The 72,089-nt window shown below is 39.6% G+C and overlaps 1 protein-coding gene across 1 annotated transcript; it reads left to right on the forward strand.

The window, feature by feature from the left end:
• Positions 1-7,043: 7,043 nt before the first annotated feature.
• On the forward strand, positions 7,044-33,640 carry FAAH2 (fatty acid amide hydrolase 2). The gene is made up of 11 exons (XM_051967937.1): positions 7,044-7,466; positions 11,933-12,015; positions 12,698-12,834; positions 13,968-14,177; positions 21,033-21,152; positions 22,290-22,425; positions 24,715-24,832; positions 27,883-28,002; positions 30,901-31,012; positions 31,686-31,880; positions 33,031-33,640. The coding sequence occupies exons 1-11, from the start codon at positions 7,269-7,271 to the stop codon at positions 33,204-33,206; spliced, it is 1,605 nt and encodes a 534-aa protein (XP_051823897.1). The 5' UTR covers positions 7,044-7,268; the 3' UTR covers positions 33,207-33,640.
• The last annotated feature ends 38,449 nt before the right edge of the window (positions 33,641-72,089 follow it).

Raw genomic sequence — 72,089 nt, forward strand, 5'->3', positions numbered from 1 at the left:
TTCTGGACAAAGATAACGAATGTAAAATGGAGAAAGAGATGTGCTTTTAGACATGATTAATGTGAGAATTGCTGGACTATGTGGGAGGGAGGGATTTGGCTTTTTAAAACAAATCTGCTTAATGGAAAACAGATAAATAGGAAAAAAACTTATTTGAAAAAAAACTTAAACCACTTAAAAAAGAAAGTAGAAAAAGCATTGAATTTGGCATCAGAAAATTTGGGCTGAACTTGAATATATTTTCCTTCTTCCTTTGAGGTAAGACAGGCCTCAGTTTGCTGCTCTGTAAATGAGAGAATTGGACTAGATGAAGGTTCCTTCCTATTCTAAAGCTGTCTTTTATTTGCGTTTTATAAATACCAACTGGATTGTATGCTTCTGAAGAGGATAGTGCATAATAGTGACAGCATTTGATACCCTTCTACATATGTTGTATTTTGTAATATTTCAATGTACATAGTCAATATCGCATATGCTTTGTAGCTAGCTATCTTTGACGGTATTGTCTGTTACTAGACCCTCAACCTCCCCGAAGCCCAAATCATATCTTATCTGAAATTTCCCCCAGGCTCTATCAAATATTGTGAATCCAGCAGGTGTTCAATTTGTTATTATTGTATTTTGATAACAGACTGCTCCCTTCATTTTCTAATCTCTGTTCCCTTGGTTTCCATATTTGGATTCTTCTTGCCATTTCAAACTCAACATGTCTGCAATGAAACACATTATCTTCTTTCCTGTCTCTCCTTCCCCAATTTTGTTGAGGATGTACCTTTGCCCCAGTCACTCAGCTTCAAAACAACCTTCATTTTATCTGCTGATCTATTCACCCACTCATCAAACTTCCATCCACCTACTCTTCTTTGTGTGAGAAGTCATGCATTCCTTTGCATTGGTGAGTTTTCATGTGCATTAAAGTCTTCTGGAGGGATGTGTTTTATGCATATGAATCTGCACGCTGACAGGTGTGTCAGTGTTTGGGTGGGTGCCTCTGTGGGTGTGCATAACAGTGGGTGGGACCAGGCTTTGTGCCACATGTGTTTTCTATGTCAGAGGTTCTCAAATGAGGCTAGCCTATCTTTACCCTTTGCTCCTTTCTCCTGAGACACTGAGGCATCAGGGCGTGGTGCTTAGAGCACTGGCATTGGAATCCGGAAATGCTTCAAATGCCACTTATTAGTTATGTGACTTAAGCTAAATCACTTTATCTTTCTGCATGTCTCATCTATAAATTGGAGTTAATAATAAGGCCAACCTTTTAGGGTTGCTAAAAAGATCAAATGAGAAACTGTATGCCCCAAACTTTGCAAATTCAAAGTACTCTAAAATATGGGTTATTTTTCTCTCAACTAACTTATACTTGTTTCTTCTCAGTATTTTTTTTTTACTGACAACATTCATCTCCTCAGAGAACAAGGTAGTTTTTAAAAAAGTTTTTGAGTCAGTAGCCAAAGAGAAGTGTTGTTGTTTAGTCATATCGGACTCTTTGTGACACTACTTGGGATTTTCTTGGCAAAGACACTAAAGGAGTTTGCTATTTCCTTTTCCAGCTTATTTTACAGATGAGGTAACTGAAGCAGAATGAAGGGAGTTGCACAAGGTCACACAGCTAGGAATATCTGAGGCCAGATTTGAACAAATGAAGAGGAGTCTTCCTGATTTCAAGCACGGTGCTCCATCCGCTGTGCCACCTAGCTAACCCTAAGAAATTGTTCCCAGTCAAAAGCAAGAAGTCTGTGTAATGAAGATAAATGAAAACTTGACAAAAGGGAGTAACTGAATTGTAGCAGAATTTCCTGACCTGACAAGGACAATTTCCCTCCAGTACCAAGTGTTTCACAATGGCTTCATGAAGAATGGCACAGACCAGATTTGGCGATGTTCATCGATTACCAAGTTAAAAGCAGGTGAAAAGCACCAATAATGCCATCTTGCATCCATACCCATCATACATCATGCGGGTACATACATAGGACCTAGAACAATTTCCCTTCGTCCCCATCCACCTACTCAGATCCTTCAAGGACTAATTTAAGTCCTACCTACTTCACAAAGTCTCCCCTGACTATTCCAAGGCAAACATTTGTGAATTCCTTATAGTAGAATCTGTATCATACAACCTTGCAATGAAAACAATGGTTTACATTATTCTCTTGCTGTTTCATGTATGTGATTTATTTCCCCAACTAGACCATAAGCTCCTCTAATGCAGGAATCAGGTTTTATACTTCTTTTGCATCACCTGTGACATTTAACAAAATGTCATAAAGTGCTGAGCATTCAATCAATATATATGGACTGATGGATTGATTGATGAAGGCAGTTGCTCAATAATCTGACTTTTTGCATATGTTGACATTTTGGCTGCTGTCTACATATTTGGCAAATTATTATGAATGGCTTTTGCTCTGAATACATTTTTAACTTCTCAGAAAAACAAGTCAACTTTATTAAGAAAGCGTACAGCATTACAGCAAGGCAAAGAAAAATCAATGATTTTTAAAAATCAGATGAAATGTTTTTGCTAAAATTTACTTTCAGTAAACAAATTAACCTTTGTAAAATAGTTTTAAGATGCTAAGGACCAAAAACATCACTCATCTAGATGACTTCAAACCCCAAATATTTTAGACAATTCAGTCTAACTTTTTAATAAAAGTTTTAACACTAGTTTAGTCATGACTCTTCTTGCTGATTGTTCCATGTCACTGTATTGCCAATATTCCGAACACTTTGGAATCCAGAACTGCTAAAGAAGACAAGCTGGCTATATCATACAACAAGAAGAGAGGCCTGGTACCAGGAAACAGGACTAGAAAGAGTCTGCCTGGTTCCTGGGAGCAGAGATAGTAGCACTGAGTGTAAGCTATAGGTATCATAAGCATTAGCTCAATCTGAGGATGAGTTCTTGATATGTTTTCCTTAAGTGGAATGACTTCAGGGGCACCGACTTTTCCCGACAATGAAGATCTTCAAAAAGATGTTGACACGGTGATTCAACCGATTAATTAATCAATTATTTGCCAGGCACTGTAGAAGAGTTGTGGATACCAAAAAATGGCAAAGGACAGCCTCTGCCATTTTTTGAGGTTTTTTGAGGGAGTGGAGGAAAGAGGAACCATAGGAGATTTGAGGGGCGATGAGGTTTGGAACTGCCAAAGAAGAGAGTGAGATCGTTTATCTGATGTGGATTGTGATCTTTTGGAAGGGAATGATCTTTGGGGTGAGCCCTGGGGCTGTACCCCTTCTGGGGGGGGGACAGAGAAGAGCCTGAGACCCAGGAACCTCCCCCAAGAAGGGGGACAGCCCCAGGGCTCAATCCAAAGATCATTTTCCCCCAAAAGATCTCAGTCCACATCAAATCGACAAGGGAGGCAAAGAAGGATTTCCTAGTAGTAGCAAGGGCCCAGTTGGAGTTGAATAACATCAATTTTTTATTGGACCTCACCAAAACCATCGTGTGATTTTTTTCCCACAAAAATTCAGCAGCACCTGAATGGTAGGGGTTAGTCAAAGCTGAAGCTTGTCTGGGTGTAATCAACAGGAGCACGTTGGTCACGGGATACATGATAGCCCAGGTAGGAAGATACAGTAGCTCTAATCTCTCCCTAGTTGGTGGCAGTTCTTTCTTGGTCATCCCCAGAAAAGAAAAAGTTTGAGTTTCTCCACTACAGAGTCTCATATGTAACACACAATTCTGGCGCCATAGCCAATTAAAATAAACAAATGGACACTTCATCCACTATACCCCACAAATGGTTTCTTCTTAGAAGCTTGCTGAAGGCTTTGAACAGATTTCCTGTACAAGGTTATTCCAGTTTATCCAATGGCTTCCAAGACAGCTAATTTATCAATAGAAGAGACAGAGCATTTATTAAGCATTTACTATGCCAAACCAAACACTAAGTTTAATCGATGGAGATTCAAAGAAAAACAAAACTACTGTTCCTGCCCTCCATGTGCCAGGTCAAGGACTTTATACCTTTTTTCCTAGGCAATAGAGAGCCACTAATGTCTTAGTAGACTTCTGACACAGTCAGAGCAGTACAATTGTAATACTATTTGGGTATCAGTGTGAAGAATGGACTAGAGAGAGATAAGATTGGAGGTAAGGAGACCGATTAGGAGAGATTAATTCAGTTAAAAGGTGATGAAGGTTTAAATGATGTGTGTTATGAGATTAGAAAAGAAGAATGTTAGAAATATTGCTGGAATCATAATTGAGAGAATTTGGCAATCAATTAATTGTGGTGGCTAAGCACTAAGTGGGAAGAGTGAAAGACCATAGTGACTACATAGTGCTCTAAAATGTGCAAAGTTCTTTCAACACACTTTGTCATTTAAGCCCCTTCGTAATCTCAAGAGAAAGGATTCTGCAGATGGTTCTATTTCCCTTATGAAGAAAAAGAGACTCAGACCTAGAGAGATTAAATGAGCTGCCCAAGCTTACAATGATTAGATGCTGGAGGTTAGTATTCAAATGCAGAAAAAAAGAGGAGAACACTCAATTCATTTGAAATCTGAGTGATTAGGAAACTAGTGGTACCATCAAGTGACATAGACAAGATATAGGGAGAGGTTTTGACCTGTAGAAGTTTTAGATGAGTTTAATCTTGGGCCATATTGAGTTTGAGGGGCATCCTAGATGAAAATAGCAGCAGGCTGCTAGAGAAAGGAGCCTAAGGCTCTGGAGGCACAGCAGGATGGGAAATATTGACTTAGGCATCATTCATGTAAAGGTGGTGCTAAATGTAGGCAGGAGAGATGAGACTGTCAAAGGAGAGAATATGGAGAGATGAGTCAGGAAGAATTAGGAAGTTAGGAAGAATTCTTGATTAAACAAACTTTTGGAAGACACTCTGACTGTTAATCGGACATGATATATGACAATGTTCCTATGCACAAGATGTTTTCCGAGGCAATGATCATAGAACCCAAACCACAGACTATCAGACACAAAAAGCAATTTAGATTATCTAATCCAAGTAAGTGAGGAGTTTGGGGAACACAATCGGATTTCAAATTTGGATTGTCTGGACCGAGAATTTCACAAGAAATGGTAGCACTTGATGGGGACACATTTTCAGATGAGGAAACTGAGGTCCAAGGAAAGAAGTGATATCCAAAGTCATACAGCTAGTTGGGGAGAGTCAGGGCTAACTCAGTATCAATGTGTCCTATATTTCCAGTATAAGGATATAGAATCATAATTGCTCTTTGAAATAAGGACTCTGAGTTGATAATCAACATGGTGGTGAGAATGTTGGTAGGGGAAACCACGCCTTGCCAGGAGGGGCAAGAGAAAAGGAAGGTGTGAGGAAGCTCTCACTTAGCACAGTGTCTCAAAGTAGTGGTGCTTAATAAAACGTTCCCTGTTGGCAAGAGAAGGCAACCCGCAGGCTATCAGCCAGTTCTGGGGGATTACAAGTAGGAGGTAGATGGGAAGTGGAGTGTTTGTTTCCTATGTGAAACCAGGATTGTGGAGGCACATATCTCCTTAGTTTCCCAGCAACTGAGCAAAGGCAGCCTAGAATTGCTCCTCCTGTGGAGAATGGGGAGGTTAATTTGGGGGGGGAAATTAGATAAAACTGCTGGTAAGAATGCTCTTCTTCCTCTACTTTGCTTCTCTACAAATCCAGTTAAATAGGATTTTAGTAGCAAGGCTCTTTAAGTTATATCATATCTCTGTACACACATTTATATGAAATATTATATATATGTATATATATACATATATATATACATACACACACATATACATACGTGCATATGTGTAAATGTAGCAGTCATTTTGATAGCAAGACAAAGGGGTTACAATGCAAGAAGGGAGTGTGGAATCAAATAGGGGATTACTGAAGGAAGGAAGTGTGCCTTCTCCAGTCTTTACACTTTTTGTTCTTTCAGGTCCAAGCCTTTGTGACAATGTACTACATTGCTTTGGAGGAAAAACTCATCAACTTGAGACCAGCCTAGGGAGGAGTCTTATTGACTTACTTTTTCGTTCAGCTAGCCAGGTCCTTAGACCTGAAGTAAGGTGTTTTGGAATTCAAATCCTACTTCAGACACTCACTAGGTTCATCGCCCTGGGGAAGATACTTGATCTCACTGAGCCTCAGTTTCTTCAGCTGTTAAATGGAGTAAATAACAGGCTCATAGGGTTGTTGTGAGGATCAAATGAGATAACTGTGAAATGCTTAGTTAGCTCAGTGCCTGGCTATATAAATAGCCAGGCACTATATAAATGCCGTCTACTATTATTAGAGATAGTCCTATTACTACCCCCCATCCCTGATTGTTGCCTGTAATGGTGAAGGGAATTGTGCAGCCCACTAGGCTACTCAAGATGGACGGGTGGTGGTGGATGGTTTTGACAAAAAGTGATCTCCATTGGAGATGACAAATGACTTCGGTATCTCTGCCAAGAAAACCCTAAATGGGGCCACAAAGAGCAGGATAGGCTTGAAAGTGACTGAACAAGGTGGAAGAGGGATTAGGTAAATTCAGCTGGGTCAGAAGGCGAGAACAGGAACAACAGGTATAAGTTGTAGACACCTAGTTTGCCTCCCAGTCGGGAAACCTTTGAATGAGGCAGGCTGCGGTGTGGAGGTGGGGTTCTTCTGAGGCTGCTGCCGGTTGTTTTCAGATGGAGAAGGGGATGATGTAGTTTCATTCATTCATTCACGCACCACCCGTCCGTCCACCCCCCCACCCCCCCACCGGTCCATCCATACATCCACCCCCCCATCCATCCGTCCATCCGGTAGCATTTGCTAAGCACTTGTTACGTTCTAGGCACAAGAAGCAAAGCTCTTTCTTTCAAGGAATGTTCTAGCTATGGAAAATATGTGACTCCCCATCTGGAGTAGCTATGTGCCCTAGCCTGTGTTAGGTGCTGTAGTACAGGGCAGGTGAAACGTTCCCGGTCAGCAAGGTGTGGGGGGGGGGGGGAAGGGGAGGGGGAAGAGAGGAAGAAGGAGGGAGGAGGGAAGTCTTCCCCTTTCCCCTCCCCCTCACGCCAAGCCCGGGCGGAGCCAACGCGATCCCACTCTTGTCCACAGCGCGCCACCCTCTGGCCAACACCGCAGGCCCCCGCGCTGCCGAGCGTTCTGTGCCCTCGGAAGACACGCACTGCCCAGACCCTGGCATCTCTGGCACCGCGCCCTGCAGGCGCGGGCAGGCATCGCGGGGCATTGTGGGTAAGTGCTTTAAAAGATGTCCCCGCGCGCCTAGTTGGCCAGGAGCAGTCCAGTCCGGCTCCTGTCACCGCCATGCCACTGTCGCTCACCAAGCGCGGTCTAGTGCTGCTGATGCGTACCGTCGGTTTCTTCATTGGCCTCGTCGGCTACGTGGCGCGAGCCTTCGAGTCCCCCCGGTGCCCCCGCAGCTCCCGGATCGCTCAGCCTACAAGCGAACCCCTGTTGCTGCTTTCTGGGGTGCAGCTGGCCAGACTCATCCGCCGGAGGAAGGTGAGGGGGGCGAGGCAGTGGGAGAACAGGGTGGACAGGAGGGGGCGCAGCGCGCTTCGAGCGCTCGATCCCCAGCAGCTCCGACCTTTGGGGGGCTGCGGCGTGAGGCTGGCCGCCGTGCCGCAAAGCGGTCTGGGAGTTGTAGTTCTTGGCCCTCGGGCGAGCCGGCCCTTTAGATGCCCCAGGCCCACTCAGCGGGACCCCATCCCCTCGCACTCTCACCTGGAGCAGGAGACTTCTTCCGCGGCCGAGTCTGCTCTTTAGGGGAGCTGTTCTTGACTTCCTGGGCCCCGGTCCTCTGTTCTGCTCCTTCCCCTCCCCCTCCTCATTCAAGGCATCTTTCCCAGGCCTTTTTTCCTTTGAGAACATGTTTAACGACTCCTGACTTGGGTCTTTTTTTTTTTTTAATGGTATTTTATTTTTCCAAATACAAACTAATTTAGTTTTCAACATTCCTCTTAGGAAAATTTTGCCTTCCAAATTTTTCTGTCTCCTACCCCACCCCCACCTCCTCCCCTGCACAGCAAGCAATTCTTTTAAACATATTTCCATTTTCATCATGCTTCCAGAAAAAATCATGATCTTATCTTGAGGGCTGAAAGTGGCCAGAGCGTTTGCCTGGACCCTTCCTTTTCCTTAACAAAAGGGGAAACTGAGGCCTGCTGAGAAGCAGAACGGAGGCCAGAAGCCAGGGTTTCAAAATCCCAAAGCTTGGCTGCCCCGGATGACCATCTCAGCCAGGCTCTCCCTGGCTGAGCTAAAAATGTTCATGGAGAAGCAGAAGGTACACAGTGTAATGGGCCTTGAACGTGGAGCCCAGGAGAGGCCCCAGGTGCCAAGGGCGTAAGGACCCGCTGCCTGAGGAGGCGTTCGTGTCTCACTAAACGGTTCTCAAAGGTAGACTTCAGAGTTAGCTAGGTGGCCCAGTGGTGGGAGCCCCTGGTCTGGAGTCAGTCCAGCCTCGGCGCTTGGCCACGTGACCCCAAGACTCTACCTGTTTGCCTTTATCCACTGCCAAAGGAAATGCCGGCCAGTGTCTTTGCCAGAATGCCCCGTGGCCGGCCCTAGAGTGGCGCGGTCCACGGGGTCCCAGCCAGGCACGAGTGAACAACAAGACCTGGATTTAAAGATTTTCCTAAAGTCACTGTCCCAAGAGCTGGAAGGGACCCCTTCCCCCCCCAAACAACGACACCTCTCCTTTCAGCAAATGGGAAAAGCAAAGCCCAGGGATCTTGCAGAAGATGCAGCAGCAGGGCCGGGACCCCTTTCCTTTCTCTGTGAGCTCCACTGCACTGTTGGAGCACCCGGCTCCCCTGACACCTGAGGGTGCAGGTGGAGTCCAGGGTCATTCCCACGTCTCCAACCAGAAAAGGACTTTGAAAGAAGAGCGGGAGGGTGATTCCTGACCTGCTAATTATCAAAGCCTGGTTCCCCCGGGAACTCTCCCCAATCAGCTCCTACTTGGGTCTCAGGCCAGATGGGTGCTTGTCTGCTGTGTGCCACGGGGAGGAAGAGAAGGAGCGGCCCTTTCTGCTCTCCACTTGGCTAGGCTGGGATGGCATGGTTATTCTTTGTAGTCTGTGGTAGAAAAAAGAAGGAGGATGCAATTGTGGTGTCCAGTCAATTCTGGAAGGAAACAAAACAAAGCCCACATAGACTGGCTCTCTTCCTTCTACTAGAGCAAGTGAAATAGGCTGAGAAGGCTCAGGAAACTCAGTGTGAGAGACTTCCTTGAGGGCCTTCCCCAGTTCTGCTCCCGGGACCCGGAAGAGTGCCTTTCTCTGAGCAGATACCTAATGACTTAGTGGGATTCGACCAAGTGACAGGCATTGGCTCTTCGGCCCCTCAGATGCCGGCCCTGCTGGGAGCTGTCCAGTTTCCTGGCTTCTCCGCACTTTATAGACAAGTGAATTCCCCCAGTTTCCTCCTCTTGCAGATAATGAGATCAGACACACTGTCTCTAAGCTCCTTTTCAACTCTGTGATTCAGTGACCAGCTGAACCCTTCGTTACTTAATTTTGCAACTTCTTGGGAGCACGATCTTCCTGTTCAAATCCCTCAAGTCACCCCGATCCCCCTCCTTGTTTCAACATTAACGCTAGGGCTTGTGGCCATTTAGTACTGATTCACGTTCTGATCATCAGCATCCCGCCCTATCAAAAGGGAGACACTTGCGGCTCCTGGGGAAGTAAGCCAGAAGCAACGGGAGGAGGCGGGACTTGGGGCCAGTTTCGTGGAGGTGGCTGCTGCCGCTGCCCAGTCCGTGGAACGTCTGTGGGGGTCCATCGCTAAGGGTAGCTCCTCCTAAACTTGGGGGTCTTCGTGTTTTCCTGCCTTTGCCCACGGAGGCCAGCATCTGTATGACTTAAATGACACAGAAGTATTAACTCTTAATATGACAAGAACCTGCAGCTTTCTGCTCATTGAGCACACTCTGAAGCGGGTGGCTCATCCCCTTTGGGGGTGTCCTGGGCCCCTTGGGTTGTCCGTCTGATGAAATGGAGGGACCCTTCCTCAGAATCACATGTTTAAATACATAAAATACCAGCTGAAGTCCAGTTACCAAAATGTGAAAGATCAGAAAGCTCACAGGTCCTGGGCGAAGAGCCCCTGATGCAAAAATAAGCAATGATGGAGACTCGTGAAGTTGGATATGATGGATACTTTAGGACAGTCACCGACCCTAGAGTTGACCCTTTCCCCAAATGTCCTCATTTTCGCTAACAAGAAAACCAAGGCCCACAAATCTTGCACAAGATCACATAAGAGTGTCACAGTTCCTTTCCCCTCTCTCTGTGCCAGTTACTCTGTGTTCCATTCTTCTACCACTACCCCCCCCCGTGTAAGAAATTAAAAGAATCCATAGCTTCTGAGAGCAAGGCAGGTACAGCTTTCCCTGTCAGAGAGCTTCAGCGGGAAGCTTCCCACCCATCTCATTCCATAGAGAATGTTTAAAGGCCATTTTGCTTTCAGGGGCTTTCAGGCACATCACATCCCTTCCCCATCCACCGGCTCTTTCCCCTCTTGAGTACTTGAGAGGCAAGTTGTATTCCTCCTTCTCTGAATGGTAATCTCTTTCTCTCCATCACCCATAAAAAAATTCCTCACAGTTCAGTCTTTGGCTCTCTCCTCCTCCCTTAATTCTCTCCTTCCTTTCATTCTTTTAGTAAGTATTTCTGAAGGCCCTTCTGTGGGCTAGGTCTTGTGCTGATCCTAACTTCCTGGCACCACCGTGGGCGTGGGAGAGATGCTGGAGGTGGGCATGTGGGGTCAGGAGGAGAGTGGAGACCCCCCCCACTGGGGGTCCCTGAGCCTCGGGGGTGGCCACCGTTTCCTGATGACTCACAGGGGGGCAGCCGCTGGAATTCCATTCTCAAGTAAGATGGCTCGTTTACTTTGTCGTCTGCTTCTTGTCCCTCTCGGCAGAAGCTTTCTGACTGCTTTCCCTGCCTCCCCATCTCTCCCCTCTCTGCTCCATCCTACAGTGCAAATCTTCCTAAACCATCTCCCTCATCCTATTATTCACCTACCTCACTGAGGACGCTCCACTGCCTTCGAAATATAGGTCGGACCCCCTCAAACGCTGACCCACTGCCAGCTCTGCAGAGGGCAAGTCAGCCTAGCTGAGCCACAGAGGAATAGACAGGAGGCAGTGCACACTGGGCACTTCACCACCTGCACCACCTCTGTCCTCAAGTCCCAAAGGCAACATCCCAACCTGCTGGGAAGATCCGTGCTCCCCACTGGCCCCGCTTCCTAGCTCAGCCCCTGAAGCCGTCATCCAAGGAGTCACTTTCCATCCATTTGAGACCTGGCCTTGGATCAGGTGACTCTCCATCCCATCAGTGGGAGTAACATTTAAGATGATGTCTACCCCAAGAGCCACCGGGCCTTTCCAACTTGCAGCTGAAACCTGCCGCACATGCTGTCTTTTCTGATAGAATGTGAGCTCCTTCAGAACAGGGAACTGTCTGTTTGGGGGTTTTCAAAATTTGTCTCCCCGGGGTAGGTTTTCCCTTCATTTGTGCCACCTCACAAGTGGCTTCCTCTGCCTGCAGTGAGCTTCCCCCCGTCTCTGTTGATCTCCTTTCTACATTATGATACCAACAGTCTACTCTATATGATGGTGATTTGGGTCCTATTTCTCTACCCGCTAGAGGGGAAGTTGATTTAGAACAAGGGCTATGTCTTAATCCTTCTGGTATCCTTCCCTATGCCTATTCTTCCTCACAGACTGCCTTGTTCAAGGTAAGTGCACCAAAGATATTCATCAATGCCATATTGATTCACCAATTAATTCAAATAAATTCATTGATGGAAAATTCATCCATTCACATACTATTCATTCATTGAATATTAATTCATTAAGTAATTGAAATAATATTCATTAATGGCATCATTGAAGTCTTTGCAAATGTGCATTGCTACTCGCTTCTTAATGTAGAATTTTTTTTTTAATTTTGCAGGTGAAGTGTATAGATGTCATTAACACATATATTACCCGAATAAAGGAAGTGAACCCGATGATCAATGCCATTGTCAAGGATCGGTGAGTCGGAGTCCACGACCGGCTTTTGTAGTTATTCATAAGCGGGCAAGGATTTACTGCCAGTGAGAGGGGTGCAAGTCTTTCCAATGCTTGTTGTCTCTTTTAGTGACAATGATTAGGAAACAGCATTTCCCACCTCCATGTCTCTTGGGGAAAAGGCTGGTACCCGTGGGGTTCTAGATGCTTTAGTTTCATGGTTCGTGGTGCCTCCCTCTTGATTGGTTGTCTTCAGCAACATTTGATAGCATAGTTAATGGCTAGAAAAATGCCATGGCAAGCAGGAGGCAGGAGGCGGGAGGCAGGAAGCAAGTCTCCTGGGAAGGGAACACAGCTTGCCCACCTTGGACTCCTTTCCACTAAGTAACCCTGATATTAGCAAAGCTCCTTTGGACTGTCTCTCTGTGACTCCTAAGTTGCAGGTGACCTCAGTGATACTTTCATGATTCAAATCCAGTTGCTTCCCACAAGAGCATTTCCACTCCTTGGCTGAAGACATATACCAAGATACTGAAAAACCCTGATTGCAAGCAATTGAGATGGACCCTTTGTGCTCCCAGTGAAGTAATGGCTTCCTTGGGGTAGCAGTCTAGTTCAGATACTCACAATAAATGTCCTTTTGCCTGTCACGTTCCATATTTTTATGCTTTTCTCTTAAATAAGAGTTTTTGTTCTTCCTCCTTAGATTTGAAGCAGCTCAGCAAGAAGCTTTGGATGTGGATAGAAGGCTGTTGGAGGAACAAGAAGATGAAGCAACACTAGAAAAAAAATGGCCCTTCTTGGGGGTCCCTTTGACTGTCAAGGAAGCTTTTGAATTGCATGGTAACCTTTCTCTCTCTCTCTGTCTCTCTCTCTCTCTCTCTCTCAGTCTCTTTCTCTTTTTGTTTCTTTGTCTCTCTCTCCATCTCTCCTTGCCTCCCTTCCCCCTGTCTCTCTGTCTCTCTCTGTCTCTCCTGCCTCTGTCTCTGTTTCTCTCTTTCTTTTTGCTGAGACAGTTGGGGTTCAGTGACTTGCGCCGCGTCACGCAGCCGGGAAGGACTCGGTCGCTGAGGCTGGGTTTAAAGTCAGGTTCTCCTGACTCCAAATCCAGTGGCTGATCCACTGCTCCATCTAGTTGTCTTATCCTTTATTTCTCTCAAGGGGTATTGGGACTGACTTGAGCGGTGATATCTATTTCCCTGGTCCTCCAGCAGAAAGGACAAACCTTTGTCCAGTGCCTTCTATGTGCCGGGCATTACGCCTTGGTGAATGGCAGACAAGGCAATTTAGGTGGGTGGGGCCCAGAAATGGAGCAATCGGGGCAGGCCTCCTCTAGGAGTCAGCTCTGTGGGGAAGCCAGAGTGAGGGGGTGTATACTATGCCTCCAGTGCACTGACATGCCCAAGGAAGAGGAAGGTTCAGAGGTGCCCATGCACTTAATGGCCTGGTTTCCATTAGACTTCCTAGTTTATTTATTTATGTTCAGTCAAGCTGTTCTGTTTTCTTTTAGGTCCCTGGGCAAGTGGGCCAACTGGGATCTTTCGATCAACATAAATCTTTCTGTGGTGTCCATTAATCATAAAAATCAATCATATATCATGTACAATTTCATCATGAACTGTGTTTATTAGTGAATTATCTGATTGATCATAAATCTCTCTATTGTGTTAATCATGAAAATTCATCACATATATACCCAATTAAATTATGTATTATGTTAAATTTATTGGCAAATTACATGATTAATCATTCAATTTCTTATTAATCATGTAATTGTTAGGTTTATATTCTATTAACATAAATACAATAATAGAACAGAATGGAATAATAAATATTGTATTTATAGGCTATTAAGATGTTATATGGAATACATGGCTCTGTACTATACATAATGTGACATTATTATGTATCAATACTGATTATAGCACGAAAACACAACCCCAAGAATCAGTCGTTTTGTCCCACCTTTGTCCCAGGAATGCCCAATTCCTCCGGCCTGGTGAACCGTCGGAACGTCATCTCCCAGACGGACGCCGCGGTGGTGGCGTTGCTGAAGGAAGCTGGCGCTATCCCCCTCGGAGTGACCAATTGCAGCGAGCTTTGCATGTGGTATGAGTCTAGCAACAAGGTTTACGGCAGAACCAACAACCCGTATGATGTGCAGTGCATCGTGGGTGGTAGTTCAGGTGAGTTTCCTGTTTGAGGTCACAGGGAGGAACTGGCCCGTGAAAAGTCTGTGGTGAAGTGAGGATCAATCAGTCCATCGATAACCACTGATCGAGTCCCTCCAGTGTGCCAGGCACGGGTCTGAGTGTTGGGGATACAATGAGAAGCAGAAAGACATTCCCTGCCCCGAGGAGCTTGTGATCCAATGGAGCTGACAAATGGTCCCGATGGCCCGATCGTTCTGGCTTGTAAGCGGGTAGATAAAGCCATGGCTTCTTTAGGAAAATCTTTTCAACACCAACCTACACTTTGAAAAGAGATCATTGCAGGATGGTTATTTATTTATCTATATTTGTTTGTTTGTTTATCTGTCTATTCATGTATTTTTGCAAAAGCTTTCTAGCTTTAGGATGAGTTCAGGCAGGAAGTGTTAGCTCCCTGTGGTGAGCTAAGACTGTGGTTTCCTCTGCTGAAAAAAAAAATCACTGTTATATTTTATTACACTGCCTTCCTTTCTAACGTAATGTTATTCTTCATTTTATTTTTTATTCTGGCTTTAACAAAGACAAAGATCCATTTTCATATATAAAGTAGAACAAAAATAGAGGCTCATTTGTGAAAACTAGAGTCTCTATTACATTCATTTTGCTTTAAAAATGTGTCTGATCAATTCAGAGGGCAGCTATGTCATGCAGTGGATAGAGCACTCGTGCTGGAGTCAGGAACGCCTGAATACAAATCCGGCCTCAGAAACTTGACAATCACTAGCTGCGTCAACCTGGACAAGTCACTTCACCCTGATTGCCTCGCCCCAAACCCCAAAACTGCATAGATAATTAACCATGCTACTTTTTGCCTTTTATTTTTCAATTAATAAGCATCGATATATTAATTATTTCATTAATTTAATATCTTATATCATAGGATAGAATATAATCATGTATAATACAATATGTGATGATAGTTAATATAATAATTATATAATGAATGCATACTTAATTACATCATTTAATTTAATAAATATAGTGCAGGATAAAAATAATATTATGATAGACTTAATTACAAACAATTTTAAAATGGTATGGTATATACCAAATTGGAAACAATTATACATTACCTATAATTGTGAAACTAACACAATAAAATGAAAGATGCACTATAATATTATCTTATTGTACTATTATAATAATGTAATAATTGCAATGAATTTAATAATATGATTAATAAGTTCATAATTTTTGCAATTGTTTATTTTTGTGATTTTTAAATGAATTACAATAAATAATTTTGTGATTAATCACATGATGTAATAATAAAGTAGAAGCATAGTAAAAGTGATGACATAATTATATAGGCTGATAAATAATTTTGTGAATAGTCATGCAATTTAATAATAAAAACAATACTACATAATGGTACATTTGATTATAATCATATATTACATATAATATGACATTACAACTTTATCATCTAATAAATATATAACTAATAAATGATAGTATAATTGACATAAAAACTTATATAATTATATATGTAATCCTATATCAATTATATAATAAACATTGCTACATAATTAAATGACCATAATCTATTGTGCATATTATAAAACCATGCATTACAAGTTCTAAAGCATTGTAACATAATATAAATCTAACATGACAATCACACAATTGATAAGTAACTCTGAGTAATCATGCAGTTTGTTAATAAATGAAACATAATACATAATTCAATTGCACATTATAAATGATTATTATAATGTAATATATAAAACACTGTAGATTATATAATTACATGCTGCAATAGCATGTCATAATTATCCTGATAACCATACAATAAAATATTATATAACTAATCATACAAACTTTATTATCATGTTATATACTTGATCATTAAATTGATTACATATTATAATAAACTTTATTATTAGTCATATAATTTAACATAATTGCATGGTTCATTATGATATAATTGATAGCATAAGTATACAGTATGATGATTGCAATGAATATGATTTAATTGTATGGTTAATAAATACTGAATAATGAATCATGTGAAATTAAATGGTGAATCAACTATATAACATAACAATGTTGATCACATGTAATCATAATAATACATATTTGCATAATTATGCATATACGTTAATAATTTAATAATGGCACACAATATATAATATAATACAATAATGTTACTATAATATATTAATATAATATAATCTATTATATGCCATTAATGCACATATGTAATCGACACGATATCATATAATATGCATAATATATAACTATATGTTATATATTAAGTGACAATTATATAATATGATGAAAATAATATAATATAATTGTATGGATAATGAACAATTGAATATTAATGTATTTTAGCTACAATAAATTAAATATACTATATAATAGAATTGTACAATTGGTTATATAGTTATAGATGATTATATCTAACCATGTATAATTCATATGAATATGTGCTTAATATGTTATGTACATTGCATAGTGTGGCAATTACATCATATAGTATAATATCTTCCTCATCATTTCCTTACAGGATAACAGTATTCCATCACAATCATATACCATAATTTGCTCAGCCATTCCCCAACTGATGGGCATCTTCTCAGTTTCCAATTCTTTGCTATCGTAAAAAGAGCCGCTAGAAATATTTTTGTACATATCAGTCTTTTTTTTTTTTCCTTTGATGATGTTGGGATATAGACTTAATAGTGGTATTGTTGGGTCAAAGATTATGCATAGTTGGATAGCCCTTTGAGCTAATCCAAATTATTCTCTAGAATGGTTAGACTAGTTCACAATTCCACCAACGATGCATTAGTATGCCAACTGTTTTACTTCTCCAGCATTTGCCATTGTCCTTTTCTAATATGTTAACCAGTCTCATGATTGTGAAGTGGTACCTCTGAGTCATTTTAATTTGCATTTCTTTAATCGAGAGTGATTTAGAGCATTTTTTCACCTGATTATTGATGGCTTTAATTTCTTCCTCTGAAAATTGTCCGTTAATATCGCTTGACCATTTATCAGTTGGGGAATGACTCTTATTTTTGTAGATTTGGCCCTCTCCGATTTAGAAACGAAACTTATCAGAGAAATTTGCTGCAAAGATTTTTCTCCAGTTTTCTGCTGCTCCTTGAATTTTAGCTGCATTCCCTTTTTTATTGCATAGAAACATTTAAAATTTCATGTCATCCAAGTTATCCATTTTACTTCCTACAAAACTCCCCATCTCTTAGTCGATCACTAATTTCTTCCATGTCCCCCTGTACATATTGATCTGTACCTTATTTCTGCCAAATGATTTCCATTTTTCCCAGCAGTTTTTGTCCAACGATGAGTTCTTTTCCCAGTGGCTGCGCTCCATTGGTTTATCAAGCACAAGGCTACTGTGCTAATTTGCTTCTGTACATTGTGTACCTAATTTGTTCCATTGATCAACATCCCTATTTCTTATCCAGTACCAAATTGTTTCAATGATTACAGCTTTGTAGAATAGTTTGAGATTTGATACTGCTTAGGCCCCCTTTATCCTCATTTCCCCCCACTATTTCCCTTGATGATATTCTTGACCTTCTGTTCTTTCAGATACATTTTGTTATTATTTTTTTCTTGCTTTATAAAAGAATTCTTTGGTAGTTTGACTGGCATGGCCCTAAATACATTTTGATTATATTGGTTCGGCCTCCGCATTTCATCATCCTGGCCAGTTGTTGCATCTAATGGCTTTTTCTCAATCCTTATCCTGTTTGATCTTTCACTATAGCTTTCAGTTAACCACCTCCTCTCCTTTATACTCTTTTCCTTCATATATCGACACGTTTTTCTCCTGGTTCTGTCTGAGCTCTCCCTAATCTGTGCTGGATCTTTGTCTCATGCTAACTATGGGCTTCCCCTAAGCTTTGTTGTGAAACCTTTTATCTTCTCTCCTTAAAATACTTTTCTTGACGATTTCATCAGCTCCCATGTATTCAACTCTGATCTTTATGCAGATGAAAATCAGATCTATTTGTCCAGTACCAACCTCTTTTCTCACCTCCATTCTTACATCAGCCACTGCCTACTAGATAGCTTGATTTCAACATAGGCAGACCTGAACTCATTATCTTTTCCCATGAACCCTCCCTGCTTCCTCTTTTTCTTAATCCTTCCAAGACTGTCACTATGGAGGCATCTACATGGTGCAAAGGATAGAGCACCAACCCTGAAGTAACAAGGACCTGAGTTGAAATCTGGCCTCAGGCACATAACACTTCCTAGCTGTGTGATCCTGGGCAAGGCACTTAATCCCAATTACCGGACACACACACACACACACACACACACACACACACAGGGAAAAAAAAGAAAATCACTGTTCTTCAGTTACACAGATTACTCTTTCTTACACCCCTCCTATACCTAAGCAGTTGTCCAGTCTTGTGGTTTTCTACCTTAGTAACAGCTCTCCAATATGGCCCCTTCTCTCTTCTGATCCTACTTCCCCATGTTGGGGATTAGTATAATAACCAGCTGATGATCTGCTGCCTCAAGTTTCTTCCCAATCCAATCCATCCTTCTTTCAGTCACCAAAGCCATCTTCTTAAATCTCAGGGCTGATCTTGTTTCCTCCTACTTAGTAAACTCCAGGAGCTCCAAGAAACTCCTCTGGTTTTTAAAGCCCTTTTCTATGGGGTGCCTGTCTTCTGTAACTCCTTCCACTTCCTTCCCTCCCATGTACTCTGCATTTCAGTGACTCTGGCCTCCTTGCTGCTCATTCCACAAGACCCTTCATCTTCTGAATTTATCTAGCTTCTCTCAAGTCTCAGTTAAAGTCCTGTATTCTCAAAAAGCTGTTCCCCTTCCTCCTTAATCTTGGTTCCTCCCTGTAATAATTTCATCTTGTATTTACCCTGTTTTGGTCATATTTGCACATAGTGATTTGCACGTTATCTTCCACTTTTGACTGGGAGCTCTTGGAGAGTGTGAGCTGTTTTTAAGTGTGCTTCTGGATCTGTGGCACACTAGGTGCTTGACAAATGTTTCATAAGTTGACCTGAGGCTTTGCTCAGAGATGGTGTGGAGCTGTCTTCTTCTGGGCTTATTTCTTGTGTGTCCTGGATTCTATGATGGTTTTGTTTTTATGATTTTTGCTCTTTTGTTACATTTACTCATTTTTCCAGCCTTACTTCTTCTGTTATGGTCAGGTGCTGTGAATTCAGAAGTAACGATGGTGCCTCTTTTGATACTAATCTGTATTATCTAGAGTCTGGGTGCCAATCGCTGTAGTCTCCCGAGACCTTAGGAGTGGCACCAGCCAGCATGCCATGCTGCTGGAAGGGGCAAGGTGTCAGCTGTGCCCTGATCGCTGCCCTCCTGGTCCTGGCCCCCAGGGATAAGACCCTGGTTTGGGGTCAAGACAGCATTGCTGCAGACCTCTGGCTTCCCTGGCTAAGCCTGCACCCATTCCCTGGTGTTCAGAGGCTTTTGGCTGTGTTTCCCTGGGGACCTAAGTACTTACTGTGAGACAGGGAGCCCCCATGGTAGAGAGAATGCTAGGTCTGGAATTAGGAAAACTCACCTTGGTGAGTGCAAATCCCACCTCAGATACTCTCTAGCTGTATGACCGTGGGCAGGTCACTTCATCTATTTGCCTCAGTTTCCTCATCTGTCAAATGAGCCAGAGAAGGAAATGGCAAAACATTCCATACCTCTGCCAAGAAAACCCCAGATGGGAATGTAAAAAGTTGAACACAACTGACAAATGGCCGACAACAGAGTACTTATTGTAAGTTCTCCCTTAGATTTTAATCGTCTGCTCCCCAATGCAAGAGGAAGAGTCATTTTCTCATCTGGGGACCAAGCTTGGTCACTCTAACTTCATACGATCTCTCTGTATAACTACCTGCCACTCCTAGCTGTGGCTCCCAGCATCTGTGGCCTGTGCAGTGGCCACATCCTCCCAGCAGACTAGCTAAATCAGGTTGGGGGTAACTGAGAGTCCTCAGACCTGTCAGTGAGGCTGGGGGTGTCTGCCCCAAGCACACGGAGACTTCCCCTGGCAAAACAGTTTGTTCTGCTGGCTATGGAGATGGCTGACGAAGGTGCCGTGAAGCACTCAGGGCTTGGTCAGACGTCAGAGGCACCGGGGTTGCCCACGCTGCATCCCATACCGCCCCCACTGATCTTGACTTTGGTCTTGCCATTGAACTTGGTGATACTGGCTTTTATAGACTGGGGATCTAACAGTGCTACTGGTCCTCAAGGAGTCTCCCGGATGGCCCCTACATCCTAGGAGAGTCCCAAAGGCATGAACGCAAATGGAATTTTTGGAGTGGAAGGATTGGAGGGGAAGTTTCTTCCTTTTCTCTCTGTGGAATTATGTGTATTCCTCTTCTGTGGCCTATAGAATATGCAACTTATGGCAGAGCAAGTGCATGGCTGCCATTTTCTTTCTAACAAACAGATGTTGCTCTCGATAGGATCTTGCCCGAACTTTTCCAAACATGTTTTTCCAGGAACAGGTCTGGAAATCTCCATGTATCTAGCCCAGGAGATCTTCCTCTGATGCTCTGCTTCCTGCTCACATTCTAGGCCCTTACCTAAAATCATCACAACTTGGCGATAGTTGAGTAACACTAGAGGTACCTTAGTAATCTTTGCCTTCTCCCTAGGGCATGGACATGTCCTAGAGATGATCCTAGATAAATCCAAGAGATGATAAGATGAGGATGACCACTCCTATAAGCCTTTATTTAGTACAATGCACAAGATGGAGTGATGCACGATGTTTCAGGGGTTCTTGCTTTTCCACTACCGGGATTCGGTGGAAGGGCTTGTTTGTTTCCTTGAAGGTTGTCTTTCTTGTGTTCTCAGGAGGTGAAGGCTGTGCCCTAGCTGCTGCCTGTTCGGTAATCGGCGTGGGCTCAGATATTGGTGGCAGCATCCGCATGCCAGCTTTTTTCAACGGCATCTTTGGACATAAACCCACATCAGGTAATGCTCATCCGGGGCCAGGAGCAGAGAGGGGTATGGAGGAAGAGATCCTTTGCTCATCCTGGTCATGAGGGAGATTATAGTCTCTTACACAGGACTGAGGTTCCCATAACTTAGACATGTGCAAAGGGTTTTGGGACTAGAAATTTGCTATTGTAATTCTGGGAGCTCTCAATTAGTTTTCAGTCTGAGGATAGCCATGCTAAACATGTCACAATTAAAGAGTACAGTTTTGCTCTTTTGATATCTCGAAATTGAGCAATACAAATGGAAGGCACAGAAAATAGGGTAAAAAATGGGATCCAGGAAGAAATGGAAATGAACAAGAATCACATCAGGAATATGGCCAGTTGTTACAAGAAAGATATCGACTGTCAGGTTAGGAGAGAGCAGAATATTTGGGGGAAGGGGGCGAACATGATCTTCTTCTGGTGTGGTGGTTAGCAGTCTACTTTGCTTGGTAGCCACGACAGTAGAATTGCAGCCCCTTGAAGTACTGAATTAGATAAAGATTTGAACACCGAGACAAACCTCTTCTTTAAAGAGAGGCTAGTTCTGTCCACAAAGAAAATCATTTTGTCTTTGACAAGGAGGTATAAGCCCACCTACAGAAGGGACTGAGCCAGATGTCCCACTTCTAGCCTCTGGTTAAGTCTGGCCAGAGGCATGGCGGCCCTCTCAATTCAGCTAAAGCCCATGTTCTTGTTGCACATTGCGTCTGTGATCGTGTGCCAGGTGGGCATGTATAGGCCGCATGTAGACTGTCCTTTAGAGCTACTTTCCCCCTCACCACCTTACTCAGGGACTTTTCTAGAAGTCACGTGACTTTGGAGCACTGCTTCCTTTCAGCCAGGAGATCCACAAGTGCCTTGCTGATGAATGGGTTTCACCTTATCGTAGAATACCTGGATGGGAAGCAGCTGAAAGCCATCTTATTGTTTTGCTCTTCCTCCTATTTTGTAGACTTCCCTTTAACCAGACCATCTCCCTCTTTCTCCCTCTGGTCTCACTTCAGCTACAGCTAGGGTGGCCATAGTGGTTACACGGGTCCTTTGCCATGTGGGAAAGCTTATATGGACCTGCTGGAGGTCAGAAGTGTGGGGCTTTTCCAGGCTAATCCCATGCCTGTGCTTTCAGGGGTGGTCTCCAATGAAGGCCAGTTTCCCATGGCTATGGGAGCCCAGGAGGAGTTCCAGTGCACCGGCCCCATGTGTCGCTATGCTGAGGATCTGGAACCCATGCTGAGAGTCATGGCGGGACCTGGCCTCCATAAGTACCATCTTGACATTATCCTATGCCATGACTGTTTGATACCGTTTGTGTTTTCTTTAAATTCACAGTACCTGGTGTTTTGATGGTGCTGTGAGGATTACAAAGTGCTTGAGATTCACCCTCTTATGAGGGGATGGTGGGATGTCATGGGTATGATTTGTGGGAACAATTGTCTTCCTTTTCCAAATGAGGAAACTGAGACTTCAAGAGATGCCGAGATCTGCCCGTGGTCACTTGGCTAGGAATTGTTGGCAGTGGCGTTGGAGCCTAGCCCTCTCCTGATCCCAGCATGAGCCGGCTTCTTCCTGCTCCTCTTTTTCCTTCTCCAGACATTTGCCAGCTGCACAATAGCCTTTCTCCAGTGGGCACCTCCTTCCACTTGAAGTATATTAGTGAAAGGTGTGCCAGTGAAGGGAAGGAGCAGTAGAGTGCTGGGGTAGGAGTCAGGAAGATTTCTCTCCCTGAGTTCAAATATAGCTGCACATAATGACTAGCTGTGTGATCCTGGGCAAGTGTCTTGACCCCCTCTGCCTCAGTTTCCTCATCTGTAAAATAGACTGCAGAAGAAATGTCTAATCACTCCACGATCTCTGCCAAGAAAGCCCCAGAGGGGTCAGGAAGAATCAGACATGACTGGATCCTTCATTTAGAGGCAAGACAGCTCTGGAAGAACAGAAAGAGCCCACCAAGGGGGAGGTGTGGGTTGAGTCAGAGGCTGCTGCATCCACGGGCCCTGGCTTTCTAACGGTGTAGAACACTATTCACATCTCCTTCCCCTCTGCATGCACCTATTGGTTATATGCAGAAGTGAGCCTCTTTGAGCCTCAATTTCTTCTTCTGAAAAATAGACTTAATAATATGTGGAGGACCTACCTCCCAGGGTGCTTGTGAGGTTCAAAGGAGATCATGTATGAATCTGTCATTCAGTCATCCGGTTGTGCTTGGCTCTTTGTGACCCAGTGGACCATAATATACCAGTGCTGTCCATGGGTCTGTTTGTTTTGCCAAAGATCCTGGAGTCTTTGTCATTCCTTCTCCTTAAATCAAAATGGAAAGGACTGCCCCCTAAAGTCCAAGGATCTCGGTTCAAATCCCCCCCCGCCTCTTGTTACATGGATAACTTTAGTTGGGTCTGTTAAGCTCAATTTCCTCAGCTGAGAGGTCCCTGTTCACTCCAGAACTCAGATCCTGTGATCCTAAATAAATGTCTGCTATTAAATGAGATAGAGAAGCAGTATAGAAAAGTGATAGAAAGCAGTATAGACAAGGGTGCACTGCTTGATCTTCACAACTGTGTTGTATTCTCACTTCTACGTTCCCTATTTTGAAGCTGGCACTTCAGTGAGATAGGACCTTTCAGCAGCCAAAGAGTTCAAGTAACCCTAATCCCACCTTGCCTCTAGTTCATGTATACTGCTATCAGGGAGCAAGAAAATAGCCAAGGTTTCTGATACTAGGTGATTTAATCTCAATAAAAAGTTATTTAAAGAATAAAAAAAAAACAACTAGGTGATTTTAGGCCAGTGGAATAATACGAGATTTAGCATGCTTGTCTAGTCCGCATCTTTGTATGAGAAAGTCTTTTAAAAAAAAAACAAAAAACAAAACTAGAACTTGTCTGTTTGGTAATCGTCCCAACTTTTGTTGACAAATGATGTGACCAGATTGGCTGTGTAGAGGAGTTCCTGGAGCGGGGATAGATGGCAGGCAATGAAACAGATTAGGAAGCTTTGACACTAGTCCTGGGGCCAGTCTAACAACGTCTGAGCCAGAGGCATGGTCAGGAGAGTGGAAAGGGAAGGAGATGCTCTTGGGGTGAGATTGTCCAAGTATAAGATCAGGGCTGTGGCCACTGATTGGAGTTGGGGGGAGATGTCAAGCTTAGGTGGCTTTGGGTGTGTGTTGCTTCATCACTGCTTTGATCAATACAATTGATCAAAATTAGAGGGGAACACCACACTCAACCCATTTTAAATTTTATTCTTGCCCCCAAGGTCTCTTAATGATCTAATTTGCAGGGGCAGATAGGAATAGGAACTTATTCTCAAGCAGATATTAGCTGCCCCTATCTTCTCTTACCTCTCTGACTGAAGGTGCTGCCCTACCCCTAAATGTCTTTCCTTATTGGTGTACACATGATATAGAAATGTTTTGGAAGAAATCTCTATATCTGAAGTTCAAAGATTCTGACAGTCTTGAGAAAAGTCTATTATAGCTCAGTACTTTAGGTAGGAGGAAGAGACAGAGGTAACTATTTTCTTAATATCTCATTCCTTTTCTTTACCCTCAGGTTACAGCTGGATAAAAAGTTTCCAGTACAAAAAATAAAATTCTACTGGATGGAACATGATGGGGGCTCATTCCTTGTGTCCCGAGTGGACCAAGAATTGCTTCAGGCCCAGAAGAACGTAAGTAGGAGCAATATTGATTTATGATCGTCATCACGTAAGAAGTGACATAATAGCCTTTCTTGACTGCTAGTTTAGAATACTAATGATGAACATGTGAGTAGTATTGTCCAGAGCCAAGTCTGGATGCCATTTCACGTGATTATAGCAAAAGTTCTACCAGACTCCCACTCCTAGCTTCAAGTAAAATAGTTGGATGTATGTATATGGTGGAGAGAAGTCATGGGTTCATAGATTTCGAACTGAAAAGGACCTTAGAAGTCATCTTATATAACTCCTCATTTTATTTTTTGTTTTTAAAAATGTTTTATTGATGCTTCTCATCTTTATGCTTTAGTCACAAATAGACATGAATAAAGGTAATTAAAGAATGATGAATTACTCATGTAGACTGAATCAAATAATAAAAATAACACTATCTACATAAATTACTTTACTTTTTCAGTGCCGTACAAATGAAAAAAATGATTGTATAGCTCTAGGAAAAAAATAACCATTTCATCTGGAGGGACAAAAGGTCAAGACTATCAAGGGAATCAATGAAAAGATCGGGAAGAGGGCGTCTGGCAGTACCAAATCTCGAACTATACTACAAAGCTGTAAAGGTCTAAACAATTTGGTATTGTTTACCAGAGTGGTTGATCTATGGAATCCATTAGGTACACAATATATAGAAGTAAATGAGCAAAGTAAACATGGTGTTTGATAAACACAAAGATCCCAGCTGTTGGGACACAAACTTACTATTCAAGAAAAAATTGGGGGGAAAACTTGCAAGAGTGAGTGTGTGTGTATGTGTGTGTGTGTGTGTGTGTGTGTGTGTGTATGTGGGTGTGTGTGTGTTCAGCCAATTTTTGCTTAATTCTTAGTCATAATTATAAAAGCTTCTATTCATATTTTGGTGTGTATTGGACTTTCATCATTCCTTTGCATTTTATGTCCAGTAGTGTGATTGCCATGATAAAAGGTATGGTCAGTTTAGTAATGATTCCAAATTGCAATCCCAAATAGTTAGACCACTTGTTTCATAGCTTCATTCAAAGTGTATCGGTGTGTTTGTCTTCCATAGCCTTCCCAATATTCTTCGTTTTTTAATCTGTACCAGTTTGTATAGAGCGATGTAGAACTTCAGATTGCTTTCTTTATATTTGGAGCATGCTTTTCTGTGCTTGTAAATTTTATTTTGAAAGCAATTCATATTCTTTGATCACGAACACAATGTGTTCATTCTGTGTCAGTTCCTCACATAGTTTTGATGTTGTTGTTCAGTCGTTTTTCAGTTATGTCTAATTCTTTCTGACCCACAGGATTACTATGGAAATATGTTTTGCATGTTTGCACATGTATAACCTATATCAGATTGCTTGTCTTCTCAGTGAGGGGGGAAGTGAGGGAAGGAGAAGATTTGGGACTCAAAATTAAAAAACCCAAATTTTAAAATTTGTTTTTACATGTAATTGGAAAAGTGAAATGTTAAATATATTTTTTAAATTGTATAAGAAATGACAAACCAGATGATTTCATAAAAACCTGGGAAGACTTACATGAACTTCTGCAATGTTAAGTGAGAAATACCGGGAGAATATTGTACACGGTAACGGCAATATTATACAATCATCAACTGTGAATGATAGCTATTCTCAGCAAAAATGATCCAAGACATGGAGTCTGAATGTAGATCAAAGTATATTACTTTTCATATACTTCTTGTTTGGGGGGTTTCTTTTTTGGTCTGTGTTCTTTTATAATATAGCTAATTTGGAAATGTTTTACAAAGCTGCAAATGTTTTACTTCTATTAAATTTCCTTCTCAACGAGAGGGGACAAGTGGGAGAGAATTTGGAATTCAAAATTTAAAAAAAGATAAATGTTAAAATTATTTTTACATGTCATTGGAAAAAATACATTTTTCCAAGAGCAGAGAAGTTTTTATTTCACCCTTCCTTTTTAAAATAATAGCTATTTATTTTTAAAATATATGCAAAAGATAGTTTTCAGTATTCACTCTTGCAAAACCTTGTGTTCCAAATTTTTCTCTCTTCCTTTCTTCTTTCTCCCCTAGATAGCAAGTAGTCCAATATATATTAAACATTTGTAATTCTCCTACACATATTTACACATTGATCATGCTGCACAAGAAAAATCAGATCAAAAAATGAAGAAAATGAGAAAGAAAACAAAAAGCAAACAACAGAAAAGTGAAAATACTATCTTGTGATCCACATTCAGTTCCCACACTCCTCTCTCTGGGTGCAGATGGCTCTCTCCATCACAAGTCTGTTGGAACTGACCTGAATCACTTCATTGTTGAAAAGACACATCCATCAGAGTTGATCATCACATAATCTTGTTGTTGCCATGTACAATGTTCTCTTGGTTTTGCTCACTTTACTTAGCATCAGTTCATCTAAGTCTCTCCAGGCCTCTCTGAAATCAGCCTACTGATCATTTCTTATAGAACAATAATTAAAATATGTTAAAAAAATAAAATGCCCAGGAGAGAATGGAAAATTCAAAAGGAAACATAGATCAATGGAACTATTTTAAAAGTAACATGTATGAAATGGAGATTCATGATTTCCTAGGAAATTCTCTTTTTGTGTTCTGCTATAAAACAATAGCTAAAAGACAATGCCTTGCTTGAAGTATATAGAAACAATATACTATTTTCTATGAGACTGTTTTCGTTGTAAGTCTGAAACTTCTTCCCAAACAAACCCCCGATTCTGGGCGTGGAACCCTGTAATGACTATGGATTATTTGGGGCTCTGTAAGAGCTGAAAAAAAATGGCTTCTATGCATAGCCAGGTCTGACTTAACATTCTTAATCGGGCAGTATTTCTATCATCTTGTTAGTGTGCAGCCAAAATGGTGTTAGCCATTCATCATTCAGAGAGAGTCATTGGTTCCTTCTGATAGGCTGAAGGATGAAAGTGAACCCCCCTTCTTGGAATCCTTGTTTGTGTTTTATAAGATACTTCACTCACTTTGATATAGCCAAAAATTTCAGTTGATGATTTTTTTTTGTTTTTATTTCTATTTGGTATTAGGTGGTGAAGCACCTGGAGACTGTGCTAGGTGCCTCAGTTCGGCATGTAAAACTTAGTCAAATGAAATACTCTTACCAGATCTGGGTCACCGTGATGTCGGCCAGGAACCACGATGGCACGGTATGGTATCCTGGGATTGTGGTATCACAATATGCTTTGAAGACTGTGGGTTTTCTGTGGCTGAGAATACATCCCATTTAATGCTATGGGTGACAAATGCTGAATTTTAATACTGCAATTGTGTTTATAGTAACAAGAATTTTTCAGGATGGATGCATCTTCCCTGATCATTTTTTTTCATTCTACAAATCTATTTTTATCTCTCTTGACAAATTTTATATTAACATGAAAAGGCAGCAAATTTCCTAATATTCCTTGTTATATGGTTTTCTGCTGGATCCCAGAGTCTTGCATTTGAACTCAGGTCCTCCTGACTCCAGGGCTGACTCCATCCTCTCCATAGATTTTTAAAAATTATTTAAACTCTAAAAGTGTTTTGCTTCTGACGACTCTCTCCCCCTTTCCCCCAATCTGTTCTCTTTTCTATCACCTCTACCACTTTCTCTTGTCCCCTTCCCCTCCTACTTTCCTGTAGGGTAACATAGATTTCTGTACTTAATTGAGTGTGTACATTGTTCTGTCTCTGAGACAATTCTGATGAGCGTAAGGTTAAATTACACTCTTCTTCACCTCTCCCCTTCCCCTCCACTGTAAAAACTTTAAAAAATGTTCTCTCTTAGGTGAGATAATTTATCCCACTATCCCTTTCCTTTTCCATTTCTCCCAGTACATTTCTCTCTCTCACTCCTTAATTTTATTTTTTAAGATATTGCCCCTTCATATTCAAGTCATGCCTCTGCCCTTTGTCTATATCCACTTCTTCTAACTGCCCATTATTAGTAATGCTCATTATTATACTCATTATTTATTATATTAATTAGCAGTTATACTCATTGTTAGTCATGAAAAACATTTTAGGAGTTACAAGTATCATCTTCTCATATAGGAATGTAAAAAGGTTAACCTTATTAAGTCCTTTATGATTTCCCTTTCCTGTTGACCTTTTTATGCTTCTCTAGTCTTATCTTTGAAAATCAGATTCTTCTATTCAGTTCTGGTCTTATTAAGAATGCTTGAAACTCCTCTTGGATATCCGTTTTTTCCTCTGAAGAATTATACTCAGTTTTGCTGGACAGGTGATTTTTGGTTGTAGTCCTAGCCCTCTGGAATATCATATTCCAAGTCTTCTAATCCTTTAATGTAGTAGCTGCTCAATCTTATAATACCCTGATTGTGATTCCATGACACTTGAATGGTTTCTTTCTGGTTGCTTGCCAGAAAATTTTCTCTTTGACCTGGGAGCTTTGGAATTTGGCTATAATATTCCTGGAAGTTTTTGATTTGGGGATCTCTTTGAGGAGATAATCAGTAGATTCTTTTGATTTCTATTTTATCCTCTGGTTCTAGAATATCAAGGTAGTTTTCTTTGGTGATTTCTTAAAATATGATGTCTAGGCTCTTTTTAAAAATCATGACTTTTAGGTAGTCCAATAATTTTAAAATCACCTCTCCTTGAACTATTTTCCAGATCAGTTGTTTTTGCAATGAGTCATTTCACATTGTGTTCTATTTTTTCATTCTTTTGGTTTTATTTTGTTGTTCCTTGATTTCTCATAAAGTTATTAGCTTCCAGTTGTTCAAGTCTCCTTTTTAAGGAATTTTCTTCATTGAGCTTTTGTATCTCCTTTTCTATTTGGCCAATTCTACTTTTTTAAGGAGTTCTTCTCTTCAGTGAATTTTTATGCCTCTTTTTCCTGTTGACCAATTCTGTTTTTTAAGGTATTCTTCTCTCCTCATTGGCTTTTTGTACCTCTTTTACTATTTGGCCTAATAGGTTTTTTAAGATGTTATTTTCTTCAGTATTTTTGTGTCTCCTTTATCAAGCTATTGATTTGTTTTTCATGATTTTTTTTTGCCTCACCTTCAATCCTCTTCCCGATTTCCCCTCTATCTCTCTTTCTTGCTTTTCAAAATTCCTTTTGAGCTTTTCCATCACCTGAGACTGATTCTTATTTTTCTTGTTGGTGACTTTGGATTTAGGAGATTTGCCTTTGTTTTCTTCTTCTCGCTGTGTTTTGATCTTCTTTGTCACCATAGAAACTTTCTATGGTCAGAGTATTTTTTTCTCTTGTTAGTTCATTTTCCCAAACTATTACTTGACTTTTAAAGTAGGATTTTGTTTCCAGTTTGGAGGAAGCACTGGCCCAAGCTTCAGGGATTTTGTGCATCTGTTTTTAGAAATCCTTCTAGGGATGTAATTTTTCAATTCTTCAAGTGGTATGATCTAAAGAGAGGTGTGTTTACTCCTCTCCTGCTCTGGGCTCTAGTCTGTGAGTGACCACAAGCACTCTTTTCTGCCCTGGAACTGTGAGCCAGGTCCACGGTTCACTGTGACAGCAAGCTCTGGTGTGCAAGTGCTCCTCCTTACTGACCTGCCACTCAAGACTCTAACCTGGATCCAGATATGGGCAAAGCAAAGAGTCCTGCTTTGTACTAATGGAGAGATCCCCTGCGATCTCCTTCTGAAAAGTTGTTCAGTCCCTTCCCGTCTGTGGGCTGAGAGCTCCCGAAACAGCTGCTCCTGCTGCTGGCTCACTGACTCCCAAGACCTATTCCTGGTTTGCTGGGGCCCAATCTGTGCTGGTGTGGCCTGTGTCCAGCCGTGCAGTAGACCTTTTCTACTGACCTAAGTTGTCTTTCACTGGAAAATTATTTCACCCCATCACTTTATGAGTTTTGCTGCTCCAAGAATTGTTTTATGTCATCACTTAAAAGTGTTCATTTAAATATTTGGAAGAGAGCTCGGGAGAATTGTTGACTTTTTCCATCATCTTGGTTCTGTCCTCCTCTCCACAGACTTTTGGGAAAAGCAGCCGAGAAGATTACTCTGACCTATTTGCTTCAAAATATCATTAACACAAGTATTCACCTATGTGTGTTTTATTTGACAAATTTCAGGAATCAGTGAAGTTCCAAGAACTGCTGGGAGATCATGGAAAGCCTGTATGGCCCCTCTGGGAACTGGTGAAATGGGTCCTTGGGATGTCAACACACACCATCCCTTCTATTGGTATATCAGCCAACTTCTCTCATGGGGAAAGGGCAGTAAGAGGCATGGGCCGATTTTTAATTCCCAAATCCTTGCAAATTTCATTTTGTACAGGATGGTTCCCTTTCTGAATAAGGCCATCTGTGAAATGTGGGTGTGGCTAACAAATGGAAAGATAGCTGTCAGTTGGGGTTGTGTTGCCAAAAGTTCCACCACAAAGTTTCTTCTTCTTGTTTTCTTTCGTGACTACAGTAAATTAGCCTGAAGGCAAGCTTTGAATATTACATACGTTGTGTTCCAGGGGATTCAGGCTTGAAAATGGTTGAAGCAGGGAGCTGCTGCTCAGCAGGGCTCTTCAGGCACCAGGAAGAGGCGACAGTTTAACCAACCTGTGCCCTAAACTGATGCTCTATGAAAGCTTTTGGCACCTTGCCTTTTTCTTTCCTGCCGATGAGAGATGAATGACCTCCTGGGTTGTGCCATGGATAGAGTAAGAAAGGGCGCTAGTTAAAAGCCTAGGAAGGAGAGCAAACTCTCCTTCCTTAGGTGATGAATGTCTTTAAAAGGCCCAGATAATTCCTTTGAGGGAAAATAAGAGGACCAGAGACTATATATGGAAATACTTTCCCAAGCAGGGAGCATTAAATGTGAGTATTCTTTCTAATTTCATATTAATTTTTATTGTCACCCCTAGGTCTGGGCCTGTTGGAATCAGTTCTCAAACATGACCCTCAGACCTATGCCAGGTTTGAAGAATTAAGGCAAGTCCTTCGGTCTGAGCTTGTAGGCATGCTGGGAAATGATGGGGTCTTCTTATACCCCTCCCATCCTCGAGTGGCTCCCAAGCACCACTTCCCTCTGACAAGGCCTTTCAACTTTGCTTACACAGGTGGGTTCCAGCTTGGAAAGAGATGAGATCGTCCATAACTCATCCTCAGAACCGTCAGTCATGGGGAAGTCAGAGGGGGCACACTGACTGTCTTACGAAGCCAAAGCCTGCCAGCTTACCTGTTGAGTGCCTCTATTCCTAACCTTTCCATTTGAATTCTAATACAATGATGAGGCCCTTGAAGGCCTGAGACAGGTGTAGCCTGGAGAATCAATTCAGTGGGGATGTCGTGCTTGTGCTTGAAAGATCGCTAAGTGGTGGGGGGTTCAATTTGTTCTGGGAGCTTCAGAAGATAGACCCAAGAACAAGGATGGAAGCAGCAAAGAGAAAGATTTAGGCCAGATGTCAGGAAAAATTTCCTAATAACTAGTCACCCTAAGGTGGCAGCTTTCAACTGCAGGGCTCTCCCTCTCTCCAGGTCTTCTGGCAGAGGCTGGACAAACATTCCCTGGACGTGTTAGTATAATGATTTCTTTTACGTATGGGTTAGAGCAGATGGCTGTCAAAGTCCTTTCCCACACAACTGATGTAATCGCCAATGACTTTCTTATAATTCATGCTTCACTCTATTTTGACAGTATTCCTGCCTTCTTAGTATAGTAATTTCCCAGAAAACTATCAAGACTTCCCCACTTCTTGCTCTGCCCTGCACTAAATTGCTGCAGTGTCCACATTTATTAAGGTCCTCTCCTCATCCTCAGTAGGTATTCATATGTATTGACCACAGTGTTCTCAATGGATTGATACCCATTTGTTTCTGTGCATACGCATCTCTCCACTCCCCTTCCCAGCAAACCTTCCCTTATCACCAAACCAGATGGCACCTGCCCCTGCCCGGCGGCATCTACAGTACCCTAGCTCATCTCCTTTTTTTTCTTGTGCCAAGCATGGCTTCACTTCATGGGTCTCTCCGTTGATCCAGTTATCCTTGTCCTACCGTTCACTTGTGTGTTGGAAAAAGTAACATAGCCAGCAGTGCCAAAATGAGATGTTGTGCATAGTTAATTTTGACCTTTCCTTTTGTGCCGACTTAGCCCTGAACTTATAGAAAGCGAATAAAATAGCTACAGTTTTTGTGAAGAACGAGGAATCAAGGAATCTTAGAAAACAAGTGTGATTTTCAAAATGCTACTTTTTCTTTTTTCTTTAGGCATCTTCAATGCACTCGGCTTTCCTGTGACCCAATGCCCACTTGGCCTGAATAGCAAGGGCCTTCCTCTGGGTATCCAGGTGGTGGCTGGCCCCTTCAATGATCACCTGACTCTGGCTGTGGCTCAGTACCTGGAGAAGAGTTTTGGTGGCTGGGTCTGTCCTGGAAAGTCCTAGAATTATCTTTCCAAAATTCAGATTTATCCTATTTGTGGGTAAACAAAGAGCTAAGAGGGATAACTAATATTCAGCTAAAAAAAGATCATGTTAAGCTTTTAGAAATCAAACTAACAGATGAATCAAATTTCACAAGGATAGAGTCCACCATCTGGATTCAAGAAATCAATGGCACAAGACAATGGATGGGGAAAGCATGGCTGGACAAGAATTCACGTGAAGAAGAGTTGGAGACTTTGTTGGATTGTAAGCGGGATCCCCATGATTACAACAGTTCACTGACATCAATTTTGTTCCTTTTGGACTCTGTCCTGGTTAATCTAGAGTTCTTTATTTCATTTTGGCATCACATTTCAGGCGAGATGCAAATGAGCCTAAGTATGGGGTATAAAGAAGCAGAAATTGCCATAAAAGAGTTATTGAAGTTCTGGGAACATTTGGCCTCTAATTGTAGCGTCTACAATTCTGTCATTCTAAGGTTGTTAGGAAGCAGGCACTAGAAATCTAATCAGCACTTGTTGGGGGAAGGGGGAGGCTCTCAATGTGCCTTTTCTTGGAAAGTCACTTTCCTACCTCATTTGCCTGGCTCATAGTTGTACTGGCTGGAAGAATCGCACACTAGCCCCAAAGCGAACGCTACTAGAAGGGATTGGGCTTCGTTTCGACTCAGTCCTCCATAATTGTATCGACCGGAGGAGAATTCTGTTGCCAGTACTGTAGTCGATGGGGTTCATTTGAAATTCCCTTTCTTTGCACCTTACACATTTGGCCAATAGAGCTTTTAAAAAATGGCTCTCCGAAGGAGAGGGATAATTCATGCGGATTAGCAAGGAGAGCACCTTCCAAAGGAAATTCCTGGCCAGCTCAAATGACTAAATCTATTGAAAATAATTTCGAGAAAATGAACATTCATTTAAAAAAATAACCTTTAAAATTCATATGCATGTTCCCGAAAGAAGATGGCAGTCAGTCATCAATCAGTGCCCTCCTCCTCCCCACTAAGGGCTTTTTCGTTAGACACAAGACCCCACAGCTTTACAGTTCATAAAGCTCAGGGATGGTCTTTAAAAGAGGGAGAGAAAAGAACTGAGTGAAAATGGAGCTTTAGCAAGCCTTCAAGTCTAAGGAACATACAGGGATTTGCAGTGCAGGTCCAGTGCGGGGAAAGAATGGGAATATGATTAAGGCCAGCTCTTTATGCAGAGATGGGAAAAAAGTTACTGAGTATTCTGTCTGCTGGTCTAATAGACATGATGATAAAGAAAGAGCAAGAGGTAGGGTGCGGTAGGTGTACTGAAAATGGTGTCCTGTAGTGATGGTTAGTCAGCAGGCATTTCTTAAGTATCCACTACATGCCAAGCACTCTGCAGGAGCCTTCTTTATTGCATTGTTTCCATCCCTCCTGGACATCTGGAAGCTAATCTCACAAAATTGCCCATTGCCTCTCTGGCATCTCCCTAACCTGCTCCCTGGTTCTTGGAGGCAAAATCATATCTTGTGTACTCCAAGCTGTTCTAATGGATGGCAAGCAACGTATGTGCCTTCCTTTTTAAAGAGATTTTTCTAGTTTGATTCAGTAAGTTCTTTTCCTGTTACAAAACAGTGTCTACTTCAATCTAGGACTGTGTCTACCACTGCCTACTTTCTCTAAATTTGATTATACTGGTTTGAGACCTCATGGGGACTCATGGGGACTCATGGGGAGGTAATGGGCTCTTCCCCTCCCTCATTACACCAATTGCAGATTCCAAATTGCACTGAAGCTCTATCTCTCTAGAGATATGTGGGAATCCTCTCTTGACGTTGGTCCGTGGACTAAGATCTTGGTGACTGCGACATCCATAATGAACTCTCCCTAATGCTGCAGAAAGATAACATGAGAGATTAAGAGAGTTCAGAAAAAGATGGAAGATCATGAATGGCCCAGAAAAACTAAGTAAATACTTCCCAACAAATGTTCGTCCTGGTCGTGTCTAGATGATGAAGAAAAAAGGGCAAATAATGACCACGTAGTTGTTATCGTTCAGCTGTGTCTGACTCTTCTTTGGAATACATCCTGGACTATAACATGCCAGGCTCTTCTAGCCTTCACTATCTCTCAAGAATCTGTCTGAACTCATATTCATTATTTCATACATTATCCATATTATCTCCCACTATTCTCTTCTCCTTTTGCTTTCAAACTTTCCCTACTTCAAGATCTTTTTCAGTGAGACTTTCTGTCATACTTGTCCCCATTTCTTCTCCCCCCAGGTCTACCTCATACCCCTTCTAAAGAGGGCCAAAGTTAATGCATTTGCTGCTTTTCCTTTTTCAAAAAAGGTTTCTTTTCTATTATCGCTAACTTGACTAACAAATGCCAATAAACACACACCTTTTCCTATACAAAGAATAGAAAAAGAAATCCGTATGGCGTTCTAAAACTCCACTAGGTAAAGCTCTGGAAGCTTCTGTGTATTTCAAATTTCAATTCCTACTCACCAAATTGTCTGCAGCTTCAATTTTCACGGATTTCCACGTCCAAACTGCCTTCTCACCTTATCACACTCAATCTTGGTTCTTTCAGATTTGCCTCACTACTGTTACTTGCACCTGAGAAAATGTATCAGGCTTTTCTCAATGCAGTTCTTGTTGCTACTTGCCTGATCTTATTTATAAGTAAGAGGGCCAAGTTCAGTGTAGACACTGAGTTGCATCTCTCTTTTGGCTAAAATGTGGGTTTCTAACTCTAGATCCCAATTGATGGGTTGGAAAACAAACAAGTAACAACCACATTGCATGGAATATATTGAACAAATACAGTTTGGGTCAGTCTCCTCTTTGTCTTCATTGTTTTGATGTAAATGCCACAAAGCTAATTTTCACTTGTTCTGAATCATTTGACTTTTATTTAAAAATTAGGGTTTTTTGCTCTTTGTCACCCTTGAGAGCAGACTCTTAGTAGATTTAAAGGATAAGATCTTAACTAGCCTTTTTGATACATGGGACAATTTGGGGAAGGGGAGAAGAGAGTGTGCTCTAGGATAGTACTCTTGATTTCCTCTAAGTTTTCCATCCAAGAACAATGTCCTGGACACCTCACTGTATTAAGGATCCATCCAAGGAAGCTAAATTGGCAACCTATGGGCAAAACACCAAACAAGCCTTCCTATAAAAGAAGATATTGGATTCTGGAATGCTAAGCATTTAATGAGCGTATACTCTGTGCTAGGCTCTGTGCTGAGTCTTGGGGATATAAAGAAAGGGAAAAGGTAGTCTCCACACCAAAGGAGCTCACATTCCCAATGAGGAAACTAAGCTAACAGCTAAGTGCATACAAGAGACACATATATAAATACCCATCCACACATATGAAAATATGAGATTATCTCTCATATACACATACATGCACGAAATGAGAGGTATTCTCATAGAGTGAGGAAAGAAAAAGGTGATTGAAGTTCAAGTATATAAATAGGGATGCATTATTAGGAAGAGCCTAATTTCACCTTTGTAAGAAAGATCATCCATCAAATAAAAGACTGGTGATAGAAGACTATCCAAATATTGGGAAACTAAAGAGGAAAGGGACTCGGATATCCCTCAAAATGGATGCTCCAAATTCTCTGCTCTGGTGATTTTATAAATGTTCTCTTCCTTGGGTTTAATTCTGAGTTTCTCCTTCTGAATAAATTTGAAAACTAGGGCTTAGAAACAATAACACTGATTTCTGTTGCTATCTGATGAAAACACACCTCTTAGTTCCAGATTTGCGAATAATGGTTCAAATTGTCCCACCCTCCTGGACTATGATTCCTAATATACCCCAAGGAATCGTGAAGATTCTATGGCCTGTTAGCCTTCATTGGTTTTTGTGATGTGACTAACGTGGACTAGATTATTTTAATATTTCAGTGTTTCCAGGGTCTGGGATTTTAACTCTTTATTATTTTAATGGACAGTGTCATGAGTGGTCATAACAAACATAAAAAACAAATCAATAGTATGTGGTTAACCTGTAAAAATAGGCCTCTTCAAAATTTAGTAAGAGTGATACGTGAGTGACAAGCAGACAGTCACTGTGTGATGTATCATAAAAACAAAAAACAATAGTAAAAGAAAAAGACATCAATCTCAGATCAGCAATAGACCCCTAAAGCTGAAAAATAAAATTAAATATATGAGACTGGAAAGAAAATTGTTTAGGAAAAATAAAAGGTTCACAATTCTGATTCTTGAATATTTATTAGCTTTTGAAAGTCTGTTAACTAAGGAGCCTCATTAATTCCTTACTCAGTAGGTGTCTTTGCCTCCAGTTTTGCTGAGGTCAAGGTCACCTGATGTAAGCTCCTTCATTACTTCCTCTCCCTTTCATTTTTCCCACATTTTTGCTGAGTGGGGTGTATGAGGGTTCAGGAAAGAGCAGTACCTCTAGTGTGAGGACTTTCACAGCCTTTTCAGGTCTGCTTTTCATCTTTGGTGTCCACCTGCCATGAAGTTGTAGCCTATGTAGTAAGAAAACTCTGGTAAACCATTTCAGCAGAGAGGCCTCAGACCCATTGGTGTGTTAGGGAGATGTGTACCCCAAGCATGAAGTGGAATAGATGGATGAAGTGGAATAGATGGATGTGAATGATTGGTTGCAATGGACCTTGAAGGCAGTGGAAACAGGCATTATGTAGCTCTTAGAACTTAGTAAAATATAAAACATGCCAAAGTCATCCATTATATCCTAAGTCATCGTCAGTCATCAACTTTTGCTCCCTGGACTTCAATGACTCAGAAGAGAAAGTGAGGCTGAACTTTGTACAGCTCTGCCTCACTTAAATCCAACTGATGCATAAGTGAAAAGATAATCACCTGTACCATTTCACCATTTTTATCTACCTCAAAGTCTGTTGTGATAGGCAAATGACGAAGCAGTAGGTGTGGATACAGTGGAAACAGACAGCCCTGGCTATCAGGTAATTTTCTCACTGAACTAGAACAGCAATGGGATTTGGTCCAGGTAGCCTTTTTGAAGGACTGCATTGCTCACCTCTTGGCATGAGGAATCAGCTAGAAGAGGTGCCCTAAAATTGTCTGCTTCATCCAACCTTGACACACTTATCATGGTAGGTAGGAATCCCACCCCACAGTTGAAACACACACACACACACAAAGATCTGAAGACCCTCATAATTAATGTGTTTCAAGAAGACAGGCTTATAATTCTGCATGACTTTAATGCCAGAGTAGGCTCAGAATACCAGACATGGCAGGGAATCCTTGGGAAGAATGGAGTTGGAGACAGCAACAGCCATGGTCATTGACTACTGGAGACTTCTGCATCTCACGGCCTTCTCGCCACCAATACTGTTTTCCATTCATCTGAATGCAATAAAACTTTATGGAGACAATTCTCACAGCAAACATTAACATTTAACAGACTATGTGATTGTAACAAGAAAAGACAGGCAGGATGTGAGAGTGAGGAAGGCAATGTGTGCTGCAGAGTGCTGGACTGATCATAGATTTATCCTCTCTGAGATGAATATTCACATTCGGCAAAAGTGGTGGTCCAAAGGCAAAATGACTACCAGAAAACGTATTGTCAGTAGTGTAGGGTGATTCTCTTTGCATAAAATTTGTTGCTAACTTGGAGGAAAAGCTAAGTTAATGCACAGCTGGCAATAGCAGAACAGAAAAGGAGTGTATAGCTTTCAGAGATTTGGTGTACAGAACTGAATCTACCCAACTGGGCCAGAACACTCACAAACATCAAGATTGGTTTGAAAATAACGATGAGGAAATTCAAAAGCTATGAAATGAAAAAAACAAGAACTCCAAAGGTTTATGAGCAGTATAACTTATCTGTCTCGACGAAAGCATCATTGAACTTCATCAAAAGTAAAGTGCAAGTGAATCTTAAAGATACAGAATTCTTGACTCCATAAAAAGGCAATGAAATTCAGTTCTGTGCTGATAATATTTCAAAGCACTTTTATCATTCCCTGAAGATTATTTATGGGCCAAAGATCTAAAGTGCATCTCAATTACTCAGTACTGATGAAACCACACTGATTCAGTGATAAGAACAGAATCCTGGAGAGATGAACTGAATGTTCTCAACAGACCATCATCAATCAATGCTGAAGCCACCGACCACATACCTCAGGTTGAAGTCAAGCTAGCTGAAGTTCTAACTGAAGAAGTTTTGAATGTTATTAGGCTCCTCTTGTACAACAAAGCACCTAGTGCTGATTCTATTCCATCTGAGATTTACAAGATGGAAGGGGGGTCCCGTTGCACATGTGAAAGCTGACTGAAATTTTCCAGATTATATGGCAAGAAGAGTTATCCCTCAGGAGTTCAAAAACATCTCCATTGTCCACCTCTATTAAGTAAAGGAAATAGATTATCATGTGACGATCACAGGGCCATCTCTCTCTTAGTCACTGCTGGCAAGATTCTTGCCAGAGTCCTCCTTGATAGTCTGATCCTTCAGTTGGAAGATAGTCATCTACATGAAAGCAAGTGCGGCATCAGAAAGGGCCAAGGAATGGTGAATAAACGTTTTGCTGCCTGACAGCTCCAGGAGAAATGCCAGGAACAGAGCAGAGGTCTATACACAATGTTCATTGAAGGCCTTTGATACTGTCAGTTGTGAGGGCTTGTGGAAGAGCATGTCAAAATTTGTTTGCTCAGAGAAGTCCATCAGTATTGAACACCAGTTTCATGATGGTGTGCCTGCGTGAGTTTTGGATGATGCACAATACTCTCCCACTCTCCCGATCTCCAATGCAGAGAAATAGGGCTGTGTGCTTGGTCCCATGTTTTTTAATATGATGTTTTCAGTAATGTGGTCAGACATCTTCAATGAGAAAGAAAATAATGCCAAGGTCAGCTATTGCACTGACAAGAAATTATTTAACTTGAAAAGGCTACAAGCCAAGAGTAAAGTAGAGGGAGAACTGTTGGGTAACTTTTTGTTCACAGGTGATTGTGCACTCAATGCAGCTCTGAAACTGAGATGCAATAGTTTGGAGTACTAATGTTGCCTGACAACACCAAAACTCCCAAGTCATCCACCAGCCAGCACCACACCATCCATCTGTGGACCCATCAGTTACAGCAAACGGAGAAGTTTTGAATACTTGCAGTATACTTTCCAAGAATATACACATAGGTGATGAGGTTGATGGACACATTGGAGCCCTGCAGTTTGGTAGGGAGCCCAACATTTCTTTTTCTCCTACACTTTCCTTTGGAGCCTCCCAAACACTGAGTCAGTTCTGGCAAACTATTGTGCTGACCTCGTGATATATACTTGTGAAATCTGGACAGGGTATCATTGCCATGCCAGGAAACTGGATTGCTTCCATTTGAATTGTCTTAAGAAAGTTCTGAAGATCACCTAGCAAGAAAAATTACTGGGCACAAAGGTCATTTTTCAAGCTAAAGTGCCACACATTCAAGTCTACTCCAGAGAACATAACTCTGATGGGCTTGCCATGTTATTTGAATGTATGTTTGCCAAAAAGACTATTTTATGGAGAACTCACAGAAGGCAAGCACTCACGTGGAGGTCAGAAGAAGCAAGATAAGAGCACTCTCAAGGTCTGTCTCAGATGTGAAAAGATTTGGAAAGCATAGGGCGTCCACATCAAGGAAGGTCCTGTGCTCAGTGAGCAAAGTAGAATTATAGGAACTCCAAAAAAGTGAGATGTGCAAAGTTAAAGACATCACCACTACAAATGTTCCTTGGACTATTTGTGCCTGACCTGTGGAGCCTGCCGTACTCTGTTGATCGGATGAGCCACAGCTGGATGTACTTTACCCTAACAGAGTGATGTCATTTTGGTCTTCTTAGAACTTGGAGGACAACAACCATTGTTTCTGAGCTCTGGTTTTCAAATTTACTCAGAAGGAATAACCAGAATTAGACCCAAGAAAGAGAAAATTCCCAATGCTGCCATAGCAGAGAATTTGGAGGATGCGTTTTTGGAAACATCAGGCCTTGTTGCTTTAATTTTCCAACATTTGGGTGGTTCCCCCAGCAGCCTACCAACCAGAAGGCTGAAGGTGGAACAAGCTTTCTTACAGAGATGAAGCAAAGCAACGATTCCATCTCTTTGAGATGGAGTGTTGTATAAGAGGAATAGCCGGGGGTAATGTCGCTGAACTGCAGAACACTTGGAGGAGAGACTTTGACCACTAAAAAGAGGATTTCATATTTTTTTCTAAATATGATGAGACTCACTGGAGTTTATTGAATGGGGATGGGTGGCAGCATAATTAGATCTGCCCTTTAGGACGATTATTTTGAATGGAGGATAGACAGGAGTGGGGTGAGATTGAGGCAGTCAGAGCCTCCAGCAGCTATTGGGAAAATCCAGGTGGTGATAAGGACTTGCACCCAGGAATGGCAATGCCAGAGGAGAGAAAGGGGCATATGCAGGGATGTTATGAAAATAAAAATAGACAAGATTTGACAGCTGCTTGGATGGGAATAGGATGTGAGAGGATCCATGGATTTCAGCTTTGGATCCATGGAATTTAAGATATCTTATCTTACAGGAAGAGGTGGCCCTTATCCTTGCCAAGGCAAACCCCTTTATGTGTATCCTCGATCCTGTCCAGTCTTCTCTATCATATTGCCTCTCCCATACTCTCTAATCTATAATCTCTCCCTATCCACTGCCACCTTCTCTGCTGCCTAAAAACATGATCACGTGTCTCCTTGCTCTTAAAATAACCTTACTGGAGCTGACTATCCCGGGTAGCCTCCTTATTCTCATTAAACCTCTTTAGAAAGTGCCATCTACATTCAGTGCATTCACTTTTTCTTATTCAATTCTAAACCCTCTCCAGACTGGCTCTTGACCTCATCATTCCACTGAAACTATTTTCTCTAAAATTTCCAGTGATCTCTTAGTTCCAGATGCAGTACACTTTTCTCAATCCTCATTCTCTTGGGACCAATGGATCTCTCTTCTCCTGCCATGCTACTTCTCAGTCTCCTTTGCTAGATCCTCACCCAGACCATGCCCCGTCATTGTAGGTGTCTCCTAAGATTCAGTCCTGGACTTTTTTCTCTTCTCCCTCTAGACTACTTCATTTGCTGATCTCATTAGCTCCCTTGGATTCTCAAATTTCTTTATCCAACTCATCTTCTCTGCCAGTCTCCAGTCTCACATTTCCAAAAGCCTATGAAGACATCTGAAACGTTCCCTGAATTTAATATGTCTAAAATAAAATTCATTATCATTTCCCCTAAACTCTCCCCCTTCTAAACTTCCCTATTACTGCTAAGGGAACCAGCATTGTCTCAGTCACTCGGGTACACAATCTCAGTGTCATCCTTGATTATTCACACTCACTCAGTTTAACCAATCTATTGCCAAAACTTGTCATATCTAACTTTACAACATTTGTGGTATAAATCCCCTTCTCTCCATTCACACAGTTGTTGTCTTGGTATAGGCAGTTATCCATCCACGTCCACATTGGGACTATTGCATCAGCCTTCTGGTTGGTCTTGTCTCAAGTCTTTTTTTAATACATGCCCCATTCAGTCATCCAAGTGATTTTCCTAAAGTTTCACCTTTTCTGCACAATAATCTCCAGTGGCTCCCTATTATTTCTAGGATCAAATATAAAATACTGCTTGGCTTATATCAAATTATTATTAAATTATAAGATTAGTTATACAATTAGAGATTAATTTATTAATAATACAATGTTAATCACATAATTGTATTAATTATAGGTGCATAAGCAAATATAATTATGTATGGCTAATTGTGTAGTTGTATTATATAGTACATTGAATTTATTATTATTAAATTATATAATTAATTGTTCACTTACCTATTAGTGATGCAATTATTGAAATATATTCATATTATATTAAAATAGTATTATATTGCAACACACATAATATCATTTTATTAGTCCATCACCATTGGTTATGCAATTACATACAACTAATAATTTAATTATCAGTTGTTAAATTTTAAATTTTTTATTATTAATTATATGATTAATTATACAATTTTTATATTGTACTAATTGCAATTAGTATATTATTATATGCAATTGTGATATTATATATTGTACATATGCTTAATCATATGTTTATATTAATTATATAAGATTAAATATAATTATATATATCCAGTTGTACCATTCTATTATATAGTATATTGAATTTATTATTCATAAAACATCTTAATAATCAGTCATTTATTATCTATACAATTATGTCCTATTAATTATTTTCATTATATTATATAATTGTCATTTTATATATTATATAGGGTTATATATTATGTATGTTATACTATATTGTGTCAATTACATATATGCATTGATTACATATAACCGATTATATCATATTAAATAATATGTAAAATGCAACCATGTATTAATTTATATGATTATATGTGATCAATATTTTCATATTATGTAGTTAATTCCCTATTTAACTTTATATGCTTATTCATTATTTATTAACCATATTATGAATTGGCATTAATTGCAATGATTACATGGTATAATTATCCTATCAATTTTCATATCATAATCAATCATGCAATTATATTAAATTATATGACTAATAAAAATTGTATTATTATAATATGTGATCAATTTAATGATGAATCACTATTAATATCAAGTATGTAATCTAATGATAACCGTTTATATGATTAATTATATAATGTTTTTATTGTATGATTATTATGATAATTATGATACTTGTTAGTGCAGCATGTAATTCTATAATATACATAGTGTTTTGTATATTGTATTAATCAGTCATAGATAACATACAATTGCATTATATATTGGGTTTAATTTATTAAGAAACTACATTCTCATACAATTATCAATTATGTAATTGTTAGACTTATGTTACAATATTATATCATTTGTAATGCATGATTGTATAATGTAAATAATGCTAATTATGTATCAATATTGATTGTCTAATTGATATAGGATTAAATATATAATGATATACATTATATGAAATTATATTACATTAATAATTGAGTTATATATTAATTATACTATCATTTGTTAATTACATATTTAGTTGTAAAGTTATAATATCATATTATGTGTTCATATAAATATACTATTTTTATTATTAAATCACATGACTATTCACAAAATTAGGCATTAATCTATATCATTGTAGGTAATCAGCTTTATGATGCAACTAATTTATTATTCACTTATGTGATTAATCATAAAATTATTTATTGTAATTCATTTAAAAATCATGAACATAAACAATTGCAAAAAATTATGAACTTATTTATCATATTATTAAATTCATTGCAATTATTACATTATTATAATAGTACAATTATATAATATACATAGTGCATCATTCATTTTATTGTGTTAGGTACACAATTATAGGTGGCGTATGATTGTTTACTGCAGTGTTCTTGTTTGTTTTCTGGAGGTCTTCCAGCAGTCTTCTTTTCAGTTGAGTAATCACAAGAATAGCCAGGTATTAAAGTCTAAATCCTTTATTATCTCCTTCACAATCTAGTTTCCTTACCTGAGGCCCAGCTAGCTTTCTTGAGGCCTTTGGGAGTCTTGGTTTCAGTGGAGAAGCTAAGGAGGAGAGGCCTGCCACCACAGCAGTGGGAGATGGAGTGAATGAGAGTTCCCAGGCTTCTGCTTCAGCCTCCAGTCTGTTTGTCTTCTCTGGCTCTGACTCCAGCTGAGGCTCCCACTTTATATGCTCTCCTATAATTACACTATCATAGGTGTGAATCTTGTGGGACTATATCAAGTCCTAAGTACATACAGTGAACTAGAGAACTATTAATGCCATGTCTTTATCAATTCCACTGATTTAACACCTTGTGAGAATCCTCGTTTCACAGTTCTGGCCCATAACAGTTTCCAATTTCTTATTAAGTGACATGATCAACCATACCATTTTATAATTGTTTGTAATCAGGTCTATCATAATATTATTTTTATCCTGCACTATATTTATTAAATTAAATGATGTAATTAAGTATGCATTCATTATATAATTATTATATTAACTATCATCACATATTGTATTATACATGATTATATTCTATCCTATGATATAAGATATTAAATTAATGAAATAATTAATATATCGATGCTTATTAATTGAAAAATAAAAGGCAAAAAGTAGCATGGTTAATTATCTATGCAGTTTTGGGGTTTGGGGCGAGGCAATCAGGGTGAAGTGACTTGTCCAGGTTGACGCAGCTAGTGATTGTCAAGTTTCTGATTTGTATTCAGGATTTGTATTCAGGCGTTCCTGACTCCAGCACGAGTGCTCTATCCACTGCATGACATAGCTGCCCTCTGAATTGATCAGACACATTTTTAAAGCAAAATGAACGTAATAGAGACTCTAGTTTTCACAAATGATCCTCTATTTTTGTTCTACTTTATATATGAAAATGGATCTTTGTCTTTGCTAAAGCCAGAATAAAAAATAAAATGAAAAATAACATTACGTTAGAAAGGAAGGCAGTGTAATAACAAAATATAACAGTGATTTTTTTTTCAGCAGAGGAAACCAGTCTTAGATACACCACAGGGAGCTAACGCTTCCTGCCTGAACTCATCCTAAAGCTAGAAAGCTTTTGCCAAAATACATGAATAGACAGATAAACAAACAAACAAATATAGATAAATAAATAACCATCCTGCAATGATCTCTTTTCAAAGTGTAGGTTGGTGTTGAAAAGATTTTCCTAAAGAAGCCATGGCTTTATCTACCCGCTTACAAGCCAGAACGATCGGGCCATCGGGACCATTTGTCAGCTCCATTGGATCACAAGCTCCTCGGGGCAGGGAATGTCTTTCTGCTTCTCATTTGTATCCCCAACACTCAGACCCGTGCCTGGCACACTGGAGGGACTCAATCAGTGGTTATCGATGGACCGATTGATCCTCACTTCACCACAGACTTTTCATGGGCCAGTTCCTCCCTGTGACCTCAAACAGGAAACTCACCTGAACTACCACCCACGATGCACTGCACATCATACGGGTTGTTGGTTCTGCCGTAAACCTTGTTGCTAGACTCATACCACATGCAAAGCTCACTGCAATTGGTCACTCCGAGGGGGATAGCGCCAGCTTCCTTCAGCAACGCCACCACCGCGGCGTCCGTCTGGGAGATGACGTTCCGACGGTTCACCAGGCCGGAGGAATTGGGCATTCCTGGGACAAAGGTGGGACAAAACGACTGATTCTTGGGGTTGTGTTTTTGTGCTATAATCAATATTGATACATAATAATGTCACATTATGTATAGTACAGAGCCATGTATTCCATATAACATCTTAATAGAATATAAATACAATATTTATTATTCCATTCTGTTCTATTATTGTATTTATGTTAATAGAATATAAACCTAACAATTACATGATTAATAAGAAATTGAATGATTAATCATGTAATTTGCCAATAAATTTAACATAATACATAATTTAATGAGGTATATATGTGATGAATTTTCATGATTAACACAATAGAGAGATTTATGATCAATCAGATAATTCACTAATAAACACAGTTCATGATGAAATTGTACATGATATATAATTGATTTTTATGATTAATTGACACCACAGAAAGATTTATGTTGATCGAAAGATCCCAGTTGGCCCACTTGCCCAGGGCCCTAAAAGAAAACAGAACAGCCTGACTGAACATAAATAAATAAACTAGGAAGTCTAATGGAAACCAGGCCATTAAGGGAATGGGCACCTCTGAACCTTCCTCTTCCTTGGGCATGTCAGTGCACTGGAGGCATAGTATACACCCCCTCACTCTGGCTTCCCCACAGAGCTGACTCCTAGAGGAGGCCTGCCCCGATTGCTCCATTTCTGGGCCCCACCCACCTAAATTGCCTTGTCTGCCATTCACCAAGGCGTAATGCCCGGCACATAGAAGGCACTGGACAAAGGTTTGTCCTTTCTGCTGGAGGACCAGGGAAATAGATATCACCGCTCAAGTCAGTCCCAATACCCCTTGAGAGAAATAAAGGATAAGACAACTAGATGGAGCAGTGGATCAGCCACTGGATTTGGAGTCAGGAGAACCTGACTTTAAACCCAGCCTCAGCAACCGAGTCCTTCCCGGCTGCGTGACACGGCGCAAGTCACTGAACCCCAACTGTCTCAGCAAAAAGAAAGAGAGAAACAGAGACAGAGACAGGAGAGACAGAGAGAGACAGAGAGACAGGGGGGAAGGGAGGCAAGGAGAGATGGAGAGAGAGACAAAGAAACAAAAAGAGAAAGAGACTGAGAGAGAGAGAGAGACAGAGAGAGAGAGAGAGAAAGGTTACCATGCAATTCAAAAGCTTCCTTGACAGTCAAAGGGACCCCCAAGAAGGGCCATTTTTTTTCTAGTGTTGCTTCATCTTCTTGTTCCTCCAACAGCCTTCTATCCACATCCAAAGCTTCTTGCTGAGCTGCTTCAAATCTAAGGAGGAAGAACAAAAACTCTTATTTAAGAGAAAAGCATAAAAATATGGAACGTGACAGGCAAAAGGACATTTATTGTGAGTATCTGAACTAGACTGCTACCCCAAGGAAGCCATTACTTCACTGGGAGCACAAAGGGTCCATCTCAATTGCTTGCAATCAGGGTTTTTCAGTATCTTGGTATATGTCTTCAGCCAAGGAGTGGAAATGCTCTTGTGGGAAGCAATTGGATTTGAATCATGAAAGTATCACTGAGGTCACCTGCAACTTAGGAGTCACAGAGAGACAGTCCAAAGGAGCTTTGCTAATATCAGGGCTACTTAGTGGAAAGGAGTCCAAGGTGGGCAAGCTGTGTTCCCTTCCCAGGAGACTTGCCTCCTGCCTCCCGCCTCCCGCCTCCTGCTTGCCATGGCATTTTTCTAGCCATTAACTATGCTATCAAATGTTGCTGAAGACAACCAATCAAGAGGGAGGCACCACGAACCATGAAACTAAAGCATCTAGAACCCCACGGGTACCAGCCTTTTCCCCAAGAGACATGGAGGTGGGAAATGCTGTTTCCTAATCATTGTCACTAAAAGAGACGACAAGCATTGGAAAGACTTGCACTCCTCTCACTGGCAGTAAATCCTTGCCCGCTTATGAATAACTACAAAAGCCGGTCGTGGACTCCGACTCACCGATCCTTGACAATGGCATTGATCATCGGGTTCACTTCCTTTATTCGGGTAATATATGTGTTAATGACATCTATACACTTCACCTGCAAAATTAAAAAAAAATTCCACATTAAGAAGCGAGTAGCAATGCACATTTGCAAAGACTTCAATGATGCCATTAATGAATATTATTTCAATTACTTAATGAATTAATATTCAATGAATGAATAGTATGTGAATGGATGAATTTTCCATCAATGAATTTATTTGAATTAATTAGTGAATCAATATGGCATTGATGAATATCTTTGGTGCACTTACCTTGAACAAGGCAGTCTGTGAGGAAGAATAGGCATAGGGAAGGATACCAGAAGGATTAAGACATAGCCCTTGTTCTAAATCAACTTCCCCTCTAGTGGGTAGAAAAATAGGACCCAAATCACCATCATATAGAGTAGACTGTTGGTATCATAATGTAGAAAGGAGATCAACAGAGACGGGGGGAAGCTCACTGCAGGCAGAGGAAGCCACTTGTGAGGTGGCACAAATGAAGGGAAAACCTACCCCGGGGAGACAAATTTTGAAAACCCCCAAACAGACAGTTCCCTGTTCTGAAGGAGCTCACATTCTAGCGGAAAAGACAGCATGTGCGGCAGGTTTCAGCTGCAAGTTGGAAAGGCCCGGTGGCTCTTGGGGTAGACATCATCTTAAATGTTACTCCCACTGATGGAGCCACATTCATATGGGATGGAGAGTCACCTGATCCAAGGCCAGGTCTCAAATGGACGGAAAGTGACTCCTTGGATGACGGCTTCAGGGGCTGAACTAGGAAGCGGGGCCAGTGGGGAGCACGGATCTTCCCAGCAGGTTGGGATGTTGCCTTTGGGACTTGAGGACAGAGGTGGTGCAGGTGGTGAAGTGCCCAGTGTGCACTGCCTCCTGTCTATTCCTCTGTGGCTCAGCTAGGCTGACTTGCCCGCTGCAGAGCTGGCAGTGGGTCAGCATTTGAGGGGGTCCGACCTATATTCCGAAGGCAGTGGAGCGTCCTCAGTGAGGTAGGGGAATAATAGGATGAGGGAGACGGTTTAGGAAGATTTGCACTATAGGATGGAGCAGAGAGGGGAGAGATGGGGAGGCAGGGAAAGCAGTCAGAAAGCTTCTGCCGAGAGGGACAAGAAGCAGATGACAAAGTAAACGAGCCATCTTACTTGAGAATGGAATTCCAGCGGCTGCCCCCCTGTGAGTCATCAGGAAACGGTGGCCACCCCCGAGGCTCAGGGACCCCCAGTGGGGGGGTCTCCACTCTCCTCCTGACCCCCCATGCCCACCTCCAGCATCTCTCCCACACCCACGGTGGTGCCAGGAAGTTAGGATCAGCACAAGACCTAGCCCACAGAAGGGCCTTCAGAAATACTAAAAGAATGAAAGGAGGGAGAGAATTAAGGGAGGAGGAGAGAGCCAAAGACTGAACCGTGAGGAATTTTTTTATGGGTGATGGAGAGAAAGAGATTACCATTCAGAGAAGGAGGAACACAACTTGCCTCTCAAGTACTCAAGAGGGGAAAGAGCCGGTGGATGGGGAAGGGATGTGATGTGCCTGAAAGCCCCTGAAAGCAAAATGGCCTTTAAACATTCTCTATGGAATGAGATGGGTGGGAAGCTTCCCGTTGAAGCTCTCTGACAGGGAAAGCTGTACCTGCCTTGCTCTCAGAAGCTATGGATTCTTTTAATTTCTTACACAGGAGGGGGGGGGTGGTAGAAGAATGGAACACAGAGTAACTGGCACAGAGAGAGAGGAAAGGAACTGTGACACTCTTATGTGATCTTGTGCAAGATTTGTGGGCCTTGGTTTTCTTGTTAGCGAAAATGAGGACATTTGGGGAAAGGGTCAACTCTAGGGTCGGTGACTGTCCTAAAGTATCCATCATATCCAACTTCACGAGTCTCCATCATTGCTTATTTTTGCAGCAGGGGCTCTTTGCCCAGGACCTGTGAGCTTTCTGATCTTTCACATTTTGGTAACTGGACTTCAACTGGTATTTTATGTATTTAAACATGTGATTCTGAGGAAGGGTCCCTCCATTTCATCAGACGGACAACCCAAGGGGCCCAGGACACACCCACAGGGGATGAGCCACCCGCTTCAGGGTGTGCTCAATGAGCAGAAAGCTGCAGGTTCTTGTCATATTAAGAGTTAATACTTCTGTGTCATTTAAGTCATACAGATGCTGGCCTCCGTGGCCAAAGGCAGGAAAACACGAAGACCCCCAAGTTTAGGAGGAGCTACCCTTAGCGATGGACCCCCACAGACGTTCCACGGACTGGGCAGCGGCAGCAGCCACCTCCACGAAACTGGCCCCAAGTCCCGCCTCCTCCAGTTGCTTCTGGCTTACTTCCCCAGGAGCCGCAAGTGTCTCCCTTTGGATAGGGCGGGATGCTGATGATCAGAACGTGAATCAGTACTAAATGGCCACAAGCCCTAGCGTTAATGTTGAAACAAGGAGGGGGATCGGGGTGACTTGAGGGATTTGAACAGGAAGATCGTGCTCCCAAGAAGTTGCAAAATTAAGTAACGAAGGGTTCAGCTGGTCACTGAATCACAGAGTTGAAAAGGAGCTTAGAGACAGTGTGTCTGATCTCATTATCTGCAAGAGGAGGAAACTGGGGGAATTCACTTGTCTATAAAGTGCGGAGAAGCCAGGAAACTGGACAGCTCCCAGCAGGGCCGGCATCTGAGGGGCCGAAGAGCCAATGCCTGTCACTTGGTCGAATCCCACTAAGTCATTAGGTGTCTGCTCAGAGAAAGGCACTCTTCCAGGTCCCGGGAGCAGAACTGGAGAAGGCCCTCAAGGAAGTCTCTCACACTGAGTTTCCTGAGCCTTCTCAGCCTATTTCACTTGCTCTAGTAGAAGGAAGAGAGCCAGTCTATGTGGGCTTTGTTTTGTTTCCTTCCAGAATTGACTGGACACCGCAATTGCATCCTCCTTCTTTTTTCTACCACGGACTACAAAGAATAACCATGCCATCCCAGCCTAGCCAACTGGAGAGCAGAAAGGGCCGCTCCTTCTCTTCCTCCCCGTGGCACACAGCAGACAAGCACCCATCTGGCCTGAGACCCAAGTAGGAGCTGATTGGGGAGAGTTCCCGGGGGAACCAGGCTTTGATAATTAGCAGGTCAGGAATCACCCTCCCGCTCTTCTTTCAAAGTCCTTTTCTGGTTGGAGACGTGGAAATGACCCTGGACTCCACCTGCACCCTCAGGTGTCAGGGGAGCCGGGTGCTCCAACAGTGCAGTGGAGCTCACAGAGAAAGGAAAGGGGTCCCGACCCTGCTGCTGCATCTTTGGCAAGATCCCTGGGCTTTGCTTTTCCCATTTGCTGAAAGGAGAGGTGTCGGGTTTTTTTGGGGGGGTCCCTTCCAGCTCTTGGGACAGTGACTTTAAGAAAATCTTTAAATCCAGGTCTTGTTGTTCACTCGTGCCTGGCTGGGACCCCGTGGACCGCGCCACTCTAGGGCCGGCCACGGGGCATTCTGGCAAAGACACTGGCCGGCATTTCCTTTGGCAGTGGATGAAGGCAAACAGGTAGAGTCCTGGGGTCACGCGGCCAAGCGCCGAGGCTGGACTGACTCCAGACCAGGGGCTCCCACCACTGGGCCACCTAGCTAACTCTGAAGTCTACCTTTGAGAACCGTTTAGTGAGACACGAACACCTCCTCAGGCAGCGGGTCCTTACGCCCTTGGCACCTGGGGCCTCTCCTGGGCTCCACGTTCAAGGCCCATTACACTGTGTACCTTCTGCTTCTCCATGAACATTTTTAGCTCAGCCAGGGGGAGCCTGGCTGAGATGGTCATCCGGGGCAGCCAAGCTTTGGGATTTTGAAACCCTGGCTTCTGGCCTCCGTTCTGCTTCTCAGCAGGCCTCAGTTTCCCCTTTTGTTAAGGAAAAGGAAGGGTCCAGGCAAACGCTCTGGCCACTTTCAGCCCTCAAGATAAGATCATGATTTTTTCTGGAAGCATGATGAAAATGGAAATATGCTTAAAAGAATTGCACAGGTTTCTCCTATATTGGCTTGCTTGCTGTGCAGGGGAGGAGGTGGGGGTGGGGTAGGAGACAGACAAATTTGGAAGGCAAAATTTTCCTAAGAGGAATGTTGAAAACTAAATTAGTTTGTATTTGGAAAAATAAAATACCATTAAAAAAAAAAAAAGACCCAAGTCAGGAGTCGTTAAACATGTTCTCAAAGGAAAAAAGGCCTGGGAAAGATGCCTTGAATGAGGAGGGGGAGGGGAAGGAGCAGGACAGAGGGCGGGGGCCCAGGAAGTCAAGAACAGTCTCAGTGCCTGCTAATGACGGGGGAGGATAGAGTAGGACCAATACTTTTAAATGGAAATATTGGCCAAGCTTTATTCTGACATGACTTGCAGATTTCATCTGCACTATCAGGAAATTCAAACACATTTCAATTAACTAATTCATACTAAAAGCAAGAGCTAATATGCTGTTATGAGTCCTGAGCTGTCCTTAGACCTGAGGCATCAAGCTGACCCAGACTGGCCTTGAGATCCAGGGCAAATCAGTTCAATCTAAGTGTCCCAGGACTCTTGGAAAAGTTCCGAACTCCATTGATAAAGGAAGTTTCCCCAGTGGGAATTCCCAATACTAATGAAATCATAGATCAAGCTCCTAGCCTGTAATCAAGACAAATATATCTCATTTACTAAATAATTTGTGGAAAGAGAAATATGACTTTAAGTACAATGAATTAACCTACTACTTGTTCTTCCCTGCCATATGCCAGCAATCGATTTATAATCATAAGTTTAATGATCACATATTCATCGATTACCTGGAGAGACAGAGCCTAACTGCTCATGGAGCTCATGAAATTTAATGAAGAAGCAATTGCTCCTATTTCCTACCTAGAAAAATGTCACCAAAGAGACAATTGAAGGAATTAAATAAACTAAGGTTATGCCTCTATGCAAACTGAGAAACTTCAGCACTAAAGCAATTCTCATAAATCAGACCATGAATCAATGTAATGCCTGATGTTAATTGACTTCCCACATGACCAGAACTGTTAGGCAGTGTGTGTGTATATAATGTGGGTGTGAGTGTTGGGGTGGGAGGATAGTGAGGTGGGAGAATGTTCCCTCTCCTTAAGGAGCTTGCTGTATACTACAGAACAGAAAAGAATCACAACATCTAAGAGTTTGAAGGGTCGTCATTGGCTGACCAGTCCAACCCTTAAGTGAACGTGTCTACATACTGGTCATCCAGCCTCCGCTGGAAGGGTGAAACTCCCACCTCCTCCACCTTGGGCCAGTTTGAATTCCAAGGGAGCTTTTCCTGACCAAGGCTAAAATTTCCCCTTGCTCATGCCTCTGCCTAAACCCTAAACCAAATCTCATATCACATGGCTTCCATCTTGGCTGCTGTCCTTTGGAACCTTTTTGGCTTATCCAAAGAGTGGTTCCCAGAACTTAATACAATACTCCCAATAAGGTCCAATGAAAGCAAAATGTAGAGAGATTACCACCTCCTTATTCCTGCAATAGATGCCATAAGCTTTGTCGGCTGTCCTATCAAACTCATATGGAACTGACGCTTCACTAAAAATAGATCTTTCTCAGGCTGTCCGACCAAGTCTCTTATACATGGAAAGTTGATTTCTTTTTTGCTCCCAAGTGTAAGACTTTGCATTTATCTCCACTAAATTTAATCTTATTTCCTTCAGTCCATTCTCCTGCTCTATCAAGATCCTTTTGATTCCTGACTCTATCGTCCCATGTGTCAGAGATGCCTCCCAGATTTGCTTCATCTGCAAAAATTTGATGAGACTGGCATCTTGTTGAGACCTTTATACAATTCACAGGTAAAAATGATAAACAGCAAACACAAGGTCCAGAATAGATCCTTGGAGTACTCCCCTGAATGCAACTTTGACATTGAATTATCAAAAATATTCTTTGAAATCACTACTCCCACCAATTTCAATCCATCAGATTATAGTCTCAATTCCACATGACTCTAACTTTGCCACTAAAATGATACTTTGATACAAAGCTTTGCTAAAAATTCAGATGCAATGAAGAAATAACCAATTACTTGAAGGCTGATCCCATTCTTCCAGGGACTAAGTAAGTGTGGAGAAGAGAGAGTATGCCCCAGTTGAGGGGATATTTTACAATCCCTTCCTTGCTATATATTTTTTGTAAAAGTTAACTGATTTTTAATTAATGGAGAAGCATTTTACCCACCTCCTGATAGAGAGGAAGAGTCAATACAGAATGAGACATATTTTGTTGGGCGTGAATATAGAGGGCCACAGACAGTGGGGGGTCTCTTGGTGAGGTATAAGACCCTTCAGCCCAGAGGGAACCTGCTGACAATGTTCAACTCCCCATCTCCCTTAAGGGCTCTCAACCTTCCTGAGAAGTTGGGGGGAAGTGACAACCTGTGTTGTGATTGAATCAGAGGGATGGCAGGTGGAAGAGTGATACCAGGTGGCAAACTACACACAATAGCAAGTTGTTCATGAGGTCCCACATGTGCAATATATACTTAGCACATGTGCAGTTTTGCTTTGGTTATATAAGGGTATGGATGTATATAAGGGTGAAAGAACCGGGAATAAACAGACTCCCTATTCCCACCATCCTCAGGAATCTTGCCTCATCACTCCTCCACTAAGATGGTATATTTTAACCACCTTGGCATAGGGGCTCTAGAAAGCATGATACATTTTGTCACTCCAACTTGGGGGCTCTAGAAAGCACACAATACCCTAGCCTGGGGGCTCTAGAAAGCACAGTATGTTTTTGTCACCCCAACTTGGGGGCTCTAGAAAGCAGGACATAACACGTGACCAATGAAGACATGTTTTCCTTGACTATAATATTTAATATACTCTAAGAAGAATTTTGTTTTTCTTTCATTCTCATTTGGGGATGGGATGGGATTAGAATGGGAGGGAATGGAAGCATGTTTGCTGATTGAAAAATAATAAAAAAAAAAAGTATTACAATTAGTATTGAGGAAATATTGGGAGGTTGACTGGATTACAGGAAAGACAATAACTGATAAATTATATCGAGGAGATGGTAACTGGTAATTGCTACTGGGAAAATCTCTGGAAAAGGAAGTGAATACAAATATATGAGAACAAGAATCATTTCCCAATGGAGAAGTGGTCAACAGGTATCAAAAGAACTAGAAGCTACCAATTATGATATGAAAAAATGCATCAAATCACTAATAATAAGAAAAATGAAAATGAAAACAACTTTGAGGTCCTATGTCACATACATCAGAAAGCAATTTAAATCTAAACCTCAAAAGACTTTACATTATGAATTTGCTTTACCAAGTGATCTCCATACAATGTGTTTACCCCAAAGGGTTCAAAGAAATAGGCAAAGGACCCATAGACACAAAAAGATTTATAACAGCCCTTTTTGTTGTAACAAAGAGCTAGAGACAAAATGGATGTCTCTCAATTGTGCAATGGCTGAACAAATTATGGTATATAATAAAGCAGTGGAACATTATTGCATCATAAGAAATGATGAAAGGGCTAAATGGGCTCAGAGGTGAATGGAAATAGGAGGCCAATTTATACAATGTCTACAATATTATAAAGAAAAACAACAATCGAAGATGGGACCTATGATTAACATAATCACCAATCCAAACTCTGAAAGGATGTTTCTCACCTTTTGGCAGAGAGATGATAGACCAGAGAGCAATTCATTCCCAAACTACATAAATTGCTCGAAAAGATTGGTAAAGAGTCCTACCAAACTCCTTCCATGACAAATGGCTAAGGCAAATCAAAACAGAGAAAGCAAACTATAGACTGATTTTCCTAATGAATAGTGATACCAAAGATTTAAATAAAATGCTAGAAAGAAGATTACAGCAATATAACAAAAAGATTATACACTTTAGCCACCTGAATTTATACCAGGAATTATGGATTGTTTAAATATTAGGAAAATTATAAGCGTGATGGATTGTTAATAACAAAAACAGGAAAAAATAACTCAATTATTTCAACAGATGCAGAAAAAGCTTTTGGCAAAATAAACTACCTGTTTCTGTTTACAAAAAAAAAAAAACCAAACCCAACTCCAACAACTCATAGACCAACATCTCATTTGTATCTTCAAATGTCAGAATAGGTATATGATTTATACATAAAAGGCGATATCATAAGCAAACTAGGGAAACATGTTTTACCTGTTTCAAAGACTGATGGAGGATGGGTGGGGAAGGAGCAGCCGACTCCTAACTGCAGAAGGTAGAAGTCAGTGGAGGAACCCATGTGATTTCTTCATTTCTTTCTTGACTCTTTGGACTTCTTTCTCTGCCATCTCATCCTGTCACTTGACTCTACCTCTAAGGTATCTTCCTCTGATTGGTTGTCTCCTCCCTCAACCTGTATTTTACTTATTTATTTATTCAATCATCCATTCATTTATTTATCTGTTTGGTTGTTTGGTTGTTTATTTATAGCTTTTTATTTATAAGACATATGCATGGGCAATTTTTCAGCACTGACCCTCGCAAAACCTTTTGTTTCAATTTTTCCTCTCCTTCCCCCCACCCTCTCCCCCAGACCAATACATGTTAAATATGTTAAAGTATATGTTAAATACAATATATGTATACATGTCCATACAGTTATGTTGTTCAATCTGTATTTTAAGGAAGATGCCCAGGCCATCTTAGTTTACTGTCATTTCTCTCCAGGCTCCATTTTATCAAATATCTGTTCAGGTATTTTTCCACTTTTCCTCTCCAGCACTTTTTCAACTTCCTATTATATAGTGTCTTCCCATTACAATGGAAGCTCCTTGAGAGCAAAAACTTTCTTTTTGCTTCTATTTGTTTTCCCAGGATCTGGAACATAGTAAGAGCTTAATATATGTCTGTGGACTTGAGTTGAGCCAGAATAAAATCAAATGAGCTGACTATTCCACACAAAAGTGAGAGGTGGCTCCTGGCTCCTGGGACACAAAGCCCCAATTCAACAAAAAAAAGCTAGAGAAATATGGGATGGTTCAGGTAGCTCTAAGGGTTTCCATTTGACTCTAACCATAATAACATGCACAGAAGTTGCTGAAAGGGCCCACATAGATACTGAGCCTATAATACTCCTCTCCGTGATCTGTCCTCCGTTGCCTTCCTTGAATAATCCACATGAAGCAATGGCTTTAGAAAAATGTGTCGGGCTTAAGTGAAACTAAAGGGCCCTAAGTGCTCTGGTACCCTGCTGAGTTTCACTATACAGTTTACTAGCACTCCCATGGGCTAACAATCAACTGCTTTCTTATCAACCCCATATTTCAGGAGGCATAGCCAGCCAAAGCTTCCTTTAAAGGAGTTTTGTTACTTTCTTCCCATCTAGTAAGATATTGGAATCTGCAACTCTTCTCTCTCTTCCTAGATTGTCTCAAGCCACAACTGTCCCAACCCTTGTTCAAATTTTGCCACTTGCTCAATCCACATCTATGCATGATGGAAGAGACCCACAGCAAAAATCCAAAGCCATTCTTTTGGGGCTGCACCTGGAAGGTGAGACTTAATTATCCCAGAAGATGCTGGGCATAGAGTGTGGCAGGGCATATAAATCTAGTCTATCCAAACTTTTTTCCTTTGTGAACCTTAGTCTCTCTCTTTTGCACATCCCCATTAGGGAGCTAATTGTAACACAGATTCATCTTTATGGAGCCAAATAGGAATAACTCCCATCTTTGCCATCTCTAAAAAGAATATTCCTTCTCTGGAAGATAGTTGATTTTATAGAAATGATTTCTCAGACACTTAACACTTCCTAGTTGTGACCCTGGGCAAGTCACTTAACCCCAATTGTCTCAGCAAAAAAAAAAAAAAAAGAATAAGCATCTTCACATTATACTGTGTCCTAACTGAATAGATATGGAAAACAACTCATCTGAGTGACTAATATGATCTTTCATGCAGCCAAATCAAGTATTCCTGGGGTCAGGTAAGGAAAAGGGAAGAAGGAATATAATTATCTAGCTTTAAGATTCTTTCAAACCCTGGGGCCCCTAATTCGGATTTTGTTGAAGAACTTTTGGGGTTCATATAGCAGAATAACTAGGAATCTTGTGCATTGGGACTCAAGACAAACCTTTACTTTTCAAGCTGTAGCATTGCTATAAGGCCTGACCTGCAACATGTTATTCAGAGGAGCTGGCTTGCAGAGGCCACACAAGCCTGGAGGACTTGCTTTTGACAGATCAGTTGTCCATTTCATGACTCAGCATTGCTCTTGTGCCTTCATGTACCCTAACCACTATGAGCTCCTAAGACGGTTCCGTTTTGTGCTTATATAACTCAGGGGCTCCTTTCCCACTCCCTTCACCCTCAACTTTAATTTGATGATGTTTGTTCTGTCCAGCATGTTTGGCTGATATTAATATTAATATCCCCCCCACGATGGGATACATGGTTTTAAGCTATTCCTTTATGTTGTAAACTGCCACTGGACCCACATGGCTCCAGGGGAGAAACTGAGGCAGGTGACTCTGCACAGCTCTCCCTCAAATTTAAATCACTTGCAAGTCATGGTATCTTTCTGGTGTCATGGTCCCCTTCGAGAACAAAGGACAAACAACAAGAACAACAAATAAGTGACTTGTGTAAGATGTGTGAGTTTTCCTTTGACTAATGTTTGAACCTATATTAAAAAGCCTAGTTACTCTCTTGAGTCATCTTATATGGACAGATTTTTTTTAAAAAATCTTTATTTATATCTTTTCATCCTGTATTCCTCTCCTTTTTCCCTCTCAGAGAGTCAGTCTTTATAAAAAAGAATTCTCAGGTGGACAGTTGATCCCACAGTATGGACTGCAAATCTCCTAGTTGTTGTCTAAGCTCCGATACCATCGGAGGGGCTGGGTACCTCAGAGGTCATTAATCCTGCCGAGCCCAGGTCTGGGGATTGCTGCCTGATATCTTTTACCTGACAAATAAATGGAGCTGAGTTGCTATGGGGCAATCCTTTCTTTCTTTCTTTCTTTCTTTCTTTCTTTCTTTCTTTCTTTCTTTCTTTCTTTCTTTCTTTCTTTCTTTCTTTCTTTCTTTCTTTCTTTCTTTCTTTCTTTCTTTCTTTCTTTTTACCTTTCTCTCTTCCTTTCTCTCTTTCTATCTTTCTCTCTTTCTTCCTCCCTCCCTCCCTCCTTCTCTTCCTTCCTTCCTTCCTTCCTTCCTCCCTTCCAGAGGTCCTTGCCCTCTGACTTCCCTGCTTTTCCCCAGTGCACTCAGCACATAGAAGGGGAAGTAATAGATCCTAAAGAAACATTTGCTAAGAGTTCTAGAGAATCTGCTTCTTTTCAGCTTCCTGGCTTAGCAGCAGCATTCTCATCCAGTAGGAAATAGAGCCTGCCTTCTCCTGGCAGAGGTTAAAGCAGGGCTTTCTTTAAAGATAGATTGACAAGTCCAAAGCCAGAATAGGCAGCCACTAATGTGACATAATAAGAATAATATCAAGTCCATTTCTGCCCTCAACTATTTTATTTGCCTATCATTGCTAAGAAAATTTTCCCATAGAGAGTCTTAAACCTAGTCTTAAACCATTCCAGTCCCAACTCTGTTGGATACCAGGAGCATTCATATATGTATTAAGGTCGTGTTTGGGTCTGTATGGATGTGGATATGAGGGAGTGTGGATGTAAAAATACATATATATAGCTACCATTCCCGTAACCCTTTAAGATTTGCAAAACACTTTGCAATATTACCTCATTTTATCCTCATAGCAACTTGAGGAAGTAGGTGCTATTATTCTTATTTTTACAGATGAGGAAACAGTGTAGAGTCCAGAGTTCTCCAACCAAAGGGCACCCCTCCACCAAAGGGGCAAATTGGTACCAAAGAAAGAGGCTGGGAGCTCCAATACGAGTATAAAAGTCCTTTAATATTTATTTGGGTTACTTACATAGGAGCTGCCTGGGGTGGCTGCCAAATGAGTCAATGGATTTCCGATCCCTGCCATGCAGTCTGGGATGCCAGCCAGACTATTCAATGGATCCCCACAAAAGATCCCCCCAAATCCAATAGTCATTATAAAAATTAGTCAAAGGAAGGAGCAGCTATAGAGTATCATGCATACATTAGTGTGGTCTGACTAATGTTTTGGGCCTGGTTCCAGAATCCAGGTTCAAGAGCAGGTGGTTAGATGTTCAGACACTTTAAGGCCGTGTGTTGGTTGGTTTGAGTAAGTTCTCACACACACACAAGGTTATTTACTGGACACTGAATCTTTGTTATGGCTGTCATCCCAATAGGGACTACCCACAGCTAATAGGGACCCCACATCCCATCCCACATCACCCCTGTTATGGCTTTTACCATTTGGGACCCCTCATAGAGGCAGGCACAAATTGGCTTGCTCAAAGTCACATACATAGCGAGTAAGCATCTGAGCTTGGGTTTAGATTCAAGTCTTCTTGACTCTATCCATAATGCCACTTACTGTATGCAATAGGGGTAAAAGCTTTTTTGGAAAAAGTTTTTTGAAAAGTACATGTAATATTTCATGTTTGTAACAATATTGCCTTGTTTGTACAACTTTTTGAAATTCTCTTATTTTCTTCTGCATATTTTTGGTTTTATTGATTCTTCTTTTTAGTTTGTCTGACACTACCCACAAACTCATCCTTTCAGCCCTTATTGAAGATCTCCTTTCAAATAACTAAGGATAGTCAAGAAAAATAAATCAGCATATTGGACATATTTGAAAGTATTCTCACTTTGCATCTCTAGTTCTGGCCAATTTTCTTTTTTTTTTTTAAATGTGATTTTTTTGTTTGTTTATTCATGGTTTTCAGAGACTCCAGTGATTTAAAATTATTTCTCCTGTATTCCTTTTCCAGATTAGTTACTGATAGTAGATACCTCAGTTGTTTGGCTAATTGCTTAGTCTTTGGCCTCATTGTTTGCATTTTGGTCCCTTTTTGTTATCTTATTATAAAACTATGGAGTTCTGTTTATATCATCCTATTTTTCAGGGTTCCCATTACTTTGATAAAGTTGTCTACCTTTTATTCTAAGGAGTATTCTTTCTTTCCAAGTGCTCTCATTCATCTTATTTCATCATTTCATTCATTTCTTCCATTCATTTTGGGAGTTCTTGTGGCTACTTTAACTTTTTTGGAGTTTGTTGAAAGTAGATTTTGGGGAGGACATAACTGATTCCATTTGGTTCTGTCTTTTTACCATTTTACTGTGTTTGCCACCTGAACGGCAGGGTCAGCTACAACTGTTATTTCCCTCCAGTGTCTTCTTTGTTCCCCTAATTGGTACAAAAAGACACGATTGCTGAAAGAAAAAGGCTTCCAAAGCCTAAGGAATATTCCCTTCTTTTATCTAGTCTGACAGGCAATGTGTATTTCTTTTTGATTTAGTGCAACTAGTTCTACTAACGAGATCACACACATCCCTTGTCAATCTCCTGCAACTAATGGAATCCATCTTTCTTAATGAACACACTTAAAAAAATTAAGCAGCTGCACTATGATGAGCAACCATCTTTTCTTCTTTGTTTCATGTGATATATAATCAAGTAGTGACAGACATGTTTCCAGCTGCTGGTGGGATGTGTCACACTCGGAGTGAATAAACTGTGGCAAAATCTGTCTCTGATCCCTGCTGGTTTATTAGCAATGGCTAATTCGTGGCCTAAAGAGAATTTGCCCAACACTTCTGTTGGGACTGACCAGCCCAGACCTTCTTGGATCCCCATCTCCAAGGGCATTCCAATTTGCATCTGGTGACTTCACCAATTTAGAAACTTCTCGAGAAGAACAAGTGCTGATACTTGCAGTGCAAAATTTTGTACTCTAAATTGCGAGATTCATAGAGACAAGTTAGTGCTTTCTGTATTTTTGTGCTGTTGCCTGATTGTCATTTGTGTTTATGAAGTGTCTTGGCTACTCTTCCGATCCAGATCCCCAACTCAATCTGTTTCAAAACAGAAATCTGGAGTAAATCTGGAGTAAAATTTTAGTAGTTAGTGGCATCCCTTTTCCATGACGGAAACCTGACAGAAACCTCCTACATTGCTTGGAGTAGTCAGTGGTCATTATGAGATCTGCTCATTCTGTTCTGAAACATAGCTCTTTGGGGCACATTTTAGTTAATTGCAGGGGGGAACCTCAAGAAGGCCTGGTCTATCCAAGTCTGCATTTTTAAGCTTTATTTATCTAAATAGCTGAAATTTATGGCATTATAAACTAGAGGCTAAATTTATGACTAAAATATAATTTGTTTACTGTGCATTTCCAAGTTATGATGAAAATGTGAAGGTTTGTGCATTATTAGAAGTGCTAGAAAATATCCTAGTGGGTTCTGGGGTTTGCAAATCCCTAAAACTTTTAAAAATTGAAACTTTGTGAAGTATGTACACACCTCACACCTCTCTATTACTCTCTCTCTTACCTGAAGAGTAACAGATTTGTTCTTCTGGAGTGAAGGAAGAAGGCAATTTTACTGATTATAGGATACATTAGAACTCAGCCAGTTTAAAAGTTTTATCTTCAGTGATTCTCCAAAATGGCTTTGCAGTCTGCAGTTTCCAAATTATTCTGGTGCTTAGAAGCATTTAGTGCAGTGATTAATTTTTTCTCTCCAACTTGGAAGGAAGATTTGTTTAAATCAGAAAAGAAATAATTTGGGAATAAGCAAAGTTTTAATTCTAGGAGAATATTTTCCCACCATTTTCTTGTTTTGTTTTTTGAGGCAATTGGGACTTGGCTGGGATCACACAGCTAGCAAATGTCTGAGGTCATATTTGAAGTCAGGTCCTCTTGACTCCAGGGCAAGTTCTCTATCTACTCTACCACTGAGCCGCCCCTAATGTATTCTTTTAAGAATGATTTTTTTTTTTTTTGCTTAGGAAAAGTAAAAGCAAAGAAGAAATTAAAATAGACAGCATTTGCAAGATTTTTTAATTTAGTATTTTACATTTCTCCAGTTACATGTAAAAACAATTTTAAACATTCATTTTTAAAACTTTGAGTTCCAGATTCTCTTCCTTCTTCCTTCCCCTCTCCACAAATTTCACATAAATTATACATGTCTTGTCATGCAAAAGATTTCCATATTAGTCATAGACCATGGTATTGACTAAGAAATAGACTAGTTGATCAGTGGAATAGGTTAGATTCATAGAACAAAACAGTCAATAACTTTAATAATCTAGTGTTTGAGAAACCCAAAGACACCAGCTTTGGGGATAAGAATTCACTGTTTGACAAAAACTGCTGGGAAAATTGGAAACAAGTATGGCAGAAACTAGACATGGACCCACACTTAACACCATACACCAAGATAAGGTCAAAATGGGTTCATGATCTAGGCATAAAGAATGAGATTATAAATAAATTAGAAGAACATAGGATAGTTTACTTCTCAGACCTGTGGAGGAGGAAGGAATTTGTGACCAAAGAAGAACAAGAGATCATTACTGATCACAAAATAGAAAATTTTGATTATATCAAACTGAAAATCTTTTGTACAAACAAAACTAATGTAGACAATATTAGAAGGAAAGCAATAAATTGGGAAAACATTTTTACAGTCAAAGGTTCTGATAAAGGCCTCATTTCCAAAATATATAGAGAATTGACTCTAATTTATAAGAAATCAAGCCATTCTCCAATTGATAAATGGTCAAAGGATATGAACAGACAATTTTCCGATGAAGAAATGGAAACTATTTCTAGTCATATGAAAAGATATTCCAAATCATTATTGATCAGAGAAATACAAATTAAGACAACTCTGAGATATCACTACACACCTGTCTAATTGGCTAAAATGACAGGAAAAGATAATGCGGAATATTGGAGAGGATGTGGGAAAACTGGGACACTAATGGAATGATGGAATTATGAATGAATCCAACCATTCTGGAGAGCAATTTGGAACTATGTTCAAAAAGTTATCAAACTTTGCATGATTCAGCAGTGTTACTACTGGGCTTATATCCCAAAGAGATCTTAAAGAAGGGAAAGGGATCTGTATGTGCAAGAATGTTTGTGGCAGCCCTTTTTGTAGTGGCCAGAAACTGGAAACTGAGTAGATGCCCATCAATTGGAGAATGACTGAATAAATTGTGGTATATGAATAATTTATAATATTATTGTTCGGTAAGAAATGACCAATAGGATGATTTCAGAAAGGCCTGGAGAGACTTATATGAACTGATGCTGAGTTAAATGAGCAGGACCAGGAGATCATTATATACTTCAACAACAATATTATATGATGATCAATTCTGATGGACATGGCCCTCTTCAACAATGAGATGAACCAAATCAGTTCCATTTGTTCAACAATGAAGAGAACCAGCTACACCCAGCGAAAGAACTCTGGGAAATGAGTATGAACCACAACATAGCATTTCCACTCCCTCTGTTTTTATCTGCTTGCATTTTTGATTTCCTTTTCAGGTTATTTTTACCTTATGTCTAAGTCCGATTTTTCTTGTGCAGCAAAATAACTGTACAGATATGCATAAATATATTGTATTTAACATATACTTTAACATATTTAACATGTATGGGTCTGCCTGCCATCTAAGAGGCGGGGAGGGGGGGGGAGGGGAGGGAAGGAGAGGAAAAGTTGAAAAAGAGGGTTTTGCAAGGGTCAATGCTGAAAAATTACTCATGCATATATCTTGTAAATAAAAAAAAAGCTATAATAATAAAAAAAGAAAACATAGACCAAAAATAATAATAATAAATAACCTTCAAGAAAAGTAAAAACAGTGGGAAAAAAAAGGTATGCTTAAATCTACATTCAGATACCATCAGTTCTTTCTCTGGGGATAGGTAACATTTTTCATCATAAGTCCTTCAGAGTTGCCTTGGATCATTGCATTGCTGAGAACAGCTAGGTCATTCACAGCTGACCATTCTATAATATTGCTCGTACTTTGTACACTTTGCATCGGCTCATGTCTTTCCAGGTTTTTCCAAGAATATTGTCCGGGGAGAACAGAGAAAAAATGGGAAGAAAGTGAAACAAGAATTGGAACCCATGTACATGAAATGTTCAATAAGAGGGTGATATAAGTAAGGTTTTGGGTTTCCTCAAGAGCAGGATGCTGATTTTACAACCAGAGATAGAGAGAGATAGATAGATCGACAACATGTGTATGTATATATGTTTGTTTGAATATATGTATATATACATTATATTATTCCCAGAATTTATATATCACTGGTGATTATATTAATATATATCATTATACAATTAATGATCAAACAATTAATCATGGCTTTTAATAATTAAATACAACAGGAAATAGAAATATAATGGTGAAATTAATTACATACAATGATAAAATTGATAAATACACAGTAGATAGAGCACTAGCACTGGAGTCAAGAACACCTGAGTACAAATCTGGCCTCAGAAATTTGACACTTACTAGCTGCGTCTCCCTGGAGAAGTCACTTAACCCTGATTGCTGCACCAAAACAAACAAACAAAAAGCTCCATAGATAATTAACCATGCTACTTTTTGCTTTTATTTTTTAGATTAATAAGCATTGATATATAACTATTTCATTAATGTAATAAGTTACATAATAGGATAGGATATAATCATGTATAATACAGCATGTGATTAAGTTCACAATTATTTTTGCAATAATTTATATTCATGATTTTTAATTAATCATAACAAATTTGTGATCAATCCCATAATTGAATAATAAATTAGATGCAAAATAAAGCTGATTACATAAAATTATATAGATTAATGAATAATTGTGTGAATAATCATATGATTTAACAAAAAACAGTATAATGTAATGGTATATTTGATTATACTTACATATTACATAAAATATGATATCACACCTTTATTATCTAATTAAAATGTACAATTAACAAATAATCATATAATTAACATATAACTCAATTATTTGTATAATGTGTATAATTATGTATTTAATTATATATCAATTGTATAATCAATATTGATACATAATAAACATGACTATAATATATTATGTATATCACACAATCATGCATTACAAATTATATAACATCTTACCATAATATAAAGCTAACATAACAATTACAGAGTTACAGGGAATTGTGTAATCATATAATTTATTGATAAATTAAACATAGTACATAATTCAATTGTATATTATGTATGCTTGATTTTATAATGGATTAATACAATATAAAAAACTATGTACATGCTGCAATATCATAACTATCATAATAAGCATAAAATATAATATATAATTAATCATATAAACATTCATTATTATATTATTATACTTAATATTAATAGTGATTCATCATTAAATTGGTCACATAATAATACATTTTATTACTAGTAATACAATTTAATATAATTGCATGATTGATTAAGTTATGACAATTGATAAGATAAGTATACAATGTGATCATTGCAATTAATATAAGTGTATGATTAATAAATACTGCATGATTAAGCATATAAACTTAAATAGCGAATTAACTATATAACATGATGATATTGATCACATGTCATCATATAAATTAATACATGATTATGCAATTATGCATATGCAATTAACGATATTAGAAACACATAATTGATTATATGTAATCAATGCAATATGTAATTAATTGACACTAAATATATATGCATGATAGATAACCATATATTATTATATGTAAAATGACAATGATATAATATGATAAAAATAATTAATATGATATAATTGCATGGATAATAAATGACTGATTATTAATGCATTTCTTGAACAATAAATTCAATACACTATATAATAGAATTGTACAATTGGTAATATATAATATATTTAACAATAGATAATGAATATGGATATATGATTAATATGTGTGTACATTGTATAATGTGACAGTTACCTAATATGATAATATAATAATTGCAGTTAATGCAATATAAGAATTGTACAATCATAATTTAATAGGAAAAATTTAAAAATTTAACAACAGATAATTAAATGATTAGTTGTATGTAATTGCATAATCAATGGTGATGGACCAACATAATGTAATGATATTATGATTACTGTAATATAATAATATGTCATGAAATAATATTTTAACATAATATGAATGTAATCCAACAATCACATCACTAACATCTAATTGTACAATTAATTATTTAATTTAATAATGATAATGTCAGTGTACTATATAATACAACCATACATTTGGCCATATATATTTGCTTATGCATATATGATTAATAAATTATTATTATTAACTGTATTATTAATAAGTCAATCCCTAATTGTACAGCTAATCTTGTTATTTAATAATAATTTGATATAATATAGGCCAAACATAGCATTTTATAATTGATTCTAGAAATAATAGGGAGCTGGTAGAGATATAACACATAATATATCTAATCTATTTAATACAATACAATCAACACAATAATTTTATAATTAATCAGATCATTTAATAACAATGGATTAAGTGCAACATAAAATAATTTTATGATGAAATTAATCACATGCAATTACATAATTGATACATTATTGTATACTCAAATTGATCTTTTGAGTCAATAATACATTAAATGTAGTCATATATTAATTACTTGTAATTGCATCATTAATTTACAATTATACGATTGATTAACACAACATTGTGAATAATACACCATATTGCATATCACACTAATAAAATAATGATAATTAATATGATAATATAAGATATGAGATAATGTTCAAATAAGTTAATAAATTCGGTGTCATTTGTTAAATATAATAAAGCTGATCATATGTGATTGTATAAATTAATAAATAATTGCATCACAATTTAATGGTAATTAAATATAATATGTAATATGATCATATGATTCATTATATGCAATTATGTAGAAAGAATATATTTATACAATAGAATTATATTTAGATACATTTTGTATATTATATATGTAATATATTACATAAATATGCAATATATTTATGAAATTACCTATTATAATATAATAATATATCCTGCATATTACATATAATGTGATGACAACTAAATAATTGTATCACAATATGATGATAATTAAATATAATATGTAATATAATCATATTATGGATTATATGTAATTATGTAGAAAATATATTTATATAACAGAAATTTATTTAGATAAATTTTGTATATTATGTATATATGTGATGTATATTATGTAAATATAGAATGCATATTCATACAATTAACTAACATAATATATCATGCATGACATATAATATGCTATGACAATTATATAATAATCATAATGACTATATTTGCATGGTTGATAAATAATTGTAATTCATTATATTCTAGTAGTTTATATTATATGTGTTATAAATATTTAATTTGTTACATAACAATAATAAGGAGTAACATTTATATAGTATTTACTATATGCCAGGCACAGTGCTAAGTACTTTACCAATGCAATCTTGTTGCTCACGACAACGTTGGAAGGGAGGTGCTATCACCTTCCTCATTTTACAGGAGGAAATTGAAGCAAGCTGGTGAGGTGACACAGCTAGGAAAGATCTAAGGCTGAATTTGAATTCAGATCTTCTGGACTCCCTGCCCAGCACTCTGATAACTTTGAAAGACAGATGGAGGAAAAACTGATTCATGCAGTAACTATTTCTTATGGCACAATAGTATTCTGATTACATTCATAAGTCACGTGTTGTTCAGCCATGCCCCAAGTGGTGGGAAACTCTTTAGTTTCCATTTCTTTGTCACTATGAAAAGAGATGCTATAAATACTTTTGTTTCTACCCATGGGTTTTTTCTCTCTAATTGATCTCTTTGGAGTGTAGGCTCTGAACCATTTACTAGCTTTGGAGGAAAAATTCCAAGTTGTTTGCCAGACTGCACAAGTCCATAGCTCCACCAAAAGTGTAATACTATCCCTGTTTGTCTTCCTCTTTTAACATTTGTTGCTTTCTTTCTGTGTCATCTTTGGCATGGATATGGAGTAGAATCTCAAATTCACTTGTTATTTTCAAGGCCACCTTACCCTTTCTGCATTGCTGTTTGGACATACTTCTATTCTCTTTGCATTCTAAAAAGGCTTCAGTGACCTGATTTTCATCTATTTATTCATTCATTGATTGATCTATTTATTTAGCAATACTATGAATAGCGCTCCTTTCCCTCTCTCCCAACACTCCTTCCCTTAAAATAAAAAAAGAAAATCACAATCCTTGTAACAGATATAAATTGTCAAAGAAACAAATACACACATTGACCATGTCCAGAAATGTATGACTTAGTCAATATGTGCATAAGCAAATGTAATTATATATGGCTAATTGTGTGGTTGTAAAATTTAGTACATTCAATTGATTATTATTAAATTATATAATTCATGGTATAATTTCATATTAGTGATGCAATTATAAATTACATTCACATTACATTATAATAAATTCTTATATTATAACATACACAACATCATTTTATTAGTCCATCATCATTGGTTATGCAATTATATACAACTAATCATTGAACTATCTATTGCTAAATTTTAAAATTTTATTATTAAATTATGCAATACTTATATTCTTATGTAATGTCACATTATATCATATACATAACATTATTAATCATATATTCATATTAATTATATCTGATTGAATATAATTATACATAACCAATTGTGCCATTCTATTATATAGTATATTGAAATTGTTGTTTATAAAATGCATTAATAATCAGTCATTTATTATCCATACAATCATATCATATGAATTATTTTCATCATATTATATACTTTTGCAAAATGTAAAATTGAACAATGCAAAATTTGGCTTTATAGTGGGTTTTGAGCAATTAATTAGGGAAAAATATTATTCCCAGCAAGAAAGAGCTGTGTTCTGAACCATAACAGAGACTGTTACCTTTGTAACTATAAATACAACTTAATCCTAATTATACCATTCTGGTTTCTCAATGCTACGTAGGATGAAATGCCTAAATTGATAGACAACTAAGATGATTTTGAACATATGAACACACACACACACACACACACACATATATTGATATGTGTATATATAAAGATGTATTTGTAAATATACATATATATAATATAATAATATAGAAATAGAAAGATCTTGTGTGTAATTGATGAGCCCTGAGGGTATTTTTCAAAATAACAATTGAGTTTTATTTTTCAAAACACTTGCAAAGATAGTTTTCCACTTTCACCCTTGCAAAATTTTGTGTTCCAAATTTTTCTCCCTCCCCAAGACAGCAAGTAACCCTATATAGGTTAACCATATGCAATTCTTCTAAACATATTTCCACATTTATCATGTAAGAAAAGCCAGATCAAAAGTAAAAAGTGAGAAAGAAAAAAAAAAGCAGGCTGAGCACAGACGCCAGTGCAGGCAGTGCACAGTCCCAAGGTGGTTAGGGCTCCATATGCCTGAGAATCTATGGGGAGCAATGTTGGCTATTCTGCCCTGATTGCAATCCAGTAGATCAACAGAGAAGTTACAAAATATCCAACACAAACACAAAAGGCAAATAGTGGGCCCCTAAATATCAGAATTTCATGGGACTTGATCATGGCCACCCAGCACTAGAAGTCAGTCAGCACTGACCCAGCACAGCCTCTGCTGCTTATAGAGGAAGCTTGAATAACCTCACTTGCCCTAAAAGCAGACCAACTTTTTTTTTTTTTAAATGAGTAAAAAAGCAAAAAGAACTCTGACCTTAGATAGTTTTTATGGCAAAAGAGAAGAACAGATTTCAAATCCTAAGGAAACTAAAAGCAGATCATCTCCAGATGAAGTCCCAAAAGATGATATAAATTGGTCCTTATCTTACAGAACTCTCCTGGAAGAAATTTAAAAAGATCTTAAAAGAGAGAAGAAAAAATGGGGAAAGGAAATGACAGCTTTGCAACAAGGTTTGGGAAGGAAACAAGAAATTATCTCAAGAAAATTCATTACAAAATAGACTGAGTGAAATGGAAAAAGCATATAACTCCTTAAAAATAGATTTGACAAAATGGAAAGTATAGACTCACAGAGGGAATTGTAGGAACTGAGTGTGGATCGCAACATACCATTTTCACTCTTTTTGTTGTTCTTTGTTTAAATTTTATTCTTTCTCATTTTTTGGTTTGATTTGATTTTTCTTGTGCAACAAGATAATTGTATAAATATGTATGCATATATTGGATTTAAGATATATTTCTATTATGTTTAACATATATTGGACTACTTGCCATCTAGGGGAGGAGGTGGGGCAAAGAGGGAAATTGGAACAGAAGGTTTTGCAAGGGTTAATGTTGATAATCATGGATAATTATCCATAATTTTTATATTTATATATATAATTTTTATAATTATATATTAAAAATAAAAAGCTTTAATAAACAAAAAATCAAATAAAATTAAGGGAGTTTTATCCTGTCATACCTATGAGATGTGAATCTGTGCCTTTACACTTAGGACTTAAGACTCCCTAAATAGGGAGCAATCTTCATGTTGTTACAATCGCATCCTTCCTTCCTCCTTTCATAGCATATTTCTCCAACCATAGCAGGAGAACCTGCAAATGTTTATAATTAATCTTATTCAATTCACTATGCTAAAGTTCTGGGAATACAAGTAGGAAAAAGAAAGACAGTTCATGCCTTTGAGGAGCTTACATTCTTGGAAAGACAACACATAAAAGCAAGCTAGAAAGAGAAGGTGAAAAAGA

The sequence above is a fragment of the Antechinus flavipes genome, chromosome X, assembly GCF_016432865.1.
Source record: "Antechinus flavipes isolate AdamAnt ecotype Samford, QLD, Australia chromosome X, AdamAnt_v2, whole genome shotgun sequence".
Taxonomy (NCBI): domain Eukaryota; kingdom Metazoa; phylum Chordata; class Mammalia; order Dasyuromorphia; family Dasyuridae; genus Antechinus; species Antechinus flavipes.

Coding starts and splice junctions, on each gene's coding strand:
- FAAH2 (XM_051967937.1), top strand. CDS start 7,269: ATGCCACTGTCGCTCACCAAGCGCGGTCTAGTGCTGCTGATGCGTACC. Junction 14,178..21,032: donor CATCGTGGGTGGTAGTTCAG/GTGAGTTTCCTG, acceptor TTGTGTTCTCAG/GAGGTGAAGGCTGTGCCCTA. Junction 22,426..24,714: donor GCGGGACCTGGCCTCCATAA/GTACCATCTTGA, acceptor CTTTACCCTCAG/GTTACAGCTGGATAAAAAGT.